We start from the raw sequence: 72,089 nt of genomic DNA, 5'->3' as shown, positions 1-72,089 counted from the left end.
AACAAAAATTTCCATAGAAAAAAACTTTTGACAAAAGTTTCTATAGAAATAAACATTTGACAAAATTTTCTATATAAATAAAATTTGGACAAAATTTTCTATAGAAATAAACATTTGACAAAATTTTCTATATAAATAAAATTTTGAAAAAATTTTCTAAATAAATAAAATTTTGAAAAATATTTTGACAAAATTTTCTATATAAATAAACCTTTGACAAACATTTTTCTACATCAATAATATTTTGACTAAATTTTTTATTAAAACACAATTTTGACAAAATTTTCTATATACTTAAACATTGGACAAAAATTTCTATATAAATAAAATTTTTACAAAATTGTCCATAGAAATAAAATTTTGACAGAATTTTCTGTATAAATAAAATTTTGACAAAATTTTCTATATAAATAATATTTTGACTAAATTTTCTATAGAAATAAAATTTGGACAAATTTTTCTATATAAATAAAATTTGGACAAAATTTTCTATAGAAATAAAATTTTGACAAAACTTTCTATAGAAATAAAATTTTGACAAAATTTTGTATAGAAATAAAATTTTTACAAAATTTTTTATAGAAATAACATTTTGACAAAATGTTCAATATAAATAAAATTTTGACAAAATTTTCTTAGGAATAAAATTTTGACAAAATTTTTCAGAGAAATGAAATTTTGATAAAATGTTCTATAGAAATAAAATGTTGACAAAATTTTCTATAAAAGTAAAATGTTTACAAAATTTTCTATAGAAATAAAATTTTGATAAAACCCTATAGAAATACAATTTTTCCCAAATTTTCAATAGAAATAAAATTTTGACTAAATTTCCTATAGAAATAAAATGTTGACCAAATTTTCTAGAGAAATAAAATTTTGACAAAATTTTATTTCTCTATATAAATAAAATTTTGACAAAATTTTCTATATAAATAACATTTTGACTGAATTTTCTATAGAAATAAAATTTTGATAAAACTCCATAGAACTAAAATTTTTCCCAAATTTTCTATAGAAATAAAATTTTGACTAAATTTTCTGTAGAAATAAAATGTTGACAAAATTTTCTAGAGAAATAAAACAATGACAAAATTTTCTATAGAAATAAAAATGTTGACCAAATTTTCTATGGAAATAAAATTTTTGCAAAATATTCAATGGAAATAAAATTTTGACAAAATTTTATTTTAAAATTTAGACATATAAATTTTGACCAAATTTTAAATTTAAATAAAATTTTGACAAAATTTTCTATAGCATAAAATGTTTACAAGATTTTCTATATAAATAAAATTTTAGCAAAATTTTCTAAAGAAATAAAATTTGGACTAAATTTTCTATAGAAATAAAATTTTAACAAAATTTTCTAGAGAAATAAAATTTTGGCAAAATTTTCTATAAAAGTAAAATGTTGACAAAATTTTCTATAGAAATAAATTTTTGACAACATTTTCTATAGAAATAAAATTTTGACAAAATTTTTTAGAGAAATAAATTTTGGCCACTTTTTAATGACAATAAAATTTTGACTAAATTTTCTACAGAAATAAAACTTTGACAAAATTTTCTAGAGAAATAAGATCTTGACAAAATTTTCTATAGAATGAAAATGTTGATAAAATTTTATATAGAAATAAAATGTTGACAAAATATTCTATAGAAATAAAATCTTGACAAAATTTTCTATAGATATAAAATTTTCACAAAATTTTCTATAGATATAAAATTTTGACAAAATTTTCTATAGAAACAAAATGTTGGCAAAATTTTCTATAAAAGTAAAATGTTGACAAAATTTTCTATAGAAATAAAATTTTGACAAAATTTTCTTGGAAATAAAATTTTCACAAAATTTTCTAGAGAAATAAATTTTGACCAAATTTTCAATGGCAATAAAATTTTGACAAAATTTTCTATAGAAATAAAATGTTGACAAAATTTTCTAGAGAAATAAGATTTTGACAAATTTTTCTATACCAATAAAATGTTGACAACATTTTCTATAAAAATAAAATTTTAACAAAATTTTCTACAGAAAAAAATTTCACAAAATTTTCTATAGAAAAAACTTGCACACAATTTTCAAAATAAGATTTTTTTTATTATAGAAAATTTTGACAAAATTTTCTATATAAATAAAAATTTGACAAAATTTTCTATATAATTAAAATTTTGACAAAATTTTCTATATAAATAAAATTTTGACAAACTTTTCTATATAAATAAAATTTTGACTGAATTTTCTATAGAAATAAAAATTTGATAAAACTCTATAGAAATAAAATTTTTCCCAAAATTTTCTAGAGAAATAAAATTTTTACTATATTTTCTATAGAAATAAAATTTTGACAAAATTATCTATAAAATAATTTTGACAAAATTTTCTATAGAAATAAAAATGTTGACCAAATTTTCTATAGAAATAAAATTTTGACTAAATTTTCTATAGAAATAAAAGGTTGACAAAATTTTCTAGAGAAATAAGATTTTGACAAATTTTTCTATACCAATAAAATGTTGACAACATTTTCTATAAAAATAAAATTTTAACAAAATTTTCTATAAAAATAAAATTTTGACAAAATAAAATTTTAACAAAATTTTCTATAAAAATAAAATTTTGACAACATTTTTTACAGAAAAAAATTTCACAAAATTTTCTATAGAAAAAACTTGCACACAATTTTCAAAATAAAATTTTTTTATTATAGAAAATTTTGACAAAATTTTCTATATAATTAAAATTTTGACAAAATTTTCTATATAAATAAAATTGTGACAATTTTTTCTATATAAATAAAATTTTGACTGAATTTTCTATAGAAATAAAAATTTGATAAAACTCTACAGAAATAAAATTTTTCCCAAAATTTTCTAGAGAAATAAAATTTTGACTATATTTTCTATAGAAATAAAATTTTGACAAAATTATCTATAAAATAATTTTGACAAAATTTTCTATAGAAATACAAATGTTGACCAAATTTTCTATAGAAATAAATGTTGGCAAAATATGCAATGGAAATAAAATTTTGACTAAATTTTAAAATAAAATTTTGACAAAATTTTCTAGACAAATAAATTTTGACCAAATTTTCAATGGAAATAAAATTTTGACTAAATTTTCAATAGAAATAAAATTTTGACAAAATTTTCTAGAGAAATAAAATTTTGGCAAAATTTTCTATAGAAATAAAATGTTGACAAAATTTTCTAGAGAAATAAAATTTTGACAAAATTTTCTATAGAAATAAAATGTTGACAACATTTTCTATAGAAATAAAATTTTAACAAAATTTTCTATAGAAAAAAATTTCACAAAATTTTCTATAGCAGAAACTTGCACACAATTTTCAAAATAAGATTTTTTGTTTGGTAGTTTTTTTTTTTTGGTAAAACTTTCCCCCAATTTTTGATAGATTATTTTTGTATCGAGTGGCAACCGTGCTTGTGATGACTTTGTCAACCTTGAAATCGGCCAGCTTTAAGGTCATATAACCATACTGTAGCTTTTAAATTTTGACAAAATAAAATTTTTACAAAATTTTCTATAAAAATAAAATTTTGACAACATTTTTTACAGAAAAAAATTTCACAAAATTTTCTATAGAAAAAACTTGCACACAATTTTCAAAATAAAATTTTTTTTATTATAGAAAATTTTGACAAAATTTTCTATATAATTAAAATTTTGACAAAATTTTCTATATAAATAAAATTGTGACAATTTTTTCTATATAAATAAAATTTTGACTGAATTTTCTATAGAAATAAAAATTTGATAAAACTCTATAGAAATAAAATTTTTCCCAAAATTTTCTAGAGAAATAAAATTTTGACTATATTTTCTATAGAAATAAAATTTGAAAAAATTATCTATAAAATAATTTTGACAAAATTTTCTATAGAAATAAAAATGTTGACCAAATTTTCTATAGAAATAAATGTTGGCAAAATATTCAATGGAAATAAAATTTTGACTAAATTTTAAAATAAAATTTTGACAAAAATTTCTAGACAAATAAATTTTGACCAAATTTTCAATGGAAATAAAATTTTGACTAAATTTTCTATAGTAATAAAATTTTGACAAAATTTTCTAGAGAAATAAGATTTTGACAAAATTTTATATAGAAATAAAATTTTGACAACATTTTCTATAGAAATAAAATTTTAACAAAATTTTCTATAAAGAGAAATACATTTTGACAAAATTTTCTATAGAAAAAAATTTCACAAAATTTTCTATAGCAAAAACTTGCACACAACTTTCAAAATAAGATTTTTTGTTTGGTAGTTTTTTTGGTAAAACTTTCCCCCAATTTTTGATAGATTATTTTTGTATCGAGTGGCAACCGTGCTTGTGATGACTTTGTCAACCTTGAAATCGGCCAGCTTTAAGGTCATATAACCATACTGTAGCTTTTAAAATTACGAAATAATAAATTGGTGTACTTTGACAAATGACAAATTCTCTTTACATACAGGGTAGCTGATACGAAGTATTTCAAAATTCATTCTTTTTTCAGTCGATTTTAAAAAATTTTGAAATCTTACACGCAAAAAAATAATTCTTTCCTCCCAATCGAAATTTTAGACAAACGAAATTTTAGACAAAAAAAAAGTTCGTTTCTCATTTCTTTTTAGTTGAAAGGAAGTGTATTTGGAAGAAAAGTATATACTTTTTGTGATAAACGTTTATTCTTTTCCAGGATGTAAAAACAATTTCATAAAGACTAACTCAAAAAAAAAATTTTTTTGACTAATTGTATTTTCCCTCACATCTTTCTCACTCCCACGATTTTTTTTAGTTCTTAGCACCTTTTTCTGTAACACAAACAATGTAGAAGAAATTATACGATTTTATAAATTTTATTTTTTTTTTTACTTTTCGCCTGGACGGAGAATCGAACCGCGGACCATGCAATTTGTAAGCCAACACACTATCGATTGAGCCATGTAGCCGTTATTGTCATCAAAAGACAATTACCCATATAAGTTATATTTATATAGCATAGCTTGCGGCGCCCACGAGCCGATTAAACAAAGTTTATTTAACAGAAAAATACATTTAGTTGGGTACCTTGGAGCAGTGATTGCTACGTCCGACTTGCATGCCAAGGGTCGTGGGTTCGATCCCTGCTTCGACCAAAGTTTTTTTTTTAACATATATTCCAGATATGGTCGTAAGATTCCGAAAAAATGTTCAACATTACATTCTACTATATAAAATTTTTACTATGAACTGTAAAATGTGTCTTATTAAAGACCTAAATTTAGAAAAGAACAGTGTTTGATATAAACGAAATGGACTGTGTTGTTGGTTCAAAAATAACTCTTTTATTGAAAAAATAAAAATTTTGTAACAAACGATTTTTTTTGGTGATAACAGTGTATACTTTTCGAAGCAATTCAAAAAACTCTAACAAAAGAAAAAAGTTTTCGGTACACGTTTTCCAAACGTTTTTTTTTTCTTTGCGTGTATACACTAAAAAACAGTGAAGCCTATATTTCACTAAAGCCGATTTAATTCTATTTTAGTTCATTACTACGTTTTAAGAAGGTTTCCATGACTTTATTAATTTTTTGCGTAGATTAGTTAAATTAACTAAAACAGAGAAAAAAATTATTACGCATTGACAGCATATACAACAATTTCACAAACCATTCCGAGAAAGCAAAATTATTTGGCAATTTTTAAAAATTAAAACAAACGACTTTTATAAACTTTGGATAAATTGACTTTTTAGAATGACATAATTGAATTGATTAAGGATTGTTGTGTCTAGTTTACTAGTGTCACAATTTAAGGTTTCAAAAATTCGACTTTACAGCATTTGATCTTCTCTCCAGTCATCTAGTTGTTGATTAACACAAGGAATTTCATATGATTTCTGGTATGAATAAAAAATAAAAACTCACGCACGACTGCATGAAGTGGTAGCAGTAGTTTCAAAAATAGCTTCAAAAGGAAGATCACAAGCCAAACCACAAGTGATCGCAACAATCAACTACATCCCAGTCTCCCGCTCCAATGCAATGTGGCCATGAGATTTGTCGCTTGTTGGGTTTCTTGAGGGGGAAACCGTATTATTAGCATCTTTATGTGACGGCATCACTGGCCTAGTGGTTTTTGCCGGTTAAACGTCATCGTGGCGGACGGACATGAATACCGTCCAACATTACACACTACTGACACACTGCCATGCAATAGATCTCTGTTAACTGTTACAATAGTGTTTTGCTACTGTTTCTCTTGCAATTTCAGCCATGGCCATGGTTGGTTTTTTGTTTAGCTTTCATCTAAACAAACATCACTATGTCATGAGCATCAGGCCTATTCTCTAGCTATTCAATTAGACACTGAAAAGGGATGTCTATTAGAGGAAATTTTTGCATTTTGATTTGTCTGCAAATATGCAAAATCTCATACACACATATAATTTGGCAGAAATTATTAAATTAATTAATTAATTTATTTATTTTATTAATTATTTATATTTAAGGTTTTGAATGGGTCCCAACTACATGCAAAGAAAAAAAAAACGTTTGGAAAACGTGTACCGAAAACGTTTTTCTTTTGTTAGAGTTTTTTGAATTTCTTCGAAAATTTTAAACTTTTATCACCAAAAAAAAAAATTGGATTGTTACAATTTTTTTATTTTTTCAATAAAAAAAATATTTTTGAACTATCAACACAGTCCATGTCGTTTATATCAAGCACTGTTCTTTTCTGACTTTAAGTCTTTAATAAGATACATTTTAATAAGATACATCTTACAGTTTCATAGTAAATATGTAGTATGGTAGTATGTAATGTTAAACACCATTTCGGAATTTTCCGAACATATCTGGTATATATGTAAAAAAACAAACAAAAAACTTTTTGGTGTTCGATCGAAGCAGGGATCACACCCAGGACCCTTGGTATGCAAGGCGGACGTACCAACCACTTCTCCACGGTGCCCAAATAAATGTATGTTTGTGTTAAATAGAATTTGTTTAATCGACTCGTGGGCGCCGCAAACTTTGCTATATAAATATAACCTAAAACGATAATTGTGTATTAATAACAATAACGGCTACGTAGCCCAGTGGAAAGTGTCTTCGCTTACAAATTGCAGGGTTCGATTCTCCGTAAAATTTAAAAAATGTATAAAAATGTATATAATAATTTCTTCTCCATTGCTTGTATTTCACAAACAGGTGCTAAGAACTAAAAAACCTCGTGGGAGTGAGAAAGATTTGAGGGAAAATGCTTTGTTTTTTACTTAGTCTTTATGAAATTGTTTTTACATCCTGGAAAAGAGTAAACGTTTATCACAAAACGTATATACTTTTCTTCCAAATAAACTTCCTTACAGCGAAAAGCAAATGAGAAACGATCTTTGTTTGTGTAAAATTTCGTTTGGGAGGAAATAATTATTTTTTTGTGTGCACGGTTGCCACTCGTGTCAAAAATAATCTACCAAAATTTCTATAGAAAATTTTGTAAAAATGTTATTTCTATAGATTTTTTTTTTTCAAAATTTTATTCCAATAGAAAATTTTGTCTATATAAAATGTTGTCAAAATCTATATAAAATTTTGTTAAAATTTTATTTCTATAGAAAAATTTAACAAAATTTTATTTCTATAAAAAATTTTGTCCAAAATTTTATTTCTATAGAATTTTTTGTCAAAATTTTATTTCTATAGAAAATTTTATGAAAATTTTATTTCTATAGAAAACTTTGCCAAAATTTTATTTCTATAGAACATTTTGTCAAAATGTTATTCCTACAGATATTTTGTCAAAATTGTATTCCTACAGAAAATTTTGTCAAAATTTTATTTCTATAGAAAAATATGTCAAAATTTTATTCCTATAGAAATTTCGTCAAAATTGTATTTCTATAGAAAATGTTGTCCAAAATTTTATTTCTATAGAAAATTTTGTCAAAATTTTATTCCTATAGAAATTTTGTCAAAATTTTATTCCTATAGAAATTTTGTCACCCAGCCAACTGAACTCAAATCGATGATTTGACAGTGGCATAGGAAAAGAGATATGTTTGTTTCGAATTTATTTCGGCATAAGCCGGCTATCATACAAAACCTTTTTTCGGAAGGTTCAAGTGTGGTTCATTGTAGGGTTTAATGAACTGCCTGAATTTATTCTGATAATTGGTTGATAGTTTTGCTGCAAGTAGAGGATGCTGATGAGGAATGTGGTAATTCCGAAACGTGCGTCCATCCAACCATCTTGCAGTCTATAGGGCTTTGCCCAAATAAATTTGACAAACATTCTTTTCCTCTGTTGTTTAAGCTACACTTGTAGTTTAGTCAATGTATGGTTATAAGCTGAAATAAAAAAGAAAATTATTCCTACACAAATTTTGTCAAAATTGTATTCCTACAGAAAATTTTGTCAAAATTTTATTTCTATAGAAAAATTTGTCAAAATTTTATTTCATTTGTTTTGTTTTGTTATTGTTGGTTTTGTTCTTTAAGCATTGTTGTTGTTTTTTTATTTCAGCTTAAAACCATACATTGACTAAACTACAAGAGTAGCTTAACCAACAGAGGAAAAGAATGTTTGTCAAATTTATTTGGGCAAAGCCCTATAGACTGCAAGATGGTTGGATGGACGCACGTTTCGGAATTACCACATTCCTCATCAGCATCCTCTACTTGCAGCAAAACTATCAACCAATTATCAGAATAAATTCAGGCAGTTTATTAAACCCAACAAAAACCACACTTGAACCCTCCGAAAAAAGGTTTTACATTGATAGCCGGCTTATGCCGAAATAAACTCGAAACAAACATATCTCTTTTCCTATGCCACTGTCAAATCATCGATTTGAATTCACATGGCTGGGTTTATTTTGAGCGTGCCTCCTCTTCTTTTTCCATTTGTTTTGTTTTGTTATTGTTGGTTTTGTTCTTTAAGCATTGTTGTTGTTTTTTTATTTCAGCTTAAAACCATACATTGACTAAACTACAAGAGTAGCTTAACCAACAGAGGAAAAGAATGTTTGTCAAATTTATTTGGGCAAAGCCCTATAGACTGCAAGATGGTTGGATGGACGCACGTTTCGGAATTACCACATTCCTCATCAGCATCCTCTACTTGCAGCAAAACTATCAACCAATTATCAGAATAAATTCAGGCAGTTTATTAAACCCAACAAAAACCACACTTGAACCCTCCTATAGGGCTTTGCCCAAATAAATTTGACAAACATTCTTTTCCTCTGTTGGTTAAGCTACTCTTGTAGTTTAGTCAATGTATGGTTTTAAGCTGAAATAAAAAAACAACAACAATGCTTAAAGAACAAAACCAACAATAACAAAACAAAACAAATGGAAAAAGAAGAGGAGGCACGCTCAAAATAAACCCAGCCATGTGAATTCAAATCGATGATTTGACAGTGGCATAGGAAAAGAGATATGTTTGTTTCGAGTTTATTTCGGCATAAGCCGGCTATCAATGTAAAACCTTTTTTCGGAGGGTTCAAGTGTGGTTTTTGTTGGGTTTAATAAACTGCCTGAATTTATTCTGATAATTGGTTGATAGTTTTGCTGCAAGTAGAGGATGCTGATGAGGAATGTGGTAATTCCGAAACGTGCGTCCATCCAACCATCTTGCAGTCTATAGGGCTTTGCCCAAATAAATTTGACAAACATTCTTTTCCTCTGTTGGTTAAGCTACTCTTGTAGTTTAGTCAATGTATGGTTTTAAGCTGAAATAAAAAAACAACAAAATTTTATTTCTATAGAAAATTTTGTCAACATTTTATTCCTATATAAAAATTTCACAAAATTTTATTTCAATAGAAAATTTTGTCCACAATTTTATTTCTATAGAAAATTTTGTCAAAACTTTATTTCTATATAAAATTTTGTCCAAAATTTTATTTCTATAGAAAATTTTGTCCAAAATTTTATTTCTTTAGAAAAATTTGTAAACATTTTATTTCTATACAAAATTTTGTCCAAAATTGTATTTCTATAGAAAATTTTGTCCACAATTTTATTTCTAGAGAAAATTTTGCCCAAAATTTTATTTCTATAGAAAATTTTGTCAAATTTTTTTTCTATTTTGACATTTTGTCAAAATTGTATTCCTATAGAAATTTTGTCAAAATTTTATTTCTACAGAAATTTTGTCAAAATTGTATTCCTACAGAAAATTTTGTCAAAATTTTACTTCTATAGAAAAATTTGTCAAAATTTTATTTCTATAGAAAATTTTATGAAAATTTTATTTCTATAGAACATATTGTCAAAATTTTATTTCAATAGAAAATTTTGTGAAAATTTTATTTCTATAGAAAATTTTGTAAAAAATTTATTTCTATAGAAAACTTTGTCCACAATTTTATTTCTATAGAAGATTTTGTCAAAATTTTATTCCTATAGAAATGATGTCAAAATTTTATTTCTATAGAAAATTTTGTAAAAATTTTATTCTATAGCACATTTTGTCAAAATTTTATTCCTATAGAAATTTTGTAAAAATTTTATTTCTACAGAAAATTTTGTCAATATTTTATTCCTATAGAAATTTTCTCAAAATTTTATTCCTATAGATATTTTTGTCAAAATTTTATTCCTATAGAAATTTTCTCAAAATTGTATTCAAAATTTTATTACTATAGAAAATTTTGTCAAAATTTGATTCCTATAGAAAATTTTGTCAAAATTTTATTTCTATAAACATTTTTGTCAAAATCTTATTTCTATAGAAAATTTTGTCCAAAATTTTATTTCTATAGAAAATTTTGTCCAAAATTTTATTTCTATAGAAAATTTTGTCCAAAATTTTATTTCTATAGAAAATTTTGTCCAAAATTTTATTTCTATAGAAAATTTTGTAAAAATTTTATTTCTATAGAAAATTTTGTCAAAATTTGATTCCTATAGAAAATTTTGTCAAAATTTTATTTCTATAAACATTTTTGTCAAAATCTTATTTCTATAGAAAATTTTGTCCAAAATTTTATTTCTATAGAAAATTTTGTCCAAAATTTTATTTCTATAGAAAATTTTGTCCAAAATTTTATTTCTATAGAAAATTTTGTTTCTGTGGAATATCTTGTCCAAATTTTATTTCTATAGAAAATTTTGTCAAAATTTTATTTCTATAGAATATTTTGTAAAAATTTTATTTCTATAGAAAATTTTGTCAAAATTTTATTTCTATAGAAAATTTTGTCAAAATTTTATTTCTATAAAAATTTTTGTCAAAATTTTATTTCTATAGAAAATTTTGTCAACATTTTATTTCTATAGAAAATTTTGTCAAAATTTTACTTCTATAGAAAATTTTATTTCTATACAAAATTTTATCAAAATGTTGTAAATTTTTTTTTCTATACAAAATTTTCTCAAAATTTTATTTCTATAAAATATTTTGCCAAAATTTTATTTCTATAGAAAATTTTGTCCAAATTTTATTTCATTAGAAATTTTGATTAGAAATTTTGATTTTATTCGATCTTTCTTTTTTACAATAGAAAATAATTTATCAAGCTTGAGATCGTTTTTTGTATGTATTGGTTTCTTTATTTTTCAATATTTCTATAGAAAATTTTGTCAAAATTTTATTTCTATAGAAAATTTTGTCAAAATTTTACTTCTATAGGAAATTTTATTTCTATACAAAATTTTGTCAAAATTTTATTTCTATACAAAAATTTTATCAAAATTTTGTCAATTTTTTTTTTCTATACAAAATTTTCTCAAAATTTTATTTCTATAAAATATTTTGTCAAAATTTTGATTCTATAAAGTATTTTGTCAATATTTTATTTCTATAAAATATTTTGTCAAAATTTTCGTTCTTTAAAGGATGTAAAATCCCCAAAACATCAAGAATTCTACCAATCTACCAAACAGTAAATAATCTACCATTTTTGGTAGAATTCTACCAACTATGGCAACCGTGTCCCAACACAATCTGGTTAAATAGACCCTAAAATATTTGAAATGAATTGATAATTTAATTAAATCAATAACGAGAATCATCCATCACCAAAATCAATTAAATAATTACTCAATTTATTCAATTAATTTATTATGATTAAATTAATACAATCCAATTAATGTTTAATTAATATTTAATTAAATCAACGAGGAAAATAATCCATCGCAATCAATCAATTAAATAATTATTTAATTTTGTAATCAATTTTTATTTATTATTTAATTACAGTGAATCCTCTGAAAGGTGGACACCCATGGTCGCTTAAATTTTGTCCATATTTGAGAGGTGTCTATTTATGAGAGGTTACGTTAGGTTATGTGCACAGAAAAAACTGAAGCAAAATAAAAATCAATTATTGGCATAATTGAATGAAAAAATTATATCAAATACTATTTTTATTAAGTCAAACATGAAAATAATTGGTTGAATGAAAAACTGGCAAAAATATCAAAATTCACTGGTAATTGAATTCACAACACATCAATTACTATGTTCAATTGGACCAAGTATAAAAGTTATTGATTTAAGTATAATGCGTAATTGCCTGATAAAACTGTTTATGACGTTGCTACGTAACGAAAAATAAATTAATACAAACAATAAAATGTCATTTATTGTTATTATTAAGAATCTTCTTAAGAACATGGTCGAATTTACCCGCAAATAAACCGGGGTATCGGTACCGCGATTCGAAATGTTAACATTTACAACATTTTTGGCGCACCATATTGTATTTTTATCGCAGGTAAGTACCTTTATCTAAATACCAGTTTTTTGGTCAAGCGCGTTTTTTGGAAACTACACTGTAAGAATTCTCTTCGTAAAAATGAACATTTTCATTGTGAGTCTAACCTGTGACGTGTTGGTAGAATTCTTTCTCTCTCTCAAGCACATTCACGAAATACTCATGTACGTTCACGCAAACAGAACTTTTAAAGACGATTAACGGTTCACAACAATTTTTAGACTCACGAGAATTCTCGTGACTTCGACCATTAGTTGGGATCACGACGAAAGTATCACAGCACAAACTTTTTACTATGGAAAGTTAATTTAATATATTTAGTACATATTTCTATGTTCGTAAAATTTTTAAAATTCGCTGAAAACTTTAATAAAATATGTAAATGATTTATTTTGTTGTATAAACTTACACACATCCTGAATTGGGTCGTTTAAAAACTTGCGAATAAGCTTTGGAATATATATACAATTACATTCTTTCTATTTTGTTTTTACAATTAGGTCGTGTACACGTCAAATTGCCTTATTAATGGATATAAGCCGACTGTCAAAAATATGTGGCCTAGAGGAAAATGTGTTTACTTCGAAAACGGGGATTTCGAGGATTTCTTCCCAGCAACAGAAGGTAAAATCATGTAAAACTTTGAAATATTTTCGAAACTTTGAAACGAATAGATGTTTGTATTACAGAAGAGCAGGATGCCTAAACAAATCGCATATAAATGAGGAAGATTTGGGAAATTCCAGCAGGTGGTACAGATAATTCAACTGTTTTTTCTTTGTGAGTTAGCCTGTTAAATACGTCGTTTATAATGAATATTCTGTATTTTTCTACCAAACATGTACTTCGCTGTATTTTCAATTATATATATTTTCAGAATTTCTTTTTTATAATAAAAAGCATTAAACCTTTTTTCAGATTGTATTTGTATAATTTTCTTAAATTAATATAGATTATATAGTAGATTGTATTGATTAACATCGTAATAAACACAATTACGATAGTAATTGTATAGGTTACAAAATTCTATAAACATTGTACTCAGTTCAATTACGACTGTAATTGAAAACGCTTTATATACTTCAAATACTAATGTATTTGGATTGAGTACTATGTCATTTAAATATTTTGACAAATTCCAATTACATTTATACTCAAGGCAAATATTACTTCATTTGAAAATAGTTTTATGACAACCTTACAATTTGGGTAATTGGATTTACAATTTTCGTCATAAGCTGAAAATCAAATACAAAAATAATTGAATTCACAATTTTTGTATTTGATTCAATTATTCACTTTTTTCTGTGTGGCAGCCCGATGTATCAGGCTCACTTAGACTATTCAGTCCATTGTGATACCACAGTGGTGAACTTCTCTCTTATCACTGAGTGCTGCCCGATTCCATGTTAAGCTCAATGACAAGGGACCTCCTTTTTATAGCCGAGTCCGAACGGCGTTCCACATTGCAGTGAAACCACTTAGAGAAGCTTTGAAACCCTCAGAAATGTCACCAGCATTACTGAGGTGGGATAATCCACCGCTGAAAAACTTTTCGGTGTTCGATCGAAGCAGGAATCGAACCCACGACCTAGTGTATGCAAGGCGGACATGCTAACCATTGCACCACGGTGGCTAATATCAATGTGTTAATATAGCGAACGTTCTCAGTCAAATGTCCACTTCAGGGAGGTGTCCGGGTTTTTGAAAGTGTCCAAGTGTGAGAGGTTTCACTTTATTTAATTATTTTATAACAAAAGATTTATTAAATAAAAAAAATAATTAATTAATAGTATTTATATTAAATAAATTAATATTTGAATTAATTAATTCAACTATTTGTACTGAAACAGAAATTAATCAAATTCAATTAATTGAATAACTTTATTAAAATGTTAACTAATTAATTTTTATTAATTAATAAACTTTAAATAAATAAAAATGCAATTAAAAAATTGACTTAATATTTAATTGAATATTTGTTTAAAGTAAATTTTTTTGTTACATGAAAGAAATTTGCCATTGTTTAATTTGAAGAACGAAGTCGCTCATCCTTTCAACAAAATATTTTCTTCTGTATCATTCAAAGTTTTTATGAAAAACTTTCATAATTCATATGAAAGACTAGCGAAATGTGTATACAAATTTTTTTGATTTTTTTTTTTAATTAATAATAGTTTTATTACTTCGTAAAAAACCACGAAACTTGAAAACTTTGTGGGAGGTATAAATATTTTTCGATGAAAATTTTATTAAGAATTTTTTCATAATATCGAATCGATATCTGTTTTATATCAATGTATCGAATATTAAATCCCAAACAGCATCCCTACCATTGCACATCTAGAAAGAAGAGAAAATCATATAAAGTAAATCAAAAGAAAACACTCAAGAGATGGCGCCAAATACGGGAAAATATGGTATCATCATCATCACCATCGTCGACAACATTGCATGCAAGAAGAGAAATAATTGAATCCGGAAGGAAACTAACTTAACTGGTTTCGATATTCCCCCCTCATCGCTCCATCGTGAGTGCCGTTGCCCCCGAGGCTTTGAACGACAAATGCATCACACATCATTTGCAGGTTTCTTCATGGCCAACATGGATGCAACAACCATGAATGAGCCAATCTTGGACACCGGCGTCTGTGTTGCAACAACTCGACTTTTGAGTTTTCCCCAATGGCAAGGAAGAGCTGTTAATTGTTGCTGTTATTGATGTTTTCCTTTATTTTTCAATTGCGTGTAAGATTTTCTTTTTTTTGTGTCTACCGATGCTGTTTAGCATAATTTTATAGGATTTCAGGGTTATCAGTGTCGTAGATACGACTTGAGTTTTGAGGGGGAAAAGTTTTTGTTTTAAAACCTTTATAATAAAATTCCCATATTCTGCTTTAGGGATCAAGTATCAAATCCCAGAGTCGGATAAAACATAAATAAATTTCCAACAATGATTCAAATAAAATTCCCCCTGGTTTCTTTAAACCCAAAATTACAACAAGCATTGCAACGATTACCTGTAGGTCAAAATCTTTGGATTCAAATTAACTTTTTTGGGGGGTCTTGGGCCTATAAAAACCGTAGTTTTTATCAGATTTGCCTGAAATTAGAAATCTAGAGGTATTTTGGGACCATAAAGAGGTGTGTCGAAAATGGTCCGTATCGGTCCATGTTTTAGTATAGCCCCCATATAGACCGATCTCCCGATTTTGCTTCTTAGGCGTCTAGAAACAGTATTTTCTATCCGATTTGTCTGAAATTGAAAATCTAGAGGTATTTTAGGACCATAAGGAGGTGTGTCGAAAATCGTTCGTATCGGTCCATGTTTTGTTGTTGTTGTTGTAACAGTTTATTGTGATCTCATCCATTTTATGTTATACGCTTGGTACATCAGCTTGTTGGCAGATCAAGGAACTCTGCGACTAAGATGGGGTGTGTCCAGAGTGATCTGGTGGTAAGTCGGGTTGGTTTGGCTGGGCAAGAGAAAAGATGACGCGTGTCGTGTGGCCCTTGGTTGCAAATTGGACAAACGTCAGCTACGCTGCTATCAATCACCGATAAGTAGGAATTGAGGCGGCTGCACTTGCCTGATCTTAATTGGGCCAAAACTACCCTAGTCTGCCGTGGGAGGTCTCTTTCCTCCGGTGCTATGGGCGGTGGTCGGACTCCAAGAACAGGATTAACCTTGTAGCTTCTCACCGCTTCAGCTACAGTATCCTCATGAATCCTGTTCAAACCTGCCTGGTACGCTGCTTGATCTAGAGGCTCTCTTTTATAGCGCTGGATCTCGCGCTCTAGATTATGTATATCAACCCTTACGTTCCTGGGTGGTGGTTGTGTATCCATAAGATGGTGGTTTGGATGATTACTGCGATAACAACCCAGGAGATACTGCTTTGACAACATGTAGTTGTGTCTTCGCACAGGGATGATCTTTGTCTCCACATAAAGGTGATCCAGGGGTGTGCTGCGGAGACACCCAGTCGCAGTTCTAAGAGCAGCGTTCTGGCAGGTTTGTATGTTATTCCACTGCGTATCACTGGTCTGCGGTGTCCACACTGGCGCTGCATAGTTTACCACTGACCGGCCAATTGCCTTATAAGTAGTTAGCAAGGTTTCTTTGTCCGCACCCCAAGTACTGCCGGCTAGTGACTTGAGGACCTTGTTTCTACCACGGAGCTTATTACAAATTGCAGTGGCATGGGCAGATGACCTAAAAAGGCTGTCGAATGTGACCCCAAGAATCTTGGGGTAATTTGTGGTCGGAATTATTACTCCATCGACTCTGATATTCAACTGCCTGCGCACTTCTGCCGTCCATGTAGTAAATAGTGTGGCTGAGGATTTGGTGGGGGATATCCTCAAGTTTCTCGCAGTGAAATAACTGGTAAGATTAGCTATGTAGACGTTCAACCGATCGCAAATGTCATCAACATTGGGCCCAGATGCCAAGATTGTACAGTCATCCGCATATGATACAATCTCGACGCCGTCAGGAGGGGGTGGAATCGAGGACATGTAGAGGTTAAACAGTGCCGGAGATATCACCCCACCTTGGGGAACTCCCTGTTTAACTCTACGCGGTCTTGACTTTCTGTCCCTGAATTCCACGTACGACTGGCGTCCACACATATAATTCAGCACCCAACGCTTCGCTCCTGCCGGTAGGGACGTATTCTCGATGTCCTCAAATAATGTGGCATGGTTGACCGTATCGAATGCTTTCGATAGGTCAAGCGCCACGAGGACCGTCCTGTGACACGGCCTGGGCTGGTTAAGTCCCTTATTAATATGTGTCGAAATGGCATGTAAGGCTGTTGTCGTACTATGTACCTTACGGAATCCATGTTGATGGTGGGCAGCTGGAAAATTCTCCACAAGGCTGGGGAGGAGTAATGCCTCAAGTGTCTTGGCTACTGGCGAAAGAAGGGATATCGATCTGTACGATTCACCTTTGTTCGAATCTTTGCCCGGTTTCAGTAGTGGAATCACCCTTCCCATTTTCCAGACATCGGGTATAATGTGTGATTCCAAAGACAAATTGAGGAGTCTGGTCAGGTACTCAACTCCCAGTATTCCCAGATGCTTCAGCATTAGCATTGAAATTCCGTCAGGGCCCAGCGCCTTAGATGGTTTCGCGCTGTTGATGACATTGGTAACTTCGGCTGCAGTAAATTGTGGTGTGTCATCGGCTCGGAGACCACGTACACGACGGGTGGCTCTCCTTTTCGCTCTATCACTCTCGGGATGCTCGACAAACTGTCGGTTGAAGTATTTGGCGCACCTCTTCGGATCAGTCACAGTCACGTCGCCAAATGTGACTGAAATCCCATCATCCCTTGTGGAGGGGTTCGAGAGGGCTCTAACTGTTGACCACAATTTACCAGTTCCTGTTCCTAAGTTACATTGCTTCAGGTGCTCTAACCAAGTGTTCCGCTTGTGCTCGTCGACTATCTTACTAATCTCTAGATTTAGTTCTCTGATTCTAGGATCAGCAGGGTTAGCACGACGGCGTTCATAACGTTCGTCTGCGAGTCCCGCCGCTTCGGCTGGGAAGTTGGCCTCACCTGGGCAATTCGACCAGCGGGTATGAAGCGAGCGGCTGCTGCGTTGATGATGTCCCGGAACTCCCTCTGGGCAACATGAACATGTGAGGGGGACGGGAGCTCACTGAAGCGGCGATCGGTGTATTCTCTGAAGCCTTCCCAGTTGGCTTTCTTTTGATTAATAAACGTCCGGCGTTCAGAGGTTATGAAATCGGAGGGTCGGTTGATGGTGAGAATTATGGGGAGGTGGTCCGAACCCAATGAAATGACGGGTTGCCAGGAGACGTCATTTATCAGACCAGGCGATGCTAACGATAAGTCTGGCGAACTGCTGCAGTCACCCATAATTCTCGTGGGGGCCTCTTCGTTCACCGAGCAAAATGTGGAGTCGTCTATCTGCTCTGCCAAAGCTATGCCCCTCTGGTCATTACCAGGAGAGAATGCCAAAGTTCATGGTGGGCATTAAAATCTCCTAGAACCAATCGGTTATGCCCGCTCAACAACCACTCAATGTTTGGGCTATAACCAGGAGCACAGCTACCAACCGGCGGTATGTACACATTGTATAGCTCTATCTCGGCAGCCCCACACTTAACTGCTACCCCCATACATTCCATGTACGGGTCATTAGTGTCTAGCACAAGCGTGATAGGTCTATACTGCACGGAACGGTGTAATATGAAAGCCAGGCCACCACCTCCATTTCTTGTGCGATCCTTCCGTAGGACATTGTACCCATCACAATGTCGTAGGCTGCAGGTGGGATTCAGCTTTGTTTCCTGGATCGCCGCGACCCTTATCCTTTTCCGATTCATAAAGTCTACGATCTCACTAATCTTACCACGGAGCCCGTTGCAATTAAATTGCAAAAATGATGCACTCTCCGGAACTGGTACAACAATATTCGGTGTAAGATGCTGCGGCGGAGAATATTGTTGTGCGGGAGAAGTCGGTGGGGTCACATAATCAGATGACCCACTGCTGCTGTCATTGGCACAGCATCCTGCCACGAAGTCAGTTTGACTATACTCCCGCAGCGATGTTAGGCCGGAGCAATTCCGGAAGTGCACCCATTCCATGCACCGGTTACACCTCACCGAAACCGAGCGATGGTGAATTCGATTTCGGCAGATGGCACAGTACCATGGTCCGGGGTTTTCCTCTATCCCGGCTCGGACCAAAAGCAGGCGGAGAAGGCTCCCCGGGATGCACCTTCTCCAACACGAAAAAATGGACGAGACAACACGTCCATGTTTTGATATAGCCCCCATATAGACCGATCTCCCGATTTTGCTTCTTGGGCGTCTAGAAACTATATTTACCATCCGATTTGCCTGAAATTGGAAATCTATAGGTATTGTGGGACTATAAAGAGGTGTGTCGAAAATGGTCCATATCGGTCCATGTTTTGGTATAGCCCCCATATAGACCGATCTCCCGATTTTGCTTCTTACGCGTCTTGAAACAATATTTTCTATCCGATTTGTATGAAATTGAAAATCTAAAGGTATTTTGGGACCATAAAGAGGTGTGTCGACAATGGTCCGCATCTGTTCATGTTTTGATATAGCCCCTATATAAACCAACCTCCCGATTTGGAGTCTTGGGCCTATAAAAACCGTAGTTTTTATGCGATTTTCCTGAAATTGGAAATATAGAGGGATTTGAGGACCATAAAAAGGTGTGCCAAAAATGGTGCTTATCGGTCCATGTTTTGGTATAGCCCCCATATAGACCGATATCCCGATTTTGCTTTTAGGGCTTGTAGAAACTATATTTACCATCCGAGTTGCCTGAAATTGGAAATCTAGAGGTATTTGAGGACCATAAAAATGTGTGCCGAAAATGGTGCCCATCGGTCAATTTTTTGATATAGCCCCCAGACCGATCTCCCATTTTGCTTCTTGGGCTTCTAGAAACTATATTTACCATCCGCTTTGCCTGAAATTCTTGAGCTACAATAAACTGTATTTATTACATGATTCGCCTGAAATTCGAAATCTAGAGGTATTTTTAGACCACAAATAAGAGTGCCGAAATTGAGGTATATCGGTCCATTTTTTGGTATAACCCCCATACAGACTGATCTTTCGATTTTTACTTCTATATTTTCTGGCCGATTTGTTTGAAATTGAAAATCTGGAGGTATTTTAAAATCACAAATATGTGAGTAGCAAATGGTGCCTATCGGTCCATGTTTTGGTATAGCCCCCATATACACCGATCGCCCGGCTTTATTTCTTGGGCTTCTAGAATCCGTAGTTTTTATTCGATTTGCTGGAAATTAGTAATCTATATTAAAATTTTAGACAAACGAAATTTCTTTTTCTTATAAAGTGTGTTCGTTTATTCAACGATTGTCTCTAAAATTTGTGCCAAAAGAAAACTTTGCTTGCCTAAAATTACGATTCTCAAAAAAGAAAACACTTCTTTCAGGGTATAGCGGGCGCACTGATCATGAAAATTGCTTCAAACTGAAAATAAAAGTTCCAGATTTTACTCATCGTATTTAAATAAATGCGGAAAATCTACAGATTTAAGATTTTAAATCAAGGCGTAATTTCAACATATACACGATATGTTTATATTTTCTCTAAAACTCAAACAAAATTGGTTCTCATAAATCCAGAATCTTATCTGGTCTTCATGGCTAGAATCTTTAAAGTTTGTCTTCGGGAGCTGGCTCGTTTGGGAGAAGATTTGTCATCAAACCCCTTATAATTCTATATATTATCAAGTAACCCACTACGACGAAGAGTTTTCATAGTAAACTATTATACTTGATTCATGGTGGTGGGTATTTAAAATTCGGCCCGGCCGAATTTACTGCTGTATATACTTGTTTAAGTGTAGGGTTGGGGATTTTTTCCCCAAATTTGGGATATTTGCCAAGAATGAAGATGACATTTTTGCATTAGGGACTTGGGGATTATTTCCAATGTGTGCAGCCAGTTTCTCTAAGTCGCACGACTTTCTTCTTTAATTTATAACCAAAATGCAGAATATTTGCAAATATTTATGAGAATTTTAGTTGAGAATTTCGGTTTAAATTGGAGATATTTTGTGATAAAAGCGTCCTGATTTAGGGACAAGAACTTAAAAATATACTGTCTATACATACCCTCAAAAAAATCGCTTCTGCACATATACCCCAAACACATTTTGCTTCAAGCATATATATCTTCAGGATAGGTCCAAACAAAATATTGTTTGTATTGTTCAAACATATTATGTTTCACCTTAGGGCATACACTGGTAGTCAAAAATGTTAAAGAAATTTTCATTGTGTGGATATATATTTAAGTCGCCAATTTGTTACTTCCATTATTTTACTTGCAGCATATTATCTAGGTCTCTCTTTCTAAACACATATATGTTTAAAGGCTATTTCTAAATTAATATATGTTTGCATCCAAGCATATTATATTTACAAAAAAAGGCACGTCCCAAACATAATATGTTCTAACATATTAACATAAATGCATCTTAACATATTATATTTACAAAAAATGTATGTGCCAAACATAATATGTTCTAACATATTAACATAAATGTCCCAAACATGTTATGCTAGTTTATGAACATTATATGCTTGCACTTAAAAATATTGTGTTAAAAAATTTGAGTTACAAATATATAATGTTTACACCCAAACATATGAAAAACAGTCTTTTTCGTCCGTGTAGTCTCCGTATAGATAAAGGCATATACTACAATGCAATACTTTTCAATTACACCAAACAATTACACGAGAGAAAACCACAGTGATTTTACACCATTAGAGTTCAAAGATCTTTGGGCAGAATTTTCTTTAGGCCAATGACAGCAGTGAAAGAGAAAATCATCAAAATCTGGAGAAATACTAATAGTAGCCTATCTACAAAAGAAGAAATATGTAAACATTTTATAAATTACCTGACAACACCAAATATGGAGAAATGTAAAAATAATTAACCAAGAAAAAACTAATGAGAGATTCTTAATTAAAAACCATCAATTAAAGTTTTAATATTAAATAAAAATATATTGGAAGAAATCATGCCCATATTCAAACATTTTGTCTTAAGTTTAATGATTAATTTGTTTTAATTAAGTCCTTGGTGATTTTAAGCCGAAATTGGCATATTTAAAATTGGTATTTAATATTGGCCAAAATCTACTTTTCTTGTTGGTCCCTCTTTGCAAAATTTTTATAAAGTTTAGGTTTTTTGAGTCAAGGTCCTGAATTTTTGGCCTTTAAAGTTGCTACACTGAAAAACAAAAACCTGACCCAGTTTCAAAGAGTTTGTCCTTATATAAATTATTTTGGTAAATAGTCTAAATTATACCGCCCTGTAGGTATTAATTGGTTATGCCCATTGGACTTGCATATCAGGAAGACCGCGCAGGTCATACTAATTTGACTGAAGGGTCTGAGTTCATTAGAGAACAAGGATTGCGGACATACTGAAATGATAGCTTCAACCGGTCCACATATGGGAACTGACTATACGGCGACACAGCATGTTTATGGGGGTAATCTAAGCTCAATAATCCCAAGCATAGAAGACTGTGGGCAAGAACAAGACTCGTTTCGGTGATCTGAACATCTTACGAATGATTGTAAAACAGCCGAGGGCACAGACAGTGATATTTACTGCACGGAGTTGGAGACACGATTGCCACTGTTGGTAGAATTCTACCAAAAATGGTAGATTTTTTACTCTTTAGATTTTGCAAAATATTCCTCTCCAACTAAAACGTACTTCATAAATTTCCCGAGGAAAGCAACGGTAGCTTTATACTCGTGCAAAAAGGCAATAGGGAAAAAGTGGGGACTAAAACCAAAAATTGTACATTGGCTATACACGGCTGTGGTTAGACCTATAATGCTATATGGTGTTGTAGTCTGGTGGCTGGCACTTCAGCAACCGATAGGTTTAGATAAAGTTCAGCGTATGGCGTGCTTGTGTATCTCAGGCGCATTCAGTAAGACAGAAACAGATTCCCTTAATGTCATGCTGCATCTATTGCCTTTAGACATTTTGGCCAAACAGTCAGCTGCAACAACGGTTGTGCGGTTGCGCGAGCTATCGCTGTAGTCGGAAAAAATGTACGGTCACAGTTCGATCCTCAAAATAATGCCAGATGTGCCTAACGTAGTGGATTACACTTTGGCGAGTCCACTTTTCGACAAAAAGTTTGAGACTCTAATTTCCAACAGTGAGACGTGGTGTACACGGACCCCGGGGAATAAAAGATATATAGATTTCTACACTGATGGCTCCAAATTGGATGGCCAAGTGGGTTTCGGAGTATATTCTAAAGATCTGGAACTTCGAATAGCGAAAAGATTACCTGACCACTGTAGTGTTTTTCAGGCTGAAATATTAGCAATAACAGAAGTGGTGAATTGGCTGAGAAGTAATGCTCCAAGCAATATTGGCATTAATATATACTCAGACAGTCAACCTGCAATAAAATCCTTGGACTCTGTGTTCCTCAACTCGAAAACGGCCATCGACTGCCGCAAATCTCTCAATGAGATGGCTGAGCAGCACAATATTCACCTAATATGGGTGCCTGGCCACAGGAACATACCGGGGAACTGCGAAGCAGATGAGCTAGCAAGGCTAGGAACTACCTTACATATTCCAGGGGAACTAGAATCTGTTGGTGTGCCTCTGGCTACCTGCAAGCTCTTACTGCGTGAGAAGGCTGTCATGATGGCAAATGTTCGATGGGAGAATTGTAAGGGTTGTAACGACACCAAGCAAATATGGCCCCATTTAAACTTAAACCGCACACTAGATATGCTAGTGTTCTCGAGACGCCAGATATCACTCCTGATATCTGTTATAACGGGTCGCTGCCTGATAGGCGATTTTGCAAAAACTATTGGTGCGAAGTATAATGACTATTGTATGAGCTGTCATGATGCGGAGGAAAAGGAATCAATAAAACACCTCTTGTGTGAGTGTCCTGCATTTTGTGTAAGGCGTAAGCAAATTTTAGGGGCATATAGCTTCAGATTACTAGCGGACCTGGAAAACGTTAACTTAAGCAGTCTGCTAATGTTTTTGGAACAATCTGGTTGGTTCAACAGAAGAAAATAATCGAGAAGGTTCAACGGTTAAAACTAGAAGTGCCCATATGTAATAGGTACTTTTAGTTAATGTGGTATCACAATGGACTGAATAGTCTAAGTGAGCCTGAATCTTAATCGGGCTGCCACTTTAACCTAACCTAACCTTTCCCTATAGAAATAAAATTTTGACACAATTTTCTTTAGAAATAAAATGTTGATAAAATTTTCTATAGAAATAAAATTTTGACAACATTTTCTATAGAAACAAAATTTTGATAAAATTTTTCTATAAAAATTTCTATAGAAATAAAATTTTCGGAAAAATTTTCTATAGAAATAAAATTTTTAGAAAAAATATCTATAGAAATAGAATTTTGAAAAAAAAATAAAATTTTGGAAAAAATTTATAAACATAAGATTTTGAGAAAAATTTTGTATAGAAATAAAATTTTGATAGCACTTTTTTATATAAATCACTTTTTGCGAGATTTTCTATAAAAATAAAATTTTGAGAAAATTTGTCTATAGAAATTAAATTTTGAGAAAAATGTTCTACAGAAAAAATGACAAAATTTTCTATAGAAACATTTTGACAAAATTTTCTATAGAAATAAAATTTTGACAAAATTTTCTATAGAAATAAAATTTTGAGAAAATGTTCTATAGAAATAAAAGTTTGCCAAATTTTCTATAGAAATAAAATTTTGACAAAATTTTCTATAGAAATAAAACTTTGACAAAATTTTCTATAGAAATAAAATGTTGAAGAAAATCTCTATAGCAATAAAATTTTGAAAAAATTTTATATAGAAATAAGATTTTGACAAAATTTTATATAGAAATAAAATTTTGACAAAATTTTCTATAGAAATAAAATTTTGACAAAATTTTGTATAGAAAAAAAATTTTGACAAATTTTTCTATAGAAATAGAATTTTGACAAAATTTTCTATAGAAATAAAATTTTGACAAAATTTTCTATAGAAATAAAATTTTGACAAAATTTTCTATAGAAATACAATTTTGACAAAATTTTGAAAAAATGCCCTATAGAAATAAAACTTTGACAAAATTTTATATAGAAATGCGATTTTGACAAAATTTTCTATTGAAATAAAATTTTGACAAAATTTTCTATAGAAATAAAATTTTGAAAAAAAATTCTATTGAAATAGAATTTTGACAAAATTTTATATAGAAATACAATTTTGGCCAAATTTTATATAGAAATAAAATGTTGACAAAATTTTCTATAGAAATAAAATGTTGACAAAATTTTATATAGAAATAAAATTTTGACAAAATTTTCTATAGAAATAAAATTTTGACAAAATTTTCTATAGAAATAAAATTTTGACAAAATTTTCTATAGAAATAAAATGTTGAAAAATTTTGCTATAGAAATAAAATGTTGAAAAAATTTTCTATAGAAATAAGATTTTGACAAAATTTTATATAGAATTAAAATTTTGACAAAATTTTGAAAACAATTCTATACAAATAAAATTTTGAAAATAATTTCATATAGAAATAAAATGTTGACAAAGTTTTATAAAGAAATACATTTTGAGAAAAATGTTCTATAGAAATAAAACTTTGAGAAAATTTTTCTATAGGAAAAATGACAAAATTTCCTATAGAAATACATTTTTTACAAAATTTTATATAGAAATAAGATTTTGACAAAATTTTCTATAGAAATAAAATTTTGACAAAATTTTCTATAGAAATAAAATTTTGAAAAAATTTTCTATAGAAATAAGATTTTGACAAAATTTTGAAAAAATGTCTATAGAAATAAAATTTTGAAAAAAATTTTATATAGAAATAAAATGTTGACAAAATTTTATAAAGAAATAAATTTTGAGAAAAATTTTCTATAGAAATAAAACTTTGAGAAAAATTTTCTTTGGAAAAATGACAAAATTTCCTATAGAAATAAAATTTTGACAAAATTTTATATAGAAATAAGATTTTGACAAAATTTTATATAGAATTAAAATTTTACAAAATTTTCTATAGAAATAAAATTTTGACAAAATTTTCTATAAAAATAAAATTTTCTTTAGAAATAGAATTTTGACAAAAAAGCCTGTAAAAATAAAGTTTTGACAATTTTTTTTACGGAAATAAAATTTTGCAAAGTATTAGTTTTTTGTTTGGTAAAAATTTCTTAAAAGTTCGATAGATTATTTTTGGTTTGAGTGGCAACCGTGGTTTGAGATTGAGGAATCCTTTAAGTTGGACGGCGCATGTAGCATATTTCAGTAGAGATATTCAATATTACGAAAACTACAAAACGTCTATCGATGAGGCCGTTATTTAGAAACGATATCAGCATTTTCATCGATAGTTGGGCAGCAATAAAGGCCCTGTGCAATACAAACATAAGGTCGAAGGTAGTCAGCCGCTGTCGTAGAGAGATTATTCACTGAACTGCGTAATGAAACTCTGCGGCAGTATCTAGACATTATGGCATAATAGGAAATGAAGAGACAGATGTACTGGCTAATGAAGGCACAAGCGACACAAATAACATCATTAACGACGTCTTTCCTCCGCTATTTTTATATATTGATGGAATCAATGGCGAATATGACGACTTATGGAAAGGACTCTTCTAGGGGCTGCAAGTAAACAATAGGACGAAATGACATAGGACGAAAATATTTTTAGTAGGGACTTTGCAATACTAATGACGAGATAAAGTGAGGCCGTTAATAAGTATGATAACAGAACACAATACTCGGTAAGGATCGATCTAACGACTAATGATATTTGTAGATGGTGTCTGGACCTCGAGGCTACGGAAGATTCATATCATTTTCTGTGCCACTGTTCAGCTTTTACCAGAAACAAAGAGACTGGCTTCTTAATTCTTTCAGACTATAACCGATTTGGGAAACTGCAGTCTGAGGAGTATTCTCGCCTCCGGGTGGAGGACCTACATAGACATGAAAGACATTATACCATACGATGGGATTATCCCGGCCGGAATGGTACAGTCACAAAGAGAAAGAGAAAAGGATTTTGAGGAGCCGTAAACACCAATTATGGTCTAAAAGGACACAAATTCGTCTTGCATGGAGTTGTGTTATCATCCATAGCCGAACCTAGAAAGACTAAATGTAGTTTTAAAAGATATCTCCTTCATTTCAACGGCTATTCCTTCAAGTCCAAATTGGGGAGTATATGAGATTTGGTCCAGGGATGTATAATGTATACAGTAGTGATTCGGGATCTTGTGTATGTTAGCATGGAAATATATAAGGGAATACCGAGTTCATGAAATAAATTAAGGATATGATCGAACAAATTGGAGCGCTCGACAAACCCAATACCGGGTGAGGTGTATGAAACCTAGATCCTCTTTTTAACCCAATCTAACTTAACATTTTCCTCTGTGCATTTCTAATACATTCTGATTAATAAATTAATTGATCATTAACATTTTCAAATCTATACTGAAATGTAACGACTTTTATCAAAATTGTGTCAATACATACATTCACTGCAGACACAGTGCTACCAATCAACCTAAAAAGGTTACAAATGCTGTGGCGCTTTAGCCATATACTTTTGATGGATTGCTTCGGATATATATAGTCTATGTTATATCTATTGATTGGATTCGTATAATTATCGAATACACGCGAATGAATATCGTTAGGAATGACCAACATGACCATGTTCAGATTTAATGATTAATTATACGAGCAAACATATCTAATATGCCTCCAAACATCCATATAGATAGACATACATACAGGAGATGTTTAGATAGTCTACCTCTGGTCAAACTAAAAACAGATGAAACCATTCAAAAAAAAACGAAAGAAAAAAAGAATGTAGACAAAAAAACATAAGATTATGATTAACAAAATTAAAAATGATTTGTATGCAAGCGACCATGTGTACGAATAAGCTATCGAATAGAGAATGACCGTACTAACCCAGTGTCCTACATAAAGAAAGCTTTAAGCATTAATCGGTGAATTCGAATAAGTCAAAAAAAAAGTAACACGAAATTTTAATAGACATAGAAGACTGTTGGAGTACTCTACATTACCAGTGTTCATTCAGTTAATATACGCCAAAGAATTCATTAATTGAATATTTATAATATCTCTAACGAATAATCGTTAAATCGAATTTTATTATCACTTCACCTTCCTCAAGTTGGTAGTATAGCATAAAACCAACAGTAGGGAGTATGATTTATTGGCTGCCTGCAAGTTACTTAAGGACACGGTTGCCACTCGAGCCATAAATAATCTGCCAAAATTTTGGAGAAAATTTTACGAAACAACTACCAAACAAAGAAATGTTATTTTGCAAAATTTTGTTTCTATAGAAAATTTTTTCCAAAATTTAATTTTTATAAAAAATTTTGTCAAAATTTTATTTCTATAGAAATTTTTGTCAAAATTTTATTTCTATAGAAAATGTTATCAAAATTTTATTTCTATAGAAAATTTTGTCAAAATTTTATTTCTATAGAAAATTTTATTTCTATAGAAATATTTGTCAAAATTTTATTTCTAAAGAAAATTTTGTCCAAATTTTATTTCTATAGAAAATGTTGTCAAAATTTTATTTCTATAGAAAATTTTGTCTAAAATTTATTTCTATAGAAAATGTTGTCAAAATTTTTTAAAAATTTTATTTCTATAGAAAGTTTTGTCAAAATTTTATTTCTATAAAAAATTTTGTCAAAATTTTATTTCTATAAAAAATTTTGTCAAAATTTTATTTCTATAGAAATTTTGTCAAAATTTTATTTCTATAGAAAATTTTGTCAAAATGTTCTTTCTATAGAAAATATTGTCAATATTTTATTTCTATAGAAATTTTGTCAAAATTTTATTTCTATAAAAATTTTTTTCAAAATTTTATTTCTATAGAAAATTTTTTCAAACTTTTATTTCTATAGAAAATTTTGTCAACATTTTATTTCTATACTCTATAGAAAATTTTGTCAAAATTTTATTTCTATAGAAAATTTTGTCGAAATTTTATTTCTATGGAAAATTTTGTCAAAATTTTATTTCTATAGAAATTTTGTCAAAATTTTATTTCTATAGAAAATTTTGTCAAAATTTTATTTCTATAGAAAGATTTTATTTCTATAGAAATGTTAATATTTTCTTTCTGTAGAGAATGTGGTCAAAATTTTAGTTCTAGTTAGAAAAAATTTTAGTTAGAAAATTTTTTCAAAATTTTATTTCTATAGAAAATGTTGTCAAATTTTTTCAAAATTTTATTTCTATAGAAAGTTTTGTCAAAATTTTATTTCTATAGAAAGTTTTGTCAAAATTTTATTTCTATAAAAAATGCTGTCAAAATTTTATTTCTATAAAAATGTTGTCAAAATTTTATTTCTATAAAAAATTTTGTCAAAATTTTATTTCTATAGAAATGTTGTCAAAATTTTATTTCTATAGAAATTTTGTCAAAATTTTATTTCTATAGAAAATTTTGTCAAAATTTTATTTCTATAGAAATTTTGTCAAAATTGTATTTCTATAGGCTAGGTTAGGTTATGTGGCAGCCCGATGTATCAGGCTCACTTAGACTATTCAGTCCATTGTGATACCACAGTGGTGAACTTCTCTTATTTCTATAGAAAATTTTATCATAATTTTACTTCTATAGAAAAATTTGCCACAATTTTGGCAAAATTTTATTTCTATAGAAAATTTTGTCAAAATTTTATTTCTATAGAAAATTTTATCAAAGTTTTATTTCTATAGAAAATTTTGTCAAAATTTTATTTCTATAGAAAATTTTGTCAAAATTTTATTTCTATAGAAAATTTTGTCAAAATTTTATTTCTATAGAATATTTTGTCAAAATTTTATTTCTATAGAAAATTTTGTCAAAATTTTATTTCTATAGAAAATTTTGTCAAAATTTTATTTCTATAGAAAATTTTGTCAAAATTTTATGTCTATAGAAAATTTTGTCAAAATTTTATGTCTATAGAAAATTTTGTAAAAAATTAATTTTTATAGAAAATTTTGCCAACATTTTATTTCTATAGAAAATTTTATTTCTATAGAAAACTTTGTCAACTTTTATTTCTATAAAACAATTTTCTCAAAATTTTATTTCTATAGAAAATTTTGTCAAAATTTTATTTCTATAGAAAATTTTGTCAAAACTTTATTTCTATAGAAAATTGTGTCAAAATTTTTTGACTGTAGAAACAAAACGCATTGTTCGATTGTTCACCACTTAGGTGAATTCCAACAAATTAGCTTTCTAAAAATAAATTTCGTGTTGTTGCATTACTGTGTAACAAAACGAAATCAAAATAAGATTAAGGGACTTGTATTACATGAAAAGATGATGTACAGTGGGAGAAAAAATGATTCAATTTGTAAGAGGAAAATTCCCAAATGTTTCCTCCATAAGTAGTTAACATAAAGAGCCCAAAATTCAGTTATCTCTCCCAGCCAGATCTATACTAAAGGCTGTGGAAAGATTCATTGGTCCGAATCGAAACATGTACAGTCCAGGCGTGTATAGATTTGTATCTGGCGTTTTATTTTCAATGACTCTATTAATCATGTTCCTTAATCTAAATATGTCCATAAAGCTCGATTAATAATTGTAAAATTAGATAAAATATTATTTCTATAGAAAATTTTGTCAAAATTTCATTTCTATAAAAAATTTTGTCAAAATTTTATTTCTATCGAAAATTTTTGTCAAAATTTTATTTCTATAGAAAATTTTGTCGAAATTTTATTTCTATGGAAAATTTTGTCAAAATTTTATTTCTATAGGAATTTTGTCAAAATTTCATTTCTATAAATTTTTTTTTCAAAATTTTATTTCTATAGAAAATTTTTTCAAACTTTTATTTCTATAGAAAATTTTGTCAAAATTTTATTTCTATGGAAAATTTTGTCAAAATTTTATTTCTATAGAAATTTTGTCAAAATTTTATTTCTATAAAAATTTTTTTCAAAATTTTATTTCTATAGAAAATTTTTTCAAACCTTTATTTCTATAGAAAATTTTGTCAACATTTGATTTCTATATAGAATATTTTGTCAAAATTTTATCTCTATAGAAAATTTTTTCAAAATTTTAATTCTATAGAAAATGTTGTCAAAATTCTTTCAAAATTTTATTTATATATAAAGTTTTGTCAAAATTTTATTTCTATAAAAAATTTTGTCAAAATTTTATTTCTATAAAAAATTTTGTCAAAATTTTATTTCTATAAAAAATTTTGTGAAAAATTTATTTCTATAGAAATTTTGTCAAAATTTTATTTTTATAGAAAATTTTGTCAAAATTTTATTTCTATAGAAAATTTTGTCAAAATTTATTTCTATAGAAAATATTGTCAATATTTTATTTCTATAGAAATTTTGTCAAAATTTTATTTCTATAAAAAATTTTTTCAAAATTTTATTTCTATAGTAAATTTTTTCAAACCTTTATTTTTATAGAAAATTTTGTCAACATTTGATTTCTATATAGAATATTTTGTCAAAATTTTATCTCTATAGAAAATGTTGTCCAAATTTTATTTCTATAGAAAATTTTGTCAAAATTTTATTTGTATAGAAAATTTTGTCAAAAATTTTGTTCTATAGAATATTTTGTCAAAATTGTATTTCTACAGAAAATTTTGTCAAGATTTTATTTCTATAGAAAATTTTGTTAATATTTTCTTTCTGTAGAGAATGTGGTCAAAATGTTAGTTCTATAGAAAATTTTTTCAAAATTTTATTTCTATAGAAAATGTTGTCAAAATTTTATTTCTATAGAAAGTTTTGTCAAAATTTTATTTCTATAAAAAATTTTGTCAAAATTTTATTTCTATAAAAAATTTTGTCAAAATTTTATTTCTATAAAAAATTTTGTCAAAATTTTATTGCTATAGAAATTTTGTCAGAATTTTATTTCTATAGAAAATTTTGTCAAAATTTTATTTCTATAGAAAATTTTGTCAAAATTTTATTTCTATAGAAAATATTGTCAATATTTTATTTCTATAGAAATTTTGTCAAAATTTTATTTCTATAAAAAATTTTTTCAAAATTTTATTTCTATAGAAAATTTTGTCAACATTTTATTTCTATATTCTATTGAAAAATTTTATTTCTATAGAAAATTTTGTCAAAATTTTATTTCTATAGAAAATTTTGTCAAAATTTTATTTCTATAGAAAATTTGTGAAGTACTCCTTAGTTGGTGAGGAATATTTTATTAACGTTCACTTAATTTAAAATACTTTGTTAGTTTGTAGCATTACAATTAAATATGCACTTTAGAGAGCTTTTTCGACAATTGTCTCTTCACGCTTCCTACAGTATTCTCCATATAAAACGCAAGCCATTCTAAAACAACAAAAAATAAAGAAAACTACCTTAATAGTACTACGCATTTTCAGCTTTCAAACGAAATGAACATTCACTTAAGAGGTGCGCAATCGCACATTTCATTTGTAATAATATTCCAAAATTGTTGTTTGATTACCATTCTCAATTGAGCGTTTAAGTGTTCAGTTCACATTTTTTTCCCATTCATTTTGGAAGGTGGGGAGACTCTTCAATCGTAAAACAATTGTATATTCTTACTCGTATTATAAAATTCCCATTCCATATAAATTGTAATGTGTAGAGGGGGAGTAATAAAACACAACCGAAACTATAAAAGGCCCACGATAACAGAAAAAGTCTTTCTTTAGGTCTTTGTCACTCAACAAAGAAAGTGAAGTTGATTTTATTTCAATTCTTCACAATTGTCGTCGTTTCATTCACATTCATTCAAAAGAAAGTTAAACATTTTTTGGTCAATAGCCAAAATTGCTTAACCTTGGCTGGGAAATGCATTCGTTGCGTTATCATTTACATGCGATTCTATTCTTGACATTTGCATTGACACTTTGCCATGCTGCTGTGACCAATTGGAATCCAGTAAAACCTCCAAAGGCACGATGGGGTCCAAATATGCAAATGTTGAGAAAACACAACAGTATGTGGTAACTATTACTTGTCGCAACATTCCATAGATCTCATAACATGTGGTGGTGTAATAAAACTCTTTCGTTCTTTTTTTATGTAGGTCCAGCCTTTGAATATTGGAATGATGACCATGAAGATCATATTTGGGAACACAGTGGACTCTTTGAAGGCGACATAATGTTACATCGTGAATATCTACGCAATGGATTATTGAATGAGAAAGCCACGTGGCCCGATGCTACTGTGCCATTTTATATCGATAGTCAGGATTTTAGTGAGTATTATTTGGAACTTAAATCGCGATTAACAACAAAAAGAATAATGGATCATGACAATGATAATAGTGATATACAGATTGGATGGTTTTCATCGCGACGTAAAATTTTCTATTTTCTCTTAAAGAAGAAATTTGGCCCAATAGTTTCTGTAGCCACGAAAGAATAGGGACGCTTCGTACAAACAATTCAAAGTTTTAGTTATTAAACCCGCGCAGATTGGGTTTTTTAAGAGACACAATAGACTCCTGTATTTGAAAAAGACCGTTTGATAAATGAGGTCAACAAAGCCATTGCACGCTGCACGAAAGTGACTCCGTGGTCTTTTGAGATTTTAGATAATCGACACTTAAGTATTTTTGAATGCCAGTCTTACACTCCAAAATGCCCTAAGTGCAAAAGTCCAACGGATTTCGATTCGGAATTTTTGGTGACCATTGTGCGGTAGAAATGAAGCGAGGAAGCTCATTTTTAAGTCATTCTTGGGTTGACGGGAGCCACCGTGGTGCAATGGCCATTCGGACACGGCTATAAAAAGAAGGTCCCTTGTCCTTGACCCAAACATGAAATCGGGCAGCAATCAGTGTTAAGAGAGAACCTCACCGCTGTGGAATCACAATGCACTCACTGAATAGTCTAAGTGGGCCTGAAATAGCGGACTGCCACTATACGTAACCTAACCTATTCTTGGGTGGACGCGGTCTGCGACCGAAAGGTTTGTCTACCTTGGATTCAATACTGTCTTTAGCATATTTCGCCGATAATATTGGCATTTATTTTGGCCCCATGGTCGGTAAATACGAAAAATGCGACAGCCCACTCTGTTGCCATCGGCTGCACTTGAAATCTGGTGGCCAATCGAAGTTGACCTTTTTGGCAATTGTCTTTTATATTTAGGGATTAGAGAACAAAAAACAAATGTTAATCATTGAAAATAGCATGCGTTTGAACCAAATGTCGAAGCATTTTTGCTGGTATGATTGAGGTATCTCCAAAGCATACATTCAACCACTTCTTCAGGTGTCAAGAAACGTTTAACTCCCATTTTTTTACGCACTGGAATTAAAAGAAGTCATTCTGCGCCAAGGCCAAGGATGACCCATCAAAGCGAAGGTATTTGAGTCGATGTGTGAGAACTCGCATTGTCGTGGTGAAAAGGGATACGTCTTCTGTGGTTGGTTTTCCTGATTGGATAGTACGATTGCAACATGTCCAGCATTTCCGAGAAATTTGATTGCTTCGATGTGCTTTGTGCGTGAGCAACCTGGAGCATCCATAAAGTGGACTGCTGTTTACTATGAGGCTACGTATATGAGCCTCCATAGACGTCATAGACGTATTTCGAAGCATATTTTTGAGCATTTATTTGGACCAATCGCCACAAGCATTGTTTTGAGCGATTGAAAAATTATGTGGGATCCAACGGGAATACAATTTTTTGACGAACAAATGTTGGTCCCACCAATTCATAAGGTTGCCTAAATCTCACGATAAGTCACATGGCGATCTTGCAATATGAATCGATGATTTCCGGAATATCCACCGATTTTGCGAACTTCACGAAACTCGTTTTGGAGTGAATTGAGACCTCGATTGAATTCACCATGCCATCGATAAACAATGATCCTTGACGGAACTACGACACCACGAAGGAAGATCATCGATGGCTTGTTGTTGAATTAATCCACGTCGCACGAAAATGTTAAGGATTTAATTTCTTTTTTTGAGCGAGATGAATTTTTTAATGTGCTGTAAACAATACAAAAAGCACTCGTACGTCAAAACTCACAACTTTATGAAGTCAACAGGTGTCTGATATGCAATAATAGTCGTAAATAACGAACAAAAAATATCATTATACCCTCCACCATACGATGGGGGTCATTCCGTTTGTAACACATCGAAATATTTCTCTAAGACCCCATAAAATATATATATTCTGGGTCTTGGTGAAATTCTGAGTCGATCTGAGCATGTCCGTTCGTCCGTCCGTCCGTCTGTTGAAATCACGATAACTTCCGAACGAAACAAGCTATCGACTTGAGACTTGGCACAAGTAAATGTTATTGATGTAGGTCGGATGGTATTGCAAATGGGCCATATCGGTCCACTTTTACGTATAGCCACCATATAAACCGATACCCAGATTTGGCTTCCGGAGCCTCTAGAAGCAAATTTCATCCGATCCGGCTGAAATTTGGTACATGGTGTTAGTATATGGTCATGCAAAAATTGGTCGTCATCGGTCCATAATTATATATAGCCCCCATATAAACCGATCCCCCGATTTGGCTTGCGGAGCCTCTAAGAGAAGCAAATTTAATCCGATCCGGCTGAAAGTTGGTACATGGTGTTAGTATATGGTATCTAACAACCATGCAAAAATTGATCCACATTGGTCAATAATTATATATAGCCCCCATATAAACCGATCACCAGATTTGACCTCCGGAGCCTCTAGGAGAAGCAAATTTCATCCGATCCGGCTGAAATTTGGTACATGGTGTTAGTATATGGTCTCTAATGACCATGCAAAAATTGGTCTACATGGGTCAATAATTATATATAGCCCCCATATAAACCGATCACCATATTTGACCTCCGGAGCCTTTTGAAAAATCAAAATTCATCTGATTCAGTTGAAATTTGGTACATTGTGTTCATATATGGCCTCAAACACCAATGCAAAAATTGGTCGAAATCGGTCCATAATTATATTTAGCCCCCATATTAACCGATCCCCAGATTTGACCTCAGGAGCCCCTTGGAAGGGCGTGGTGGTAGTATATGATATTTAACAATCATGTCAAAAGTGGTCCATATCAGGCCATAATCATATATAGCCCCCATATAAACCGATCCCGAGATTTGGTTTTGAAGCCACTTGGAGGAGGAAATTTCATCCGAGTCAGTTGAAATTTGGTACATTGTGCTAGTATATGGCCGTTAACTAACTAGGTCCATATCGGTCTATAGTTATATATAGCCCTCAGATAAATCGATCCCCAATCACACAAAAATTGGTCCATATCAAGTTCATAATTGTATATAGCCCCCATATAAGCGACCCCCATATTTCAATTCTGGCTCTCTACGTACCGTGCAAAAGTCCATATCAATTCGTAATTATTTGTGGACTTACCTATACATACCACGTATGGACTAACTCACAATTTAGAAAACGATGTTAAGAAGTTTTAAGATAACACAACCCACGTATTGTGGATGACAGTCTTTCGTAGAAGTTTCTACGCAATCCATGGTAGAGGGTACATAAGATTTGACCTGGCCGAACTTACGGCCGTATATACTTGTTTTAGAACTGTTCGAATTAATGCAAAACTGGTAGATTTTTTACTGTTTAGTATATTGGTAATTCATGTTGCTTTGGTAGATTTTGCCGAATATTCATGTCCAAGAAAGTAGAATTGCCATTTTCGAATTTCGAAAATTTGAAAGTTGTGCTGTATTGTGCTAGGTTTGTGCCGATTTGTGCTGCAATTTGTTTTTTTAAATTTTATCAAATAGCCGAGATATTTCGAAAAAACTTTTTTCAACAAAATTTTTGCCAGAATCGCCATTTTCGAAATTCGACATTTTGACACTTGTGCTGAGTTGTGCTAGCCGAGTACATTATTGTGCCGTTTAAATAAAAATTCTATCTCTTATAGTTTTCGAGAAATTCTAAAATTTCGAAAAATTTCCAGAATCGCCATTTTCGAATTTCGAAAATTTTAATATTGTATTAAACCGTTATCGACTTGTGCTAAGTTGTGCCGTTGAGATCACCTTTCTATCTCAAGCCGTTTCCGAGAAACAGCCAAATTAAATTTTTAAAAAAGTTCAAAAATATGTGTTTGAAAAACGCCAAAATTTAAATTTTCGAATTTCAAAAAACTGAATGTTGTGCAAATTTGTGCTAGTTCAGTACTCATTTGTGCCGTTCGAATCAACTTTCTATCTCAAACCGTTTTGGAGATATTCGCAAAAACTTTTTTTAAAAAATGCCAATTTATGATTGAAAATAGTCAAAATTTAAAATTTTCGAATTTCAAAAAACTGAACGTTGTGCCAATTTGTGCTAGGTTAGTACTCATTTGTGCCGTTTGAATCAACTTTCTATCTCAAACCGTTTTGGAGATATTCGCAAAAACTTTTTTTAAAAAATGCCAATTTATGATTGAAAATAGTCAAAATTTAAAATTTTCGAATTTCAAAAAACTGAACGTTGTGCCAATTTGTGCTAGGTTAGTACTCATTTGTGCCGTTTGAATCAACTTTCTATCTCAAACCGTTTTGGAGATATTCGCAAAAACTTTTTTTAAAAAATGCCAATTTATGATTGAAAATAGTCAAAATTTAAAATTTTCGAATTTCAAAAAACTGAACGTTGTGCCAATTTGTGCTAGGTTAGTACTCATTTGTGCCGTTTGAATCAACTTTCTATCTCAAACCGTTTTGGAGATATTCGCAAAAACTTTTTTTAAAAAATGCCAATTTATGCCAAAATAGTCATAATTTAAAATTTTCGAATTTCAAAAAACTGAACGTTGTGCCAATTTGTGCTAGGTTAGTACTCATTTGTGCCGTTTGAATCAACTTTCTATCTCAAACCGTTTTGGAGATATTCGCAAAAACTTTTTTTAAAAAATGCCAATTTATGCCAAAATAGTCATAATTTAAAATTTTCGAATTTCAAAAAACTGAACGTTGTGCCAATTTGTGCTAGGTTAGTACTCATTTGTGCCGTTTGAATCAACTTTCTATCTCAAACCGTTTTGGAGATATTCGCAAAAACTTTTTTTAAAAAATGCCAATTTATGATTGAAAATAGTCAAAATTTAAAATTTTCGAATTTCAAAAAACTGAACGTTGTGCCAATTTGTGCTAGGTTAGTACTCATTTGTGCCGTTTGAATCAACTTTCTATCTCAAACCGTTTTGGAGATATTCGCAAAAACTTTTTTTAAAAAATGCCAATTTATGCCAAAATTGTCATAATTTAAAATTTTCGAATTTCAAAAAACTGAACGTTGTGCCAATTTGTGCTAGGTTAGTACTCATTCGTGCCGTTTGAATCAACTTTCTATCTCAAACCGTTTTGGAGATATTCGCAAAAACTTTTTTTAAAAAATGCCAATTTATGATTGAAAATAGTCAAAATGTAAAATTTTCGAATTTCAAAAAACTGAACGTTGTGCCAATTTGTGCTAGGTTAGTACTCATTTGTGCCGTTTGAATCAACTTTCTATCTTAAACCGTTTTGGAGATATTCGCAAAAACTTTTTTTAAAAAATGCCAATTTATGCCAAAATAGTCATAATTTAAAATTTTCGAATTTCAAAAAACTGAACGTTGTGCCAATTTGTGCTAGGTTAGTACTCATTTGTGCCGTTTGAATCAACTTTCTATCTCAAACCGTTTTGGAGATATTCGCAAAAACTTTTTTTAAAAAATGCCAATTTATGATTGAAAATAGTCAAAATTTAAAATTTTCGAATTTCAAAAAACTGAACGTTGTGCCAATTTGTGCTAGGTTAGTACTCATTTGTGCCGTTTGAATCAACTTTCTATCTCAAACCGTTTTGGAGATATTCGCAAAAACTTTTTTAAAAAAATGCCAATTTATGCCAAAATAGTCATAATTTAAAATGTTCGAATTTCAAAAAACTGAACGTTGTGCCAATTTGTGCTAGGTTGATTCAAACGGCACAAATGAGTACTAACCTAGCACAAATTGGCACAACGTTCAGTTTTTTGAAATTCGAAAATTTTAAATTTTGACTATTTTCAATCATAAATTGGCATTTTTTAAAAAAAGTTTTTGCGAATATCTCCAAAACGGTTTGAGATAGAAAGTTGATTCAAACGGCACAAATGAGTACTAACCTAGCACAAATTGGCACAACGTTCAGTTTTTTGAAATTCGAAAATTTTAAATTTTGACTATTTTCAATCATAAATTGGCATTTTTTAAAAAAAGTTTTTGCGAATATCTCCAAAACGGTTTGAGATAGAAAGTTGATTCAAACGGCACAAATTAGTACTAACCTAGCACAAATTGGCACAACGTTCAGTTTTTTGAATTTCGAAAATTTTAAATTTTGACTATTTTCAATCATAAATTGGCATTTTTTAAAAAAAGTTTTTGCGAATATCTCCAAAACGGTTTGAGATAGAAAGTTGATTCGAACGGCACAAATGAGTACTGAACTAGCACAAATTTGCACAACATTCAGTTTTTTGAAATTCGAAAATTTCAATTTTGGCGTTTTTCAAACACATATTTTTGAACTTTTTTAAAAATTTAATTTGGCTGTTTCTCGGAAACGGCTTGAGATAGAAAGGTGATCTCAACGGCACAACTTAGCACAAGTCGATAACGGTTTAATACAATATTAAAATTTTCGAAATTCGAAAATGGCGATTCTGGAAATTTTTCGAAATTTTAGAATTTCTCGAAAACTATAAGAGATAGAATTTTTATTTAAACGGCACAATAATGTACTCGGCTAGCACAACTCAGCACAAGTGTCAAAATGTCGAATTTCGAAAATGGCGATTCTGGCAAAAATTTTGTTGAAAAAAGTTTTTTCGAAATATCTCGGCTATTTGATAAAATTTAAAAAAACAAATTGCAGCACAAATCGGCACAAACCTAGCACAATACAGCACAACTTTCAAATTTTCGAAATTCGAAAATGGCAATTCTACTTTCTTGGACATCGAATATTCCTCTCCACCTAAAAGGTACTTCACAAAATATTCTATAGAAATAAAATTTTGACAAAATTTTCTATAGAAATAAAATTTTGACAAAATTTTCTATAGAAATAAAATTTTGACAAAATTTTCCATAGAAATAAAACTTTGACAAAATTTTCTATAGAAATAAAATGTTGACAAAATTTTCTATAAAATAATATTTTGACAAAATTTTCTATAGAAATAAAATTTTAACAAAATTTTCCAAAGAAATAAAATTTGACAAAAATTTCGATAGAAACAAAATTTTGACAAGTTTTTCTATAGAAATAAAATTTTGACAAAATTTTCTATAGAAATAAAATTTTGACAAAATTTTCTATAGAAATAAAATTTTAACAAAATTTTCTATAGATAGAAAATTTTGACAAAATTTTCTATAGAAATAAAATTTTGACAAAATTTCTATAGAAATAAAATTTTGAGAAAATTTTCTATAGAAATAACATTTTGACAATTTTTTTTTTAAATAAAATTTTGACAATTTTTTTTTTTTTGTTAAAATTTTTTTATCTAAATAAAATTTTGTCAAAAACGTTTATAGAGATAAAATTTTGACAAAATTTTCTATAGAAATAAAAGTTTGCAAAATAAGATTTTTGTTTTTGGTATTTTTTTTTAGATTTTTTTTCCAAATGTTGGTAGAATATTTATGGCTCTAGTGGCAACCATGATCCCGAATTTCAATAGATCAAAGTGTGTTTGTAAGCATGTAAACAATAAAACGAACTACCCTGAAATAAATTTGTCAGCTGTCACACAAGCGGTTTAGTTGTTGTCATACTTGGCTGTAATTTCTACAACTCGATAGCACTAAACATATTGACCAACTATATATTTGATATAATTTAAAATTAATTTCACGATAAGTTTTAGTTTTTCCTCACATAACTGAATTTTTCCTTTGTTTTTCATTTCTTACAAAACCAAAACCTACTCGTACAAACGATAAAGATTAACTAAAAAATCTAAAAAAATATATGTGATATTAATACCATACAACAAGTCTTTAAACATTTGTTTGACAAATCCTATATATAAATGCAATAATAATAATTGGAAACATGATGTAATACATACCTTTGCGACAGCTACTATACATACCTAATTGTTCCATTTTTTGTCGTTTATTGAGCCCAAATATTGATTTTTGTTTTGTAAATTGATTTTTTATTTCTTCCAGACGAAACCCAAATGATGACCATCCTTAAGGCATTCAAAGAGTATCATGACAAAACCTGCATACGTTTTCGACCCTATGAAAAGGGCGACAAAAATTGGATAATATTCAAAGGAAATTATTCGGGATGTTGGTCCAGTGTTGGTAGACGACAAGGTGGACAAGTAAGTAGTTCTACAAAAATAATGAAATATATAGAAAAAGCCTACTACTAAATGATGATTCATTTTATTGACAGGTTCTCAATTTAAATACCCCAAAATGTGTAACACATGGTGTAGTTATACATGAACTATTACATGCTTTAGGATTCTATCATCAGCAATCGTCAACAGAAAGAGATGAATATGTGAAGATTAATTGGGAAAATATTTTACCTGGACATCAACATAATTTCAATAAATATGCCAGAACTCACATAAGTAATTTTGGTGTGGAATATGACTATCAAAGCATTATGCATTACAGTTCAAAGGCATTTACGAAAAATGGTAAAAATACCATAGAACCTTTGGTAAGTACACACAAAAAATTGTTTTCTGATTCAATCACCAAATTAATTGATCCAATTAATTTTTTAATTGAAATGTCTTCAGTCACGAAAATGATAGTATCAATCACAGTTTTAATTGGGCATAGAAAAAATTCTTGATTTAAAAAATTAATTGATTTTTTAGCAAATTTTAATTAATTTTTTAATTGATTCAATTAAAAATTGAATTGATGTTGATTGCAAAACTCAATTAATTTATTAATTAAAAAAGGTAAGTATTTTTAATTACTTTCTGAATTGGCTTAGAGTTTTTATTTGGATTAACAAACGATTGTTTGAAATACATTTTTAATTAAAAAAAATCAGCACTTTTTAACTGAATTAGTCTTCCGAATTTGATTAAAAAGTTAATTGTATCAATTAATTTTTTAATTGAAAAAATTTTCAACTTCAATTAACTTTTTAATTGGAAATTTTTAATGATATTTTTTTTTCTTTTAATCAGTAAAGGTGACAAGGCATTTCACCTTAGTATATATATAATAGTATATAACTATTACTAAGATTTCTATAAAAAAAAATTTAATAAGATTGTTTTCATTTTACAACTAAATGCAAGCACATCATTTGGGGGGGAAACCAAATATATATTTTCAATGCAATCCACTCTTCCTAATTTAATATTTAAAATGTTTCAGATTTATGTTTTTTAATTAGATGTATCTAATAACCAAAATTAATTTTATCTCCATTTCATTGAAAATCAATCCTTGAAATTAGCTGCTCGTGAATGAACCAAAACAAAAATTATTTGCATATTTTTAGGCGTCACAATTGTTCGCTTGATAACATTGTGGTTTGTGAAGAAAAAAGTGCTCAAAATTATAGTATTGGACGGTTCGATTTTATATTAAAGGGTGATACGGTCAAAATTTGGTCAATATAAACTTGACGTATTTCTTTCAATTTTGCATTTAAAAAACCTGAACACCCCTCATTTTGAAGGTGTGTGTGTGTAGAATGTTGCTCCTATTTTGATTTTGGAATTCACTCTTCAGTTGTCAAAATGCCGTCCAAGCAAGAAGAGCAGCGTATCAAAATTTTGCTCGCGCATCGCGAAAATCCGAGCTACTCGCACGCAAAGCTGGCAAAATCGCTAAAAGTTGCCAAATCAACCGTTACAAATGTAATTAAAGTGTTTGGGGAACGTTTGTCGACAGCCAGGAAGTCTGAATCGGGGGGAAATCGAAAACCGGAAGCCGCTGAGACGACAAAGAGAGTTGCCGGTAGTTTCAAGCGAAACCCTAACCTCTCTCTCCGAGATGCCGCAAATAAGTTGGGTGTATCGTCTACAACCGTGCATCGAGCCGGACTATCGACTTACAAGAAGGTAGTGACTCCAAATCGCGATGATAAACAAAATACGACGGCCAAAGCGCGATCCCCGAAGATGCTGACGAAGTTTGACTGCGTGGTAATGGACGACGAAACCTACGTCAAAGCCGACTACAAGCAGCTTCCGGGACAGGAGTTTTATACGGCAAAAGGAAGGGGAAAGGTAGCAGATATTTTCAAGCACATAAAACTGTCAAAGTTCGCAAAGAAATATCTGGTTTGGCAAGCCATCTGTACCTGTGGCTTGAAAAGCAGCATTTTCATAGCTTCCGGGACTGTCAACCAAGAAATTTACGTGAAAGAGTGTTTGAATAAACGTCTGCTAAACGGTTGTTCCGTACTGCTTTGGCCGGATTTGGCATCTCGCCATTACGGTAAAAAGGCCATGGAGTGGTACGCCGCCAACAACGTACAGGTGGTTCCCAAGGACAAGAACCCTCCCAACACGCCAGAGCTCCGCCCAATTGAGAAATACTGGGCTATTGTCAAGCGGAACCTAAAGAAGACCAAAAAAACTTCTAAGGACGAGCAGCAGTTCAAGGCAAACTGGCGAAGAAGGTGGACAAGGTGACTATACAAAATCTGATGGCAGGTGTCAAGCGTGAGGCCCGGCAATTCGGATTTGGAAAAGCGAAAGCCTAACTAAATATTTTTCCTGAATTTTATACTAATTGAACTTGAAAAGGAAATTTAATTTGATTTTTTTAATAAACGATTTCACCGATTTACACGCGTTTTCCCTTGACCAAATTTTGACCGTATCACCCTTTAGATCATGCATCACATCCGTAATTTTAAAGAATTCCGGACCCAAAATTTACCAAAATACAATATTGTAACATGGAAAAATGTTGCAAAAATATAGCAACAAAAAGTGGCAACGTAGCATTGTTGAAAAAAAGTGGCGAAACATGAACACTGTTCTTGAGTATTGCAAAGGCCATTCATATTAAGAAACAGTTTTGTCATTGAAATATTTGAAGCATTAGAGATTTCCGTCAACATAATTTCATAAAGTTTACTTCGAGGTGAATCTCAAATATCTAGCAGTGTCTTTTTGAGCATATTGCTGAAGTATTAGCTAACAATAGGCCTCCACTCCTTGGCATTTGTTCGGTCATTCTCAAAACACAAGGCTGTCTCTCAGGTTCGTCATTTTGGCCTGATTGGACCAAAATTGGTCCAAAAAATTTTTTATTTTTTAAATTTGGTCCGATGATTGGTAATGGTCAATTTTGTCCATATTTATCAACATGATCCATTTTTTCTAGTATTTTATTTTTTAATTCATATTCAAGGGTTTTACCAAAACTATTTATAAGCTCAGTAATGCTGGTGACATTTCTGAGAATTTCAAAGATTCTCTAAGTGGTTTCACTGGATTTTGGAACCCCGGCTTCGGCTATAAAAAAAGGAGGTCCCTTGCCATTGAGCTTAACATAGAATCCGGCAACACTCAGTGATAAGGGAGAAGTTCACCACTGTGGCATCACAATGGACTGAATAGTCCAAATTAGCCTGAAATATCGGGCTGCCACTATAACTAACCTAACCTAAAACTACAATTTGGGATACCATTTTTAATCACCCACCCATTGAAATTTTTGAGAAATTTTTGGATTCTCATATATTATACACTACACTGTAATGTGAAACGCCTTTCGGATTCGACTTTAAAAATGAGGTCCTTGTCATTAACCTAACCAATCATGCGGGTAGTACTCACTGTTGGGAGAGAAGTTAACCGCTTATAGAGTCCAGGAGACTGAATAGTCCAAGTGTACCCGAAATAATGGACTGCTATTATACTTAGCAAGCGGTCCTGCGATCGATTGAACGTCTACCCCGCTGATCTTACCAGTTATTTCACTGCAAGAAATTTGAGGATATCTCCCACCAAATCCTCAGCCACACTATTCACTGCATGGGCGGCGGAAGTACGCAGGCAGTCAGAGTCGACGGCGAAGTAATTCCGACCACAAATTACCCCTAGATTCTCGGGGTCACATTCGACAGCCTTTTTAAGAAGTCTGCCCATTCCACTGCAATTTGTGATAACCTCCGCTGTAGAAGCAAGGTCCTCAAGTCGCTTGCCGGCAGCACTTGGGGTGCGGACAAAGAAGACTTGTTGACTACATATAAGGCAATTGACTGGTCAGTGGTAAACTATGCAGCGCCAGTGTGGACACTTCCAACGAGCGACAAGCAGTGGAATAACATACACACCTGTCAGAACGCTGCAACAGGATGTTCCCGCAGTACACCCTTGGATCACAAATTACCCCAAGATTCTCGGGGTCACATTCGACAGCCTTTTTAAGTCGTCTGCCCATTCCACTGCAATTTGTGATAACCTCCGCTGTAGAAGCAAGGTCCTCAAGTCGCTTGCCGGCAGCACTTGGGGTGCGGACAAAGAAGACTTGTTGACTACATATAAGGCAATTGGCAGGTCAGTGGTAAACTATGCAGCGCCAGTGTAGACACTTCAAACGAGCGACACGCAGTGGAATAACATACAAACCTGTCAGAACGCTGCAACAGGATGTCTCCGCAGTACACCCTTGGATCACATTTATGCGGAGACCAAGCTCATCCCAGTGCGTCGACACAATTACATGTTGCCAAAGCAGTACCTCTTGGGTTGCTATCGAAGTTTTCATCCAAATCACCAAATCTTGTGGATAGGCAACCTCCAGCCAGGAATGTAAGGGTTGATCTGCACCTTCTAGAGCGCGAGATCCAGCATTATAAAAGAGAGCCTCTAGATCAGATAGCATACCAGACATGTCTGAACAGGATTCATGAGGATACTGTAGCTGCAGCGGTGAGAAGCTACAAGGTTATAATCCTGTTCTCGGTGCTAGATCACCGCCCATAGCACCGTAGGAGAGAGACCTGCCACGGCAGACCATGGTAGTTTTGGCCCAACTAGGATCAGGCAAGTGCAGCCGCCTCAATTCCTACTTATCAGTGATTTATAGAAATGTAGCTGACGTGTGTCCCATCTGTAATCAAGGCCACATGACATTCGTTACCTTTTCGCTTGCCCAGCTACACCTACCCATCTCACCACCAGATCACTCTGGACACACCCTATCCTTGTCACAGATTTCCTTGACCTGGCTACTAATTGAACTACCAAAGCAGAGAACAAAATGGATGGAACTACATTAAAAACTTTTACAACACCATACCAGTTTCGACCGAACAACAAAAAGTTGTTCAAACCTCCCTTTCAGTTATGCTGGTGTCAAAGCTTCTCTAATTTGATTCATCCGTAATGTGGTCAAGGAGGTCCTTAGTCAGTGATGCCATCACCACTAACAACCATGCAAAAATTGGTCCATATCGGTCCATAATTATACATAGCCCCTTTATAAACCGATCCCCAGATTTGACCTCTGAAGCCTCTTGGAGGAGCAAAATTCATCCGATCCGGCTGAAATTTGGTACGTGGTGTTACTATATGGTCTTTAACAACCATGCACAAATTGATCCATATCGGCCCGTAATTATATAAACCAATCCCCGAGCTCTGGAACCTCTTGGGGGAGCAAAAATCATACGATCCGGTTAAAATTTGGTGCGTGGAGTTAATGTATGGTCTTTAACAACCATGCAAAAATTTATCCATATCGGTTCAATTATATATAGCCCCCATGTAAACCGACCCTCAGATTTCTGTAGAAAATTTTGTTAAAATTTTATTTCTATAGAAAATTTTGTCAATATTTTATTTCTATAGAAAAGTTTGCCAAAATTCTATTTCAGTAAAAAATTTTGCTAAAATTTTATTTCTATAGAAAATTTTGTTAAAATTTTATTTCTATAGAAAATTTTCTCAAAATTTTATTTCTATAGAAAATGCTGTCAACATTTTATTTCTATAGAAAATTTAGTCAAAACTTTATTTCTATAGAAAATTTTGTCAAAATTTTATTTCTGCAAAAAATTTTGCTAAAATTGTATTTTAAAATTTGCCAAAATTTTTTTCTATAAAAAATTTTGCCAAAAAATTTATTTCTAAAGAAAATTTTGCCAAAAATTTATTTATAAAGAAAATTTTGCCAAAATTTTATTTATAAAGAAAATTTTGCCAAAATTTTATTTTTATAAAAAAAGCGTTTGCTGATTGCATTTAAGAGATTTTTGGGATCCTACTGCAGGGACAAAGAAAAACTCTTTTTGGTTCTTGAAAATACTTTGGGTAACATATTATACCTAAAAAATTTTACGCTAAACCACTGCAAACAACAACTGCTATTTTTTCGAATATTTTCTATGAGTGTAACATTAAACAATTAAATTTATTAATATAAAAAGTCAATTTACCCAAAAAAAACTTACTTACTTACTTTCTTATTTAAAATTATCTTCTTTCAGGATCCTTATGCCAGTTTTGGTCAGCGACGCGGTTTGTCGGAGAAAGATATTGCAAAATTAAATGAAATGTACGAAGAAGATTGCAGTAGTTATGGTTTGTTTAATTTTGATCGTTTTGGCAATTATCTTAACGAAATGATTGATTATTTTCAAGGAACACTTGATAGAATCTTTGCCTAGAATAATATTGTAATATATGTCAAAATCTTAATATAACTTTATATTATATAAAAAAATTAAATTATAATTTTAAAATAATAAAAGAATTTGAAAGAATATAATATATTTATAAATATATCTAAGTACTTGGCACTACTCTACTTTAAGTAAAGTTAACCATTTTGCGTAAGAATATTAATGCTCAATAATACCTAAAGGGTTTAAGAATAAAATGAAAATTTATGCAATTCTTCAACTGTATTTGCAGCTTCCTGAAAATAATAAAAGAAAGTCCCAATAGTTAATATACACAAAAAAAAATCGATTACCATTTCTCCTCACCTCTCTAACTTCCACATTATCATCTTCGGCCAATTGTTCAATAGCTTCTCGCACATCTTTCGACCAAGCTGCTTGTAAAGCTCTCAAACTGTATCGTGCCAATAAACGCATTAGCATACAAATTCTCAAACGCAAAAGATCATCAGTACTACGTAATAGCAAAGTTAAATCCACTCTCGATGAGAATATGATCTTTTCCACTAATTCAGCATTTTCAGGTAACTCTCTTAAAACACAACCCAATAGAGCCAGAATGTTATTAGCGATACGCAAAGCATGGACATTTTTAAATTCTTGATTGAGAAAATTTATAAGAAATTCATTGGCCGATAAAATGGCAACTGCATCACAGAATTGATTAAGGAATTGTTGATTCAAATGCACCAAATGACACACCAACTCATAGAGTCTTGAGATACATTTGATTTCTTCATTATTCATTTCATTAATCGGACGAATATGACGAGGTAAAGATGTTATAGAATCATTTTGCAGTCTTTCATAGATGAGCAATTTGGAAGCATACATTAGATTAGGAACTATTTTACAGTCGACGTAAACCTTGGAGAAAAAAGAAGAATTGTTAAAAATGTACAAAAAAAAACATTGTCTTCTCTACTGAAGGCCCATATGCTGATATTAGTCAACATAATAAAAAGTCATTTTTTATATTTTTTTATTTTCTAATGGATATACATCTTACCTTATTAATTGACTCCATAATACTTAGTGGTTCATTTAATACAAACGGCAGGGACAGTAATTGTGCCACACTTTCTATAACTTTGGGTATGGCTTTTGAATTTCGCAAAGGTGCCACAATAATGCTGACCTAGATGGTAAATAAAAATCGTTTTTTAAATATTTTACAAAACGACACTATATTCGAGCGGACCGAATCTCATATACCCTTCACCACGGACTTAAGGTCATAAAACAATGTATAATCTTAAATTGGGTTAACGTAGTATGTAGTAGAAAATTTTCGACAATTTAATGAATAGACAACTGGGACCTGAGCATTATAAAACGCCTAATAAACGCCTATATAAGAACCTGATATTAAATAGTCCTTCAAGAAGTATAATCTGAGATCGATTTATGATGTTGGTCATATAGTATTTATCACAAGAGAGAACAACCTTTTGGAAAAAGTAGCGATTTATTTTACGTTTTTCTCGAGCCCTCCTAGTCAGGGTTGGCGAATATGGAGAATATGGTGGATGAGTTGCTACCTATAGCTCATTTCAATCAAACTAATCCATTTCAGACCTTTCGAATCGTGCTAGTATAGCAGAGTAAAGTTCGTGAGTCACGAGGTTTTTCGTGAGTCACGACATTTTTCGTGAGTCACGATATTTTGCGTGAGTCACAGTTAAAAGATTTTCGTGCGTGAAGGTGCGTGAGTAAAAATTTTCTTTTCGTTTTACCTTTCTCATAGAGCCGATGTGAGTTTCACTATTTGAAACCGGCAAAAACGGCATAGTAAAGCCCTGTGATCAATTTACCCTATCCAGATAGTCGATTTGGACCACACCTTGTGAATCTCTTAAAACGGTCGCCATCGCCTTTCCAGCTTATAGGACATTCTTCACTTTCTTCAGAGCACATTTGTCATGATTATTCCTAGGACTCTGGTTGGTACCTGTGCATTTTTATATCGTACAAAATTGTGCGAAATTCTTTCGTATTGGGCTTAAAAATCGATAAGCACAGCTTTGAAATGGTTACGCTTGTTATCTGAGTTATTCGGACGCCTGCTATACGGACGTGCGTCGTAAGTAACGCTGATGGCAACGGCGTGAGTATGCGTGAGCATGATAAACAAAACAAACGTCGTGCGTGAGCCACGAAAATAACTTCTTCGTGAGTGTTCGTGAATAACGAATTTTGGAAAAATACGCTAACGAAAATAATCCCACACACGAACATATAACGTTTACGAGTTGAATTTATTTAAAATTTTAGTGACACCTAGGAAGTAAAGAGTGTTGTAACGCTTTTGATTTTAATCATGCTCATGTTTACTGACTTTAATCCTTTGTTTTTAATCACGAAATTAATCGAGCCAATTAATTTTTAATTGAAATGTCTTAAATCACGGAAATGATAGTATCAATTAAAAAATTAATTGAAAGCCAACTAAAAAATTAATTGATGCATTTAAAAAATTATTGATACTATTGTTGTTGTAACAGTTTTCAATGTAGTTTCATCCATTTTGTTCTATGCTTGTGTAGTTCAACTAGTAGCCAGATCAAGGAACTCTGCGACAAGGATGGGGTGTGTCCAGAATGATCTGGTGGTGAGACGGGTAGGTTTAGCTGGGCAAGCGAAAAGGTGACGAGTGTCATGTGGCCCTTGATTACAGATGGGACACAAGTCAGCCACGCTGCTATCAATCACTGATAAGTAGGAATTACATTTGCCTGATCTTAGTTGGGCCAAAACTGGAGAGAGACCTCCCACGGTCTGCCGTGGTCTGTATGTTATTCCACTGAGTGTCGCTCGTTTGAGGTGCCTTATATGTAGTCAACAAGGTTTCTTTGTCCGCACCCCAAGTGCTGCCGGCAAGCGACTTGAAGACCTTATCACAAATTGCAGTGGCATGGGCGGACGACTTAAAAAGGCAGTCGAATGTGACCCCGAGAATCTTGGCGTAATTTGTGGTCGGAATTATTTCGCCGTCGACTCTGACATTCAACTGCCTGCGTACTTCCGCCGTCCATGTAGTGAATAGTGTGACTGAGGATTTGGTGGAAGATATCCTCAAATTTCTTGCAGCGAAATAACTGGTAAGATTAGCGAGGTAGACGATCAATCGATCGCATATGTCATCAACAATGGGCCCGGATGCCATGATTGTACAATCGTCCGCATATGATACAATGTCGACGCCGTCAGGAGGGGTTGAAATCGAGGACAGGTAGAGATTAAACAGTCCATGTAGTGAATAGTGTGACTGAGGATTTGGTGGAAGATATCCTCAAATTTCTTGCAGCGAAATAACTGGTAAGATTAGCGAGGTAGACGATCAATCGATCGCATATGTCATCAACAATGGGCCCGGATGCCATGATTGTACAATCGTCCGCATATGATACAATGTCGACGCCGTCAGGAGGGGTTGAAATCGAGGACAGGTAGAGATTAAACAGTCCATGTAGTGAATAGTGTGACTGAGGATTTGGTGGAAGATATCCTCAAATTTCTTGCAGCGAAATAACTGGTAAGATTAGCGAGGTAGACGATCAATCGATCGCATATGTCATCAACAATGGGCCCGGATGCCATGATTGTACAATCGTCCGCATATGATACAATGTCGACGCCGTCAGGAGGGGTTGAAATCGAGGACAGGTAGAGATTAAACAGTGCCGGAGATATCACCCCACCCTAGGGAACTCCCTGTTTAAGTCTACGGGGTTTTGACTTCCTGTACCTGAATTCCACATACGACTGGCGTCCGCACAGATAATTCAGAACCCAACGCTTGGTTCCTGTCGGTAGGGACGTATTCTCGATGTCCTCGAACAGTGGGGCATGGTTGACCGCATAGAATGCCTTCGATAGGTCAAGCGCCACGAGGACCGTCCTGTGCCATGTCAAAGGATTGAGTCCCATATTGATGTGTGCTGAAATGGCATGCAAGGCTGTCGTCGTGCTATGTACCTTGCGGTATCCATGTTGATGGTGGGCAGCTGGAAAATTCTCCACAAGGCTGCGAAGGAGTAATATCTCAAGTGTCTTGGCTACTGGCGACAGAAGGGATATCGGTCTGTACGATTCACCTTTACTCGAGTCTTTGCCTGGCTTCAGTAGTGGAATCACCCTACCCATCTTCCAGACATCGGGTATAATGAATGATTCTAAGCACAAATTGAGGAGTCTGGTCAGGTACTCAACTCCCAGTATTCCCAGATGCTTCAGCATTAGCATTGAAATTCCGTCAGGGCCCAGCGCCTTGGATGGTTTCGCGCTGTTGATGACATTAGTAACTTCGGCTGTGGTAAATTGTGGTGTGTCATCGGCTCGGAGACCATGTATGCGACGAGTGGCTCTCCTTTTCGCTCTATCACTCTCTGGATGCTCGACAAACTGTCGGTGGAAAAATCTGGCGCATCTCTTCGGATCCGTCACCATCACGTCGCCAAAGGTGATTGCGATCCCATCATACTACTACTATTAATTTTTGTGACTGATTTTTGTTTCAATTAAAAAATTTGTTGTAAAGACTTTAATTGGAAAAATTTTCGTGCGTGACTACAAATTTTCTTTTCGTGAGAGAGCGTGTGTCCTACCAAACAATATCGTGCCTTGGTGTGCGTGAGTAAGATTTTCCCGTCGTGAGTGTGTGTGAGTAAAATATTACTCACGTGCACACCACCACACACTATATAAAAATGGCAGATCAACAAATAGATCTCTAGGTGAGTCAAAATTAACACACTGTACAAAACTTCAATTAAATCTGGTCTAAGTTTCCACTTTAATATTTAAAAAAAAAATCGGGGATTCATCCTATATGGGGGCTATATCAACACATGGACTAAGATGGTCCACCTTTGGTTACCCGTCTTAAGCCGATAGAATAAGGCAAATACGGAATTTTAATAAAAACAAAATGTGCTTTGTCACCCATCAAGTAACTAAATCAAGAGATTACATTGAGGCTATATCAATAAATCGGCCAATATAGTCCACCTTTCAACTTTACGCGCACATACAAAAACCACATCTGTAGCAAGTTTCACATCGCTAGTTCGTCTTGGAATTACACCCAGATCAAGAGTACAGTAAAGCCTATGAGAACTGGACACCCACGGTAGCCTAAATTTTGTCCACATGTGGGAGGTTATAAGAGGTTAATTTGAATGTGTTTATATAGCAAGTGTCCCTAGATAACTGTCCACTTTCACTGTATTCACTTTCTCGAAAATTCTCGAAAATTGATTTTTCTTTCTGCTACGTGGTGGAGGGTTTCAAAAAATAATATTGACATACTAAATTTTTTTGCTTCAATGATTCCAATTCGCCATCCAAAACCTCTTGTATGGTGCGTTCCAAAAATGCTAACCATTCCTCACTTTCCATGGGTGGACTTTGGGATTCATCACAAGAATCCCAACCAGGCATTAGACAAGGAGGAGTGTTTCTGAAAAATGCAAGAATATGTTAAAATGGTAATTGTCCGTACTGATTATTCCCAGTCAAGATAATGTCTACTTACTGTGTATTATGTTTTCCTTCAAAGGATTGATTAGATGCCTTTATCGACGCAGATTTATGTCCGCTATTCGACAAATTTTCTTGTTCTCGTCTTGAATGTCTTAGCTTTTGCGAATCATTTTCGCTGGCATTATTTTTCGAATTTTTTAATTTCTCATTGGACTCATTGATACCACAATGTGTAGTTTCCCTAGAGCCACAGTCTTTATCAACATTTTGACTTTGTGACTTGTGATTTTCTGCTCTTGAATCATTTAGTTGAGATTTTCTTTGGGTATTATCAGTATTGTCTACAGATTCTCTATTTCCTTGATTGTTATCCAGATTGTTAGTCTTATCATTTAAAGCCAAATTTTCTTGCAAAGTGTTTACTATCATATTACCATTATCTTTTACTAACTCCTCATCGGGTGGTCTAGACCGCAGCGTTTCTTCGGGAGTATTGTTTAAATCAAAATTGTCTTCCAAATTATTGAGAATCATATTGTTATTGCCATTAACATAACATGTTTGAGAATTTATTATAGGCATATGAACTCCAGGTATTTGAAACATTTCACCACCTCCTATAGGAGGTGGTCTGCTACTCAAAATTTTTCCATTATCCATGTTAATTTTATTGATCAACGTATCACCTTGAAATGACTCATTGGCAAAAGGTACAATAATGTTATCTTCAACATCGGTTTCTAAATTCTCCACATCACTTGGTGGTATGGCATTAATACTGTCACGTGAACAAGTCATATTATCTTGAGATTCGTCTAATTTTATGGAACGTAGTTTTTGATTAAGTTGACTTAAATTTGCATTGCTATGATAAAGAAGTAAAAAAAAACAATAATGAAAGATTGAAAAAAATTTCAAAAATTCAAAAATTAAATTATTTGCTTTAAAGTTATTGTTTTTTATTAATTAGTAATTTTTTTAGCTTCTATATATTAGCCATTTGGGCTTATTTTATTATCTTAATAAATAAAACAAATATTGTATAATGACACTTACCTGTCCTTGAATGTAGTAGAGGATTTTGTCGATTTAATTTTCATATTCTGGGGATTAACAAAAGGCGAATTTTCAGCTTTTACCCCAGCCTTTATATAAAGTCTTCCTTCAACAAAAGGATGACATAAGATTTGAGCCCAACTAGCACGCATGGTAGGCTCCTTCTCCAAAAGTCCCTAGATTACACACATTGCTATTAGGTTTTCAAATATAAATCTTTCTACTCACTTGCAAAAACGATCTACTATCTTTACTTAAATATCCCGGATATGTTACTTCGTCCTTTTTAATTATTTTTATTAAATGTAAAATTGAAGTTGTGCTAAATGGCGGATGACCAATCAAACATTCATATGAAATACAACCCAATGACCAGATATCAGCTTGGTGATCATATGGTTTCTCCTCCAAAAGTTCGGGAGCCATATACAACGGTGTACCTTTAATGGAAGTCAACATATGTGTACTCATGGTCATATTGCGGGCCAAACCAAAATCACATAATTTCGCTCTTAGCTCTTCGTCCAATAAAACATTTTGCGGTTTCAAGTCGCGATGCAGAATGCGATTGGAATGCAAATAATACAAGGCCGATACTAAATCACAAATCAAACGTTGACCCTTATCCTCACGCAAATAACCATTGCGTTCCATATATCTATGCAAATCAATGGTGGCAAACTCCGTGACAACCACCAAATCATGTTTAGTCTCAAAAGATTCCAACATCTCAATAACATTGGGATGTTTTAGATGAGCCTGTATTTCACATTCCCGGCGTAGGGTCTTCAAGTCTCGACTGGTTCGACCTCGCTTTGGATTCAAATAAAGAAACAAACATTGTGTTAAGGAATTTGTGAATTTTTCCACGAAAAAAAAAACTTACCTTTGAGATAACTTTTATGGCCACAATTTGATTGTCATCTTTTCTTACCGCCCGGTATACATGCCCAAAAGATCCCTCTCCCACCATAGCATTCACCTTGTAGCGATGCATTTGTGCATCTAACTCTAAAAACTGATCAGATGAAATTTGCTGCTCCAAAGGCTGAAGACAAATCTGGGGTTCGGTTTATATTGGGATATATGATACAAGAATCGTTAGAGACTATATTTCCTCATGCGAGGTCATTGACATTTTTATTTTATATTATTTTTATATGATATTTATATTTTTTCCATATTTGCTAAAACATTTACGACTGTTTTTTATTGATATGTAACAAAAATAGTTTAACACTTCCAAAATTTACAAAGACGATAGCAGCGATGAATTTGGTTCATAACTTTAAATTTTTCATTTATTATTTGCCAATTTATTTATTAATTTCGCTTACAATATTTGTTTACACTTGTTGCACAAGCAAATTTATTTAACCATTGGTGCAATTATTGACGGCATTTGACAGCGCAAGCGAAGACTACTCTGTATTAGAGGTTATTGGTGTTATTCGACGTAGTGATGGCAGACATCGCAAGATGGCGTTGATGTGAGCCTAATAATTTCTAAAGACGGTGTTGCCGTTGATGATTTCTAAAAAGTGAAACAAAAGGTGTCACTCGGTAGCAACGCTAGTCAAATAACAAAATATTTGGGTCGATAGAGAATTCAATTTTAAGCCTAGTACTAAGATCACGTTTTCGCACGAAAAACTGTTATACTCCATATAAAAAACGTTAGCGCGGAATAAATGCGAAATCTTTGTTTTAAGCTTTTTAATAACATATTTACACAATCCTGGATTTTTCGCACGAAAAAATAGGCAGGCGTATTATTTCGCATAAATACGGTAACATACCTGGGTTTGAGATCCTATATACGGAGATAGGTGAAGGTATTGTTTTCACGGTTACTTTTTTAAATAAATGAAATTATAAATAAAAATGGTTCTTTTCAATTCATTATTTCACAAGACTTTATAAAAATATAATCGTCTTCATATATATTTTTGTACTTTTAATTTAGTGTTTTGGTGAAAAATACGAACATAGTACTCACCTTTAGGTCGAAATATCAAGTAACCGGTTTGCGATCGTAACCAGATATTCCATCCTAAATTATAAGTAAAAAATCGCTAAAAACCGGTTCTACTGAACCGATTAATTTAAAATGTACGTCACTAAAATTGTAAAGGTATCACCTTCAAATGAAACATGGCCCAAGTTTTCCCGGCCATAGGTCTAGGTTCTACGTTAAAAAATGGGTATTTTCGAACCGGGGTTTTAATAAAGCTGGCTATAAAAAAGTGTTCGATTTAAATGTATTAAGTAACCGTTCACCCAGAAAACAAATTCGTTGCCTCAAACAATTATTTGCCCACCGAAAGCACTCTGCCAGCATTTCAAAGTTCCATTTCATCCTCATCGCTACCACAGACTCGTAAGTGACGCTGCAACAATCGCCAACTGTGATGGGAATAAGTATGAAATGTACATGAAAGTATTTTGCCATCACTATTGTTACATGAGCCATTTTATATTTTGTGAAACACCAAGCGCAACTAGCTTCTTATAATTTATTTAAATAAAATCGATAGTGAAGTGCTCAAAACATAGTTATTTCGCTTAAAATTGTAAAAGGTATATTATTGGTGAACAACTTTTAACTTTCCAAATGGAATAAAGTGAGTGTTCTTCAGATATTTTACAGACACGCTGCCTCCATCGAGAATAAAAACACTGGCTGATAGACTCTGCAACATGTAATTTGCCACTTGTAAATCAACATCATTCTATTATTAATGAAAAAATTATGTTAAATGTGTTGTGATAGTGGTATAAATGTTATATTTATAAGAATTTATAAATGTTTAATGAAGTTAATAAACATCTAAAAAATCGTGTTTTACTTGACCACAATGATTCTTTTACAACTATCTTAAAATGCACTTTTTCTGATAATTTGGGGGGGCTCTTATTGGCGTCGTTCTAAATGTATACAAAAAGGCACTTGATAATTGCACTCATGCGATACTTTTTTGTAGTAACTTGACGTGGTACAACTTCTCAATAGTGACGGTGCTTTTGTGATTTTTTAACCAAAGCTCCTCGGAAAAGCGCCGTCACTATTGAGAAGTTGTACCACGCCAAGTCACTACAAAAAAGTATCGCATGAGTGCAATTATTGGGTGCCCTTCTGGATACATTAAGAAGGACGCCAATAAGAGCCCCTTCAAACAATCAGAGAAAGTGTATTTTAAGAAAGTTGTAAAAGAATCATTGTGGTCAAGTAAAACACGATTGTTTATATGTTTATTAATTTTATGAAACATTTATAAATTCTCAAAAATATAACATTTATACGACTATCACATCACATTTAACATATTTTTATGCATTAATAAAAGATTGTTGTTGTGTTACATGTTGTAGCGTCTATCAGCCAGTACTTTTATTCCCAATGGTGTGTCTGGAAAAATATTTGAAAAACTATCACTTTATTCCATTTGGAAAGTCAAAAATTGTTCACCAATATACCTTTCACAATTTTAAGCGAAATAACTATGTTTTCAGCACTTCAATATCATTTTTATTTAAATAAGTTATAAGAAGCTAGTTGTGCTTGGTGTTTCACTAAATATAAAATGGCTCTTGTAACAAGAGTGATGGCAAAATAATTTCATGCGAATAGTGATGGCAAAATACTATCACAGTTGGCGATTGTTGCTGTGTCACATACGAGTCTGTGGTAGCGATGAGGATGAAATGGAACTTTGAAATGCTGGCAGGGTATCCAAGCATTATTTTTGTTCATATATTTCCAAGTATTATTTTCTTTCACTCTTTCGAAATTTGCTAATCGGCCTTCCCATACAGAGAAGAAAATTTTAAGAAAAAGTCTTAATTGAGTTTTATGAAGTTTTCAATTAAACATTTAATTGATTCTACAAATTTTTTAATTCAAACAAAAATCAATTACAGAAATTAATGATATCAATTAATTATCTAATTGGATCAATTAATTTAATTTATTTAATTAATTAATTAATTGAAAGTCAATTAATTTAATTTAATTGACTTTCAATTAATTTTTAATTGAGCATTTCTGTGATTGAAGACATTTCAATTAAAAAAATAATTGGATGAACTAATTTCGTGATTGAATCAGACTTTTTAACAAGGGTAGTAGTCCGACTTTTTAACAAGGGTAGTAGTCCGAGGGATTTATGGAAGGTAGTCAGGGATAATGGTCTGGGCCTGCGCATATCTGAATGATATGAATTCCTCGTTTGTTAACAGTCAGTCCGATACCACAGGTAGTGTGGACGATTTTTTACATTCTTTTGGAAATGAGTATGGATTCTCTTTTAGTAATATTACACTTTCAGAGCTTTACACTGTGTTTTATTCAGTTAAGTCTAATGCAGCCGGTAGTGATGGTTTCTCGATGAAATTTTTGAGAACAGTTTTCGATATGGTATCACCTTTCCTATTACACATTGTTAATCAGATAATTACGACATCCACATTCCCAATAGTCTGGAAGACTGCGAAAATTAATCCTATTAAGAAAAAGGACAGCTCTGATTTCCGTCCGAAGACGGTTGAGCATGTGTTGAAACAACAGATGATCTCATATTTGGAGAATAGCTCCTTGGTGCATGATTGTCAATGCGGTTTTCGAAATGGTAGGAGTACTGCTATGTTACTTGCGGGGCTAACGGATTCAGTTCGCAAATGTGTATCTGAGGGCAATATTGGTGTCTTGGTTTCTCTTGATTTGGAGAAGGCGTTCGATAGGGTTGATTATTTCGGGTTAATTAATAAGCTATCTAGTAAATTTGGTTTCAGTAGAAGTGCTTGTAGGTTGATTTATTCTTATCTGATTGATAGGGATCAATTTGTTCATGTTCGAGGAGTTTCGTCTATTACCATGTATGTTAGAAGTGGTGTTCCACAGGGTTCAGTATTGGGACCTCTTCTATTTATTCTTTTTATTAATGATCTTTTTGAGAATTTAAGTACCTGGTGTACCCCGTTTGCTTATGCAGATGACGTACAGTTGATATTTAAAGGAGCTAACCGATTTATTAATGTTCTACAGAGTAAGATTGATTTGGCTTTGCGATCTCTTGGTACATGGATGTCCTTAAATAAATTTAGTATTAATGCTTCTAAGACGAAAGCTTTGCTTTTTTCTAGAGGTGATGTGACGAACCTACGGGTTTGTTATAATGGAATCGACATTCAATTTGTGAGTAGTCTTAAATGTTTGGGAGTGATATTGGACGACAAGCTATCTTTTGACCTCCATGTTGATAGTGTAGTCTCACGCACTACGGTTGGTTTGCGGCAATTGTACAACACGGATTTGGTACTGCCATGTTATGTTAGGGAACGCTTAGCTCATGCCCTTATCATGCCAAATATTTTATATTGCCTTGAGATTTATTCGGGTACCTCCAGAAGGAATTTGGAGAGGATACACCTTGCAATTAATAGAGTAGTTAGGTATGTATATTCTCGCAGATTATTTGATCATGTAAGTCCAGATGTAAAACGTTTTCTCAACTGTAATTTTTCTGACTTTATAGATTTTCGGCTTATAATATTATTTTACAATATATTCCGCAGTCGTATTCCGACTTTTATCGTTAATTCTTTTGTGTTTTGCCTCTCTGTGCGAGCTAACCAACTAGTAATCCCAAGGGTTCAGGCCTTCATGAATGGGTCTTTCGTTGTTAGAGTAGTGAGACTATTTAACGCTCTTCCCCCACCTCTAAGAACTTTCGAAGTTTCCTGCTATACATATCGGAAAAACCTTCTTCAACATTTTGCTAATAACCAATGATAAAATTATGTTTTTTTTCCTGTTCGAGTAGTATCTTTTACCTGTTTCAATGCTGATACTGATTGTTATATAATAATGTAATTAGCTAAAAATTATTTATTATAAATATATATATATATATATATATATATATATATATATATATATATATATATATATATATATATATATATATATATATATATATATATATATATATATATATATATATATATATATATATATATATATATATATATATATATATATATATATATATATATATATATATATATATATATATATATATATCGGCCTTACGGCTTTAAATTACAAAATTGAGCAAATAAAATGAAATGAAATGAAAAAATATTCATATTGTGTGTACATAAGTGAGATTGGGAACAACATTGCTCTAATTTAGTAAAATTCCCTAAACTTTTTGGCAACACTGTAATCAATATCTTATTTGCGCCACTGAACAATAACTGCCGACATAAATATTCTATTGTGATTGATAGTTCATAGTAAACTGTGTAGTTTTTTTGTTAGGTGATGTGGACGTTTTCTTCAACGAAATAATTGTGTGACGATCTAATATTTAAATTTATTTTGTGTCCAAGTTAAAAAAGCAACAAGTAAGTGCTATAAATTATATATGTATGTGGTGTAGAGACTGTGTGCTTTTTCACAAAAGTAATTATAAACAAAGACTATGAACATAAAAAATAATATATGAAAATGAAAGGAAAATTGACTGATGCCATACCAAATGTTGAAATTACGGCATTCATTTAATTTTAATTCCGAAAGCTTAACAAATTATGTTAGATTTTGTGTAATTAATTATGAGGAACAGTGTTTAATTTGTGAAACAAATCATCGTAGACGACAAGCCTTTATCAAATGCCATTGCTATTGGTAATGATTTGCAAAAGCAATAGGAACGCAAATGCCAGAGTTCGTGTCTTGCCGAATTGACGGCGTTGATTAACATGGCCTTCCTATTGGAAAGGGGCGGCATCTGTTTGTGATATTTTATCAATGACAACAACATGTTCTAGTAAAGACTCAATCCCAATGCGTTTGGTTAGATTTGAGAATTACTTGAGTGCAAATTATTACGGGCTTGGAGAATTAAATGTTTAGTTTTTGGTCAAATCTTTCATAAAATTTCGCAAAATACCAACTGCTGAGGCCGTCAATCCTCACAAAATATGAGGATTGGTAGGAACAGTGGCCACAGTTGGTAGAATTGTACCAAAAAAAGGTTAATTTTTTACTGTTTGGTAGATTGTTAGAATTGTTAATATTAGAAATTTTTACAATCTTACTGAGCAACCTATCCAAGGTATACGGAAAAACTATCCATTCACGACTTTTCAGTTTTGCGGAGGATACTTCGATAATATGTAATGAGCAGTTTGGGTTCAGAAACGGTCATAGTTGTGTGCATGAAATCACTAGAATTGGAAATATTATTGGTAACAACAGGCGCAATAGACAATCTACAGGGATTGTCCTCCTTGACATAGAAAAAGCTTTTGACACTGCATGAGGGTATTATTTACAAACTCATTCGAGGAACCGTGCCAAATTATCTTAGCAGAACTATCTCTGAATTTCTTGACGAGAGATCTTTTATCGTCTCTGTCAACAACATCAACTCGGACAAGAAAGGTCTTTCTACTGGATTACCACAAGGTTCCTTTCTCTCGCCTTTGCTTTACTCAATATACACATCTGATTTCTCTCCTCCATCGTACATGCAAGTTGCTTATTATGCAGATGATACTGCTCTCATTACTACTAGTAAGGTAACTAAAGCGCTTTTGAGGAAAATGGAAAAAGGACTGGCGTCTTGCAATATATACTTTTCGAAATGGAAGATTAAAATAAATCCCAGTAAAACACACAGGCGATTATTTTTCCTTATAACGAATCCCCTAAAAGGAAGCCGAATCGAGGACTTAAATTTGGAGATGAATCGATTGCGGTTGCTGACAGTGTCAAGTATCTGGGGGTCACGTTAGATAAATAATTAACTTATGGGAAACACATTGATGAGATACGTAACAAATCGTCGAAATCGTTAAGGGCGTTGTGGCCCCTTTTATGTAGAAAATCTCTACTGAATCATAAAAATAAGAATCTTCTTTTCAAAGGTATCATTAAACCTATTTTAACATATGCATGTCCAGTTTGGTACAAAGCTGCAAAAACCCATTTGGAGAAGCTACAGTTTGTACAAAATAAATGTTTAAAAATTATCAATGGATAGAATTGGAGATACTCTACTTCATTACTTCTTAATGAAACTGGATACGAGAAAATTTGTGATTTCATCAAAAGACTTAATTTAAGTTATTTCTCCAAAATTGAAACTTCCCCTTATTGTTTGATAAGGTCTTGTGTAGAGCAAGTATATTAAACTATTTTTTCTACTAAAATAATCAAATTGAAAATATATGTTTGTTTTAGGTTATTGAATTAGAAAATCTTCCGCATGCATGTTAATTTTCAACAATATTTGACTTTTGTTTAATTCATATAAAGGTCTTTAACCTGTTTTTGCCTTTAAAAATATGTATCTTAAATGACTTAGCTTATATTGTCAGTCAGAGTCTCATTTGTTATAATATCTACTGTGGTAAAATCTCATTAAATGAATTGTATTTAAAAATTAAACTAATAAAGAAGAATTTGAAAATGAAATGAAACAATCTTTTTTTACATTTCTACAATTTTGGCAAATTTTTTTATAAAAATAGAATTTTTTAAAATTTTGAAAAAATTTTCTATAGAAATAACATTTTGTCAAAATTTTCTATAGAAATAACATTTTGGCAAAATTTGTTATAGAAACAAAATTTTAGAAAAATTTTCTAGATAAATAAAATTTTGGCAAAATTTGCTATAGAAATAAAAATTTGCCAAACTTTTCTAGATAAACAAAATTTTGGAAAAAATTTCTAGATAAAAAAAATTTTGGCAAAATTTGCTATAGAAATAAAATTTGCCAAACTTTTGTATAGAAATAAAATTTTGGCAAAATTTTCCATTTGACAATTTTTTATAATTCTACAATTTTCTATAAAAACAAAATGTTTGCAAAATTTTCTATAAAAATAAAATGTTTGCAAAATATTCTATAAAAATAAAATTTTTGCAAAATTTTCTATAGAAATAAAATTTTAACAAAATTGGCTATAGAAATAAAATTTTTGCAAATTTTTTTTTACATAAATAAAATTTTGGGAAAATTTTCAATAGAAATAAAATTTTGGTAAAATTTGCTATAGAAATAAAATTTTGCCAAAATTTTCTTGATAAATGAAATTTTGGTTAAATGTTCTAGAAATAAAATTGTCAAAATTGACATTTTGACAATTTTTTATAATTCTACAATTTTCTATAAAAACAAAATGTTCTGTTAAAATAAAATGTATGCAAAATATTCTATAAAAAAAATTTTTTGCAAAATTTTCTATAGAAAAAAATTTTAACAAAATTGTCTATAGAAATAAAATGTTTGCAAAATTTTTTTACCGAAATAAAATTTTGGGAAAATTTTCCATAGAAATAAAATTTTGGTAAAATTTTCAATAGAAATAAAATTTTGGTAGAATTTTCCATAGAAATAAAAGTTTGGCAAAATTTGCTAGAGAATTTTGGCAAAATTTTCTTGATAAATGAAATTTTGGATAATTGTTCAACGAGATCTAAAATGTTGGTAAAATTTTCCATAGAAATAAAATTTTGGCAAAATTTGCTATAGAAATAAAATTTTGCCAAACTATTGTATAGAAATAAAGTTTTGGCAAAATTTTCCATAGAAATAAAATTGTCAAAATTGACAATTTTTTTATAATTCTAAAATTTTGGCAAAATTTTCTATAAAAATAAAATTTTTGCAAAATTTCCTGTAAAAATAAAATGTTTGCAAAATATTCTATAAAAATAAAATTTTTGCAAAATTTCCTGTAAAAATTAAAATGTTTGCAAAATATTCTATAAAAATAAAATTTTTGTAAAATTCTCTATAGAAATAAATTTTGGCAAAATTTTCTATAGAAATAAAATTTTGGCAAAATAGTCTATAGAAATAAAATTTTGGCAAAATTTTCTTGATAAATGAAATTTTGGCAAAAGATATGTAAAATTTTGGTAAAATTTTTTAGAGAAATAAAATTTGGACAAAATTGTGTATGGAAATAAAATTTGGACAAAATGTTGTAGAGAAATAAAATTTCGACAAAATTTTCTAGAACAATCAAATTTTGATAAAAAATAAGATTTTTTTTTTTAATTTTGTGGATTTATGGTAGAATTTTCTTTAAATTTTGGTAGAATATTTTTGGCGTTGCCAATTTAGCTTTTTTCCGCTAGATTTGGCTTTTTTTGAAGACGTTTAGCGGGGAAAAATGCATTTAGTTTTTAGCTTTTTTTCTGGCTTTTCTTCATGACCCTTTTAGCTATTTTTGGCTTTTTTTTTTTTTGTTTTCGACATATTCCTATTGAAATATGGATAAAACTTCGTTTTTATCTAAGCCTTGCTACCAGAATAAGGTTTTCCACATATTTCAAAGCTCAATTAAAACATTAATAATTATTCCAGCCATTATGCGGGCATTTTTGCAGCGAATACACCTTGTTGTAAAGTTTTTTTCCTCGTATTCATAAAAGTTATCGTAAACTTTAAATCTACTATTACCATCCAAATTCTTTATATAAACTGTCAGAAATTATTAGGAATAATAGCATTTGACTCGTTTATCCTTTTTATGTTATTATAATATTCTAAAGTTATTATGATATTACTAAATTAAAATAGTAGATGTGAATTGCTTTGTACACTGAAAAAATATTGTGGTGAGGCCAAAGATTTCATGTCCTTAAAATACGAACGCGAATTTTGGTTAAAATAGCATTTGTGAATTTCTCTTATATAAAACTTTCCATTTCCCAAAGCCTATAAAATCGTTTTGTCCTTATAGTTAAGTGATTCAACTTAAAAATGGGTATCTTTTCATGAAAGAAGGCTAGGGTCAATTCTAAAAAATTCTTAAAATTAATGAAATAGTCTTTAAATTTGTGGAGTTTTTGTATCTTGACCACAAACCAAAGTAGCGTTCAAAAATTGATGAAGTTTTTCAACATTTTATTTTAAAAACGTATACATAGAATAATTTCTACTTAAAGTCGAGTCTGAATTTGGAAATTTAAGTTGTCGTTAGCATGTTTTTAAAGCACTGTGATAGCTCATGAAGAAAAAGCTGAAAAAACGAATAATTTCAAATTTGACTCGGAATCAATACCAAAAGCATCAGTGTACAAAATATTAATGGAATGGATTTACATTTAGGAAAATTGGACAACAAAAGGTTTGTATGGCAAATTTTCGAATAAAAGTTATTCAATATAAACTTGCAAGACAGTTAGAATGGGTTTTATTCTCTTGGGTAAAATTAGGAGAAGTATACACCTTCACGAATTTATCATTAATTCAGTTAAAACGAAATATATTGATATTTTCTAATGCAGTTCTATGTGACATTCTGCAATATATCGCACATTGGACTAGTTGATGATTGACCAGCTGACAATTGCAAGTTTACTGGGAAAAATATTTTTACTAGGAAATATAAACGAAGGACTTCCAGTAAAAATTTGTGATAGTAATCAAATTGTATCGAGTACCCAAAACAAATTTTAGCTTTTTTTCTATCTATTTTTTAAAATTTTTTAGCTTTTTTTGGCTAGTGTTTTGGACAAATCTAGCGGTTTTTTGTGAAACAATTCTGGCAACGCTGATGTAGGGGGATATCTTCGACTTGCTAGAATCGAAGTAGGTATCCGCAATGTTACAATTTATGTACTACATATAAAGGTAAGTACTATGTTCAGTTTTCAAGCTGAAAACTGGCTTGTTTTCACGGTTATTTTTTATTAATTAATTAATTTAGAAATATAAAATGTTTTGCAATCAACGCCTTGGATCGTTTCCATAAATAATTTCGAAAGACTTGTTAAAAATGTAATCGTCTTCATATATATTTTTGTTCTTTTTAGTTTTTGTTTTGTTGAAAAAAATCGAACATAGTACTCACCTTAACACATAATACTCGATACCTCATTATTATCACCAGGCCTATTTAATGACGTCACCTTGTAACCCTTCATTTCTTTGGGTCCATAACGTCTTTTCATAATTTTCAATATTGACCGGCCGTCTTTTTTTTTAACACCTACACCCTATCTAACACTCGAAGTGATGACGTGAAGCATATTTCTAATTGTAATGCTTAACATATCAAGAGCTTTTCAGAACTAAGAACAATTAAAAATATTTTGGTTATTTTATTTCAGTTTCAACAATGAGCCTCTCGGACATATCTAGCAAATTCACTGAGGAAGTATTGGAGGAGATTATAAAGAAAGCTAGTGGCACAAAATATACTTCACATAAATTTGGTAAAGGATTTAAAAAGGGCGATTCATATTTAAGTCGTGTCTTTCGTCTCTGTGTGTATGGCGTAAATGAAGAAAATGGGTGAGTTTAACGGCAGTCATCAGTAAGTGCTTTCAAATATTCTAATTTCTTCCATGTTTTATTGTCAGAAAAAATCTTGAAGTAAATCTAATTTGCAAAGGTATGCCGGATAATATGGCCCGGCGTAAAGTATTTCGGTCGGCCGATTTCTTCCGAAACGAAATCAATTTTTATAATAAAGTCGTTCCTGCCTGGGAGGAATTTCAAAAACGTCGTCAACCGAAAACTCCTTTTGATGACTATCCCATTTGCTATGCTTCCTATTGTGATGGTGAACATGATTTTATTGCTTTACAAGATGTGAGCTTCTTAGGCTATGGATCACCCGACCGTCAGGGTTATATTACATTGGATGAATGTCTACTGACTATGCGTACCTTGGGAAAATTTCATGGTATATCGTTGGCCATGAATGCTTTAGAGCCAGAATTATTTGAAAAAACTGCCAAATGCTTAGAGGTAAGTTTTCTAAAGTAAATAGGGCTACATAGTGGCGATAGATTTCGACTTTTGTTAAAGTCCAAAGAATGATTATTGAAGTTTGGGAATAAAATGAAGTCGCACGGTGCCAAAGGGTAATGGGTTCAATTCCAGTTTCGACCAAACACCAAGAAATTTTCAGCGGTGGATTATCCTTTCTCAGTAATGCTGGTGACATTTTTGTTTCTTTCAAATCTTCTCTTAATGGTTTTACCGCAACCACTTAGAGTCCGTTCGGATTCGGCTCGGAGAGTCCGGCCCATTATCCAAACTCACGGTTTATCTTTCACAAGAAACAAGAAACGAAACCAAAATCGACAATGCCATTTTTCGTTATTCTAAAATTCGAGAACATTCCCACTTCTACGTTTGTCGAGTCAGGTCAGGTCAGGCGGAAATATCGACATTCGCCGTTTACAGAAATATACACACAAGATATTAAATTACTGATTTATAGATCATCTCATCATCAATCAATTTGCCTCTATGTGTGGCACTATTTTCACAACAGAACTCAAAGCCTATTCGCACTTTCGCCTGTTTAAAACAACAAGTATATACAGGCCGATTCTTACGTTCCCTCCACAATGGATTGCATAGAAACTTGTACTAAAGACTGTCATCCATAATAGAATTACTTGGGTAGCGGTAACACTTGCCGATGGCAAGGTATCTTAAAACTTCTTAACACCGCGTTCTCAATTGTAAGTTGGTTCATACGGGGTATATATTAAAAAAGACCGATTAAATACGTAAATAAATACAGTTTGACAAAATTTTCTATAGAAATAAAATTTTGACAAAATTTTCTATAAAAATAAAATGTTGACAAAATTTTCTATAGAAATAAATTTTTTTTCATTCGTTTTGTTTTGTTATTGTTAGTTTTTGACAAAATTTTCTATAGAAATAAAATTTTGACAAAATTTTCTATAGCAATAAAATTTGACAAAATTTTCTATAGAAATAAAATCTTGACAAAATTTTGTATAGTAATAAAATCTTGACAAAAATTTTTATAGAAATAAAATTTTGACAAAATTTTCTATAGAAATAAAATTTTTACAAAATTTTGTATAGTAAAAAAATTTTGACAAATTTTTCTATAGTAATAAAGTTTTGACAAAATTTTCTATAGTAATAAAATTTTGACAAATTTTTCTATAGTAATAAAGTTTTGACAAAAATTTTTATAGTAATAAAATTTTGACAAAATTTTCTATAGTAATAAAGTTTTGACAAATTTTTCTATAGTAATAAAGTTTTGACAAAATTTTCTATAGTAATAAAATTTTGACAAAATTTTCTATAGTAATAAAATTTTGACAAAATTTTCTATAGTAATAAAATTTTGACAAAATTTTCTATAGTAATAAAATTTTGGCAAATTTTTGCATGGTTGTTACAGACCATATACTAACACCATGTACCAAATTTCAGCCGGATTGGATGAAATTTGCTTCTCTTTGGGGCTCCGCAAGTCAAATCGGGGGATCGGTTTAATGGCGGCTATATATGATTATGGTCCGATGTGGACCAATTTTTGCACGGTTGTTAGAGACCATATACTAACACTATGTTCGAAATTTCAGCCGGATCAGATGAAATTTGCTTCTCTTAGAGGCTCCGCAAGCCAAATCTGAGCGTCGGTTTATATGGGGGCTAACTTAAAAGTGGTCCGATATGGCCCATTTGCAATACCATCCGACCTACATCAATAAAAACTACTTGTGCCAAGTATCAAGTCTATAGCTTGTTTCGTTCGGAAGTTAGCGTGATTTCAACAGACGGACGGACGGACATGCATAGATCGACTCAGAATTTCACCACGATCCAGAATATATATACTTTATTGGGTCTTAGAGCAATATTTCGATGTGTTACAAACGGAATGGCAATGTTATATATCCCCCCATCCTATGGTGGAGGGTATAAAAACCTAAAAAGTACTTTTTCCTGGCAAAATGCAAAAAAGTGCGAATTTTTTACAAGAATATAATATAATAAAAATATAATATAATAAAAATTTATCTTATAGTTTGACAACTACTAAATTCCACTTCGTTTTTTTGTAGGAAACTTATTATGCCGAAACCAATCGCTCATGGTACATTGATTTCTTGAAATTGGCTTGTATTGTGGCCAAAGATGCTGTCACGAAAACATATCCCAACACTAAATATGAGACAATTGCAGAAAATTATTTACACGATCAACAACTTTACGATGATCAAATTAATTTAGTCTCTACTCGATGTAAGTAAGATAGTAAAAATCGATAGAAATAAGAACTAATACTAAATTTCATTTACAGCCAAACTATCTGTATTTGGTCATGGTGATTGTTGGACACCGAACTTCTTAACTCGTTATAGCACTGAAGGAAAACCTGAAGCCATTAAGATAATTGATTTTCAATTGGCTCGTTGTGCCTCAGTAGCTGTAGATATTTCATTTTTCATTTATTCTTGCACCAGCCAGGAGTTACGAGAAAATCATTACGATAGCCTTCTCAAAGCCTATCATGAAAGTGCTTGTGATTTAATAAAAGATCTTGGAGCGGATCCAGAATCGGTATTCTCATGGCAAGACTTTATGAGTGAATTGAAAGAATTTGGTCGTTTTGGTTGTGGCATGGGCATTGAGTCAATACCCATGTCTATGTTGGATGAAGATGAAATAGCTGATCTAGACGAAATTAGTCCTGATTCTGTTTTGGTTGATGTTTGGAATTTAAAACCATTTCAACAACAGGAAAAACGTCAACGTATAGCAGATATGTTTAAACATGTCATTGATCAGGGTTATTTGAAATAACGTTGATATGGAATTGGAAATGATTGGCAATTTTCCTAAAGTTTTTTTCCTATGACATTTTTTTACAGAAATTGCATTTCAAGGATTTCAGTACAAATTAAGAACATAGTTATTCACAGTTTTGTATACAGGAACAATATATTATTACATATATTTTATTACATTTTATATGAGAACAAACTAGTTCATAGCTAATAATTCAATTTTAAAATTCACAGTATTTTTAATGTTCGTAACAAAGTGGCAATAAATGTGATTGGTTACCTAACAACTGCATTTAATTTATGATCATAAATTACGATAATAGTTTCCATACATGGCTTCGATTAGTACAGGACGCTTTCAGTTCTAATAAGAGCGAAACTATGAAATAACATCCCAGTAAAATCATATACCAATCAGTAATTGAAAGGATACCCCATGAAGCTACATGTCTTTCTCCGTAAAATAAAATTCAACATGCAAAAACATAATTCTCTAAAGTGAAATATCGTCACATGAATTAAAAACATGTAAGACCGTTCAGCCTTATACACAGTTGCCACTCGAGCCAAAAATAATGTAGCAAAATTTGAAGAAAATTGTACCAAAAACCTACCAAGAAAAATTAAAAAAAAAATTCAAAATTTTATTCCTATAGAAAATGTTCTCAACATTTTTGTTCTATAGAAAATTTTGTCAAAATTTTATTTCTATAAAAAAAATTTAACCAAAATTTTATTTCTATAAAAAATTTGGTCAAAATTTTATTTCTTTAGAAATTTTTGTTTAAATTTTATTTCTATGGATTTTTTTTTATTTCTATAGAACATTTTGTCAAAATTTTATTTCTATAGGAACTTTTGTCAAAATTTTATTTCTATAGGAAATTTTGTCAAAATTTTATTTCTATACCAAATTTTGTCAAAATTTTATTTTTATAGAAAATTTGTCAAAATTTTATTTCTATAGAAAATTTTGTCAAAATTTTATTTCTATAGAAAATTTTGTCAAAATTTTATTTCTATAGGAAATGTTTCCGAAATTTTATTTCTATAGGCAATTTTGTCAAAATTTTATTTCTATAGGAAATTTTGTCAAAATGTTAATTTTATAGAAAATTTTGTCAAAATTTTATTTCTATAGGAAATTTTGTCAAAATGTTATTTTTATAGAAAATTTTGTCAAAATGTTACTTTTATAGGAAATTTTGCCAAAATTTTATTTCTATAGGCAATTTTGTCAAAATTTTATTTCTATAGGAAATTTTGTCAAAATGTTATTTTTATAGAAAATTTTGTCAAAATTTTATTTCTATAGGAAATTTTGTCAAAATGTTATTTTTATAGAAAATTTTGTCAAAATTTTATTTCTATAGAAAATTTTGTCAAAATTTTATTTCTATAGAAAATTTTGTCAACATTTTATTTCTATAGAAAATTTTGTCAACATTTTATTTCTATAGAACATTTTGTCAAAATTTTATTTCTATAGGAAATCTTGTCAAAATTTAATTTCTACAGAAAATTTTGTCAAAATTTTATTTCTATAGGAAATTTTGTCAAAATTTTATTTCTTTAGAAATTTTTGTCTAAATTTTATTTCTATAGAAAATTTTGTCAACATATTATTTCTATAGAAAATTTTGTCAACATTTTATTTCTATAGAAAATTTTGTCAAAATTTTATTTCTATTGAAAATTTTGTCAAAATTTCTATAGAAAATTTGGCAAAATTTTATTTCTTTAATAAATTTTGTCAAAATTTTATTGGTATAGGAAAATTTTGTCAAAATTTTATCTGTATAGAAAAATCTCTCAAAATTTTTTTCTATAGAAAATTTTCCCAAAATTTTATTTCAATAGAAAATTTTGTCAAAATTTTATTTCTATAGGAAATTTCGTCAATATTTTATTTCTATAGAAAATTTTGTCAAAATA

The 72,089-nt window shown here is 31.2% G+C and overlaps 3 protein-coding genes across 5 annotated transcripts; 2 read left to right on the top strand and 1 right to left on the bottom strand.

The window, feature by feature from the left end:
• Positions 1–33,071: 33,071 nt before the first annotated feature.
• On the top strand, positions 33,072–47,995 carry LOC142232119 (seminal metalloprotease 1). The gene is made up of 5 exons (XM_075302834.1): positions 33,072–33,335; positions 33,426–33,599; positions 41,548–41,708; positions 41,783–42,058; positions 47,816–47,995. Exons 1-5 carry the CDS (start codon positions 33,188–33,190, stop codon positions 47,993–47,995), a joined length of 939 nt encoding a protein of 312 aa, XP_075158949.1. The 5' UTR covers positions 33,072–33,187.
• fu (STKc_STK36 domain-containing protein fused) lies at positions 47,896–55,947 on the bottom strand. Its single transcript, XM_075302833.1, has 8 exons — positions 55,437–55,947; positions 54,779–55,363; positions 54,551–54,726; positions 53,547–54,359; positions 53,321–53,471; positions 49,020–49,148; positions 48,317–48,877; positions 47,896–48,246 (listed from the first exon to the last, which is right to left on the bottom strand). The coding sequence occupies exons 1-8, from the start codon at positions 55,545–55,547 to the stop codon at positions 48,196–48,198; spliced, it is 2,577 nt and encodes an 858-aa protein (XP_075158948.1). The 5' UTR covers positions 55,548–55,947; the 3' UTR covers positions 47,896–48,195.
• Positions 55,948–60,829: 4,882 nt separating this feature from the next.
• LOC142232117 (uncharacterized) lies at positions 60,830–70,441 on the top strand. 3 transcript variants are annotated; one of them, XM_075302832.1, is made up of 6 exons: positions 60,839–60,958; positions 66,070–66,168; positions 66,690–66,873; positions 66,942–67,332; positions 69,429–69,609; positions 69,668–70,441. In XM_075302832.1, exons 3-6 carry the CDS (start codon positions 66,698–66,700, stop codon positions 70,168–70,170), a joined length of 1,251 nt encoding a protein of 416 aa, XP_075158947.1. In that variant the 5' UTR covers positions 60,839–60,958; positions 66,070–66,168; positions 66,690–66,697; the 3' UTR covers positions 70,171–70,441. The 3 variants fall into 3 exon arrangements, with proteins under 3 accessions (XP_075158945.1, XP_075158947.1, XP_075158946.1); XM_075302831.1 differs by having other exon boundaries at positions 66,070–66,210; XM_075302830.1 differs by lacking the exon at positions 66,070–66,168 and having other exon boundaries at positions 60,830–60,958.
• The last annotated feature ends 1,648 nt before the right edge of the window (positions 70,442–72,089 follow it).

Source organism: Haematobia irritans, chromosome 3, assembly GCF_050003625.1.
Source record: "Haematobia irritans isolate KBUSLIRL chromosome 3, ASM5000362v1, whole genome shotgun sequence".
NCBI lineage: Eukaryota > Metazoa > Arthropoda > Insecta > Diptera > Muscidae > Haematobia > Haematobia irritans.
The sequence above is the reverse complement of the archived record's forward strand: the minus strand, read 5'-3'. Positions and strand labels throughout refer to the sequence as shown.

Bases quoted from the DNA above. Each gene is read 5' to 3' on its own strand.
- LOC142232119 (XM_075302834.1), top strand. From the start codon at position 33,188: ATGCATTCGTTGCGTTATCATTTACATGCGATTCTATTCTTGACATTT. The intron at 33,336-33,425 runs GTATGTGGTAAC...TTTTTTATGTAG, and splicing joins AATGTTGAGAAAACACAACA to GTCCAGCCTTTGAATATTGG. The intron at 33,600-41,547 runs GTGAGTATTATT...TATTTCTTCCAG, and splicing joins TATCGATAGTCAGGATTTTA to ACGAAACCCAAATGATGACC.
- fu (XM_075302833.1), bottom strand. From the start codon at position 55,547: ATGCATCGCTACAAGGTGAATGCTATGGTGGGAGAGGGATCTTTTGGG. The intron at 54,727-54,778 runs GTGAGTAGAAAG...TGTGTAATCTAG, and splicing joins ATAGTAGATCGTTTTTGCAA to GGACTTTTGGAGAAGGAGCC. The intron at 48,247-48,316 runs GTGAGGAGAAAT...TATTATTTTCAG, and splicing joins ATAATGTGGAAGTTAGAGAG to GAAGCTGCAAATACAGTTGA.
- LOC142232117 (XM_075302830.1), top strand. From the start codon at position 66,698: ATGAGCCTCTCGGACATATCTAGCAAATTCACTGAGGAAGTATTGGAG. The intron at 66,874-66,941 runs GTGAGTTTAACG...TTTTATTGTCAG, and splicing joins GGCGTAAATGAAGAAAATGG to AAAAAATCTTGAAGTAAATC. The intron at 69,610-69,667 runs GTAAGTAAGATA...TTTCATTTACAG, and splicing joins TAATTTAGTCTCTACTCGAT to CCAAACTATCTGTATTTGGT.